At 41.0% G+C, this 72089-nt stretch overlaps 2 protein-coding genes across 2 annotated transcripts; one reads left to right on the forward strand and one right to left on the reverse strand.

Annotated features, from left to right (window-relative positions):
• Window positions 1–4767: 4767 nt before the first annotated feature.
• tet3 (tet methylcytosine dioxygenase 3) lies at window positions 4768–51323 on the forward strand. Its single transcript, XM_047380799.1, is given in 12 exon segments — window positions 4768–4789; window positions 4792–4943; window positions 5572–5631; window positions 23461–26359; window positions 32244–32334; window positions 37150–37243; window positions 38396–38604; window positions 39642–39792; window positions 39953–40042; window positions 40264–40401; window positions 44530–44884; window positions 45122–51323. Coding segments are annotated over 12 exon segments (6186 nt in total). The 3' UTR covers window positions 47047–51323.
• LOC124877531 (calcineurin-binding protein cabin-1-like) lies at window positions 28027–30174 on the reverse strand. The gene is made up of 3 exons (XM_047380800.1): window positions 29858–30174; window positions 29557–29717; window positions 28027–29460 (listed from the first exon to the last, which is right to left on the reverse strand). The coding sequence occupies exons 1-3, from the start codon at window positions 29870–29872 to the stop codon at window positions 29097–29099; spliced, it is 540 nt and encodes a 179-aa protein (XP_047236756.1). The 5' UTR covers window positions 29873–30174; the 3' UTR covers window positions 28027–29096.
• Window positions 51324–72089: the final 20766 nt, after the last annotated feature.

A 72089-nucleotide genomic window follows, 5' to 3' on the forward strand; every position in this document is an offset into this window, starting at 1 on the left:
AAACAGTGCTCTGTAGCGACGGCCTGAAGGTAAAACTCTGAACAGTTTATGTGCAGGGTGTGTGGGGTCTGCAGAGATTTTAGCAGCTCTTTTCCTGACCCTAGACCTGAATAAGTTTTGGATGGAGGGACGGTCAGCCCTGATTATTCTCTCTGCATTCCTGATTATTTGTTGCAGTCTGGACCTGTCCTATTTTATTATTTCAACAATTTGTTTGATGTTCAAGGAAGTTGTAAAGTTTAAGGTCTCACTAGAGATGGAAAATGTTCTTATTATCTTTACTGTTTTTTTTTTATTTAATAAAAAACATCTGCTTTACTTGGTGTGTTCTAATAGAATTCATGCGCATGCTTTGTCAGCACGCATGGGTCACTGGCTGGCTGCACATAGCTGCAGAGTGAGATTGAATACACCTTAATGGACAGGCACTGATGGCAAAATTAACATTAGACAGGATTTAAACACTAACTGACAAAGAATCCATGAATTAAACCTGGCTTGTTCCTAAAGGACAAAGAGTTGAGAATTTTACAAAGTGGATGCCTCCTCATAAAACTCTGTTGAAGCCAAGTTGTGTTGCTTATATCTGTATCCCTTCCCCCAATGTCCTTCCACCTCTACCCTCTGACATCTGTGTGCATTCAGGAGCTGATTTCCTCAATGCTTGCCATCCACATTCTCCTTTTTGCTGTGAAAACTGCTCTGTAGCTCACATCAGTTTTAAGACTGGTATTGTGGTACTGTCAATGCGATATATTTAAGGCTACATTCAAGACTCTAAGCATGATGTGAATGAGTTTGTATGTTTTTTAATCTGCAGAGACTAAATAGTTTTTAATGTTAGGGAGTTTTTAAGCTTAAAAGAAACAGATGGAACTAAGGGTTAATTAAGATGTATAATGATTCTGTGAGTCTGTAGGAACATTTAAGATTTGTCTGGTTCACTATTGCGACTGTGCTCAGTCAGGGATTGACTCGTTTTCCTTGATCCTGTCGTGTTACAAAGAAAACAAAAACTCTCAATTTATCCAATAGAGACATGCAAATGTGATAAAGAGGTTGGGATATTTCCTCTGACAATTGCCTATTCTGCCTTGCAAAAGTATTCACAGATTTGAACTTTATTCACATTTTCTTTCAGATTTTGTGATGTTACAGCCACAAACTTCAAAGTATTTTATTGGGATTTAATGTAATAGACCAACAAAAAATAGTTCACAATTGTAACGTGAAAGAGAAAAGATGCACAGTTTTCAAATTTTTGTATAAAAAAACTCTAAGGTGAGGTGTGCAAATGCATTCGTCCCCCTTTAGTCTTGATACCACAAAATAAAATCCAGTGCAACCAATTGCCTTCAGAAATCCACCTTGTGCATTATATACTTATTATAGGTCCTATAAGTGATCTGTGGAGGCCTCTGAGGTTTGTTAGAGAACATTAGTGAACAAGTTTTAAATCCCAAACTACTAACACCTTATGGCTATTCTGTTCTATTATATGAAAACGTTAAGAGTACAGTAGATACTACCAAGACATGGCCATCTGCCCAAACTCTGCGCCAGGCAAAGAAATCATTACTCGCAGGCGGGGTACCTTTCATATCTGAACCAATATATTACCAATGCCCGGTACCTGGGAATAGGTATCAGTACTCAACAGTACTAGTTTTCGGTACTTTTGTGTGTGTTTATTTGGTAATAAATGTTAATTCATTTAATAATAAAATAAATGTTTTTTTCAATTTAACATATTTATTTCTTAATATATAAACTTAAATGAATATATCAAGAAAACATCCAGCTTTTTGTATTCCAGTTTCAAATATTTCTTCTCCCATGTTGCTGGCTTCAGATGATGAGTCGCTAACGAATGCAGGTGTGCTAACGGTGCCGAATGCAGGAGTTGTAGCCGTAGATCTGAGACTAACAAGAAAAATATTGTGCTTAACCAGGTGCTTCCCCGGATTATAAGTATTCCCGCCGCTGGCCTTGCACTTCGCGTTACTAATATTGTAGCGAGCGTAATCTGCATCGGATTTTGAAAAGTGTAGCTATACATTTGAGCGCTTTCTATCAGCCATGCTTGCTTTGTTGACTGTAGCAGTGGCTACTGACCTCATTACATTCTTGTGCGTGCAATGCTGTGTTTGCGTCCGACATGTAAAATCACCCACTCTTCCACTTCCTAAATGTCACAATGATGCATTTAGGTACCGAAACACGATATCGTTTGAATTTAAGTGAATAGATACTCGGTAGTTCCGACTAAATTTGGACGGTATCTATAATAGTACTAAATTTGGTACCCATCCCCACTCACAGATGCAGCTAAGAGGCATGATGTGAGGTGCTCCAGAGATCAGGAGCTTAGGTGGAAGAATCATTTGATAGGACACCTATTAGTAAGCACATTACAAATCTGGCCTTTATGGAACAGTGGAAAACCTTGTTAGAGATTGCAAAAGACTTGCTGAGGTGGATGTTCACTTTCCAGCAGGACAACAACCCCCCAAACATTCAGCCAGAGCTGCACTGGAATGGTTTAGATGTAAACACAGTTCAGACCTAAATCCAATAGAGAATCTGTGGAGAGACTTGAAAATAGATGTTCAAATACAGCCTACATGTAATCTGACTGATTTTGAATTATCTTTCTGAAAGCTGATAATTGCTGCAAAAGCTGGTTTAACTAACTTAGCTGTGAGGGAACTAAATACAAGTGTACTTCACACTTTCAGATTTTATTTGTAAAAATGTTGACAATCCTATTCTGTTTTCTTTTCACTTCACAATTCTGACCTATACTTTGTGTTGGTTTCTTACATGAAATTTCGAAGTTTATGTTGTAACGTTACAATGTGAAAACATTAAAAGGATATGAATACTTTTGCAAGGCAATATAATAACTAACCAGATATCTAACCTAATTTCAAGTCTTTGAACTCTTTGGACTGCAAACGCGCTGAGTTGCTCCAGGTGAAGCACTACCACTGCCCCAGTCCTGTAACAAATCATAGAGGGTAAGCCGCCACACTCGCTGTCCAGCTCACCACAATCTCTTCTCACACATAAACATCACACACACACATACACACACACGTGGTCCATCTGACGTCAGAGAGGGGGGATTTCCCGTGCCATACGAGAGCGTCAGACAGACACCACAAATGCTGCGTTGCGTCACTGTGTGGTTGCCTTGCTTTCCCGTGCCACACTTCAGCACCCTCCTTCTTTTCGGTTCTCACACTCTGTCAACCTCTCAATGTCTGTCCATCTCGCCTTGATCTGCTGTGGCTTCGCCGGCCTCCCTGAACTTTTGCTGACTTTCGCCTGTCGCTCAGCGGCCACTGCTTCTTCGCTTTTCCGCTTCACACAAATTCTGATCTTCAAATCTAAGCACTGTTTGTCATTGAAAACATCCCATTTCACTTTCAGTGACAATAGTTTTTCGTGGACTTTAGTAGAAAAGAGAAAAACCAAAACCTCACTGCTGCACCTGATCGCTGCTCTACGCAAAACAAAATTTCCCCTATGATTTTGTGGCTTGCGCTCAGCACTGGTGAAAGTGTATGCCGTGGTCTGGTAAAAAAAAAAAGTGCAAATTATAGATGATCTTTCTTCTTCAGAATGTAAACACCATGAAGGCAGGCCTCCTAAGATATGCCCGGTATGTTGTTCCTACTAGGACTGTAAAAGAAAAAAGTGAGTCCCTGGCGTGGTTTTCCTGAAAGTGAAAGATTGAGATATTTTTTTCCACATGTTTGCTTTGAAGATCACGGATATGCAGACGCGGTCCCAGCTGACAACCTGTTGGGACAGCTTCCAAAAGTGCTCGATCTGCAGCTTTTATCGCCTTCGCTTGCTCTGAGTCAGCATGAAAGGCTTTCTGCTGTGTAATTGTATTTTTCGCCTGTCGGACCAGTGGTGGTGGTCTTCGTCGAGAGGGTCTGTTTGAATATGTGTACATGTGTTTGTGTATGTGGGGCTTTTACTGGGCAGTCCAGTCCAGTTATTGCAGGCAGCCATAACACAGATGGTGCACAGCGATACCACATACCAGAGGCACTGTTTAGGGAAGGCGAGTTGGAGGAGATAATTGACAAGCATAGAGAAGACCCATCCCCCCCAATAGACACACACGCACACCTCCCACCTACATTCACGTTGTCTCTTTATGTCACCCTTTCTTTTATTGCACTGCACACACACACACACACACACACACACTCAAACAGGGCCTTTTTTATTTAACCTCCTCTTTCTACTATTCCTCTCAGCACCCTCGCTTGCTCTCCTTCATTTTCACCCTAGCAGCAGAGCCTGGCCTGGCCTCTGATTGGTGGACAGACCGCCTTTGTGTGCTATCTGTAGTGTGACGTCTCTCTCGGGTGAGCTCTGTACATTTGTATGAGTGCTTTAGATCACAAGTGTATACTGATGTAGAGAGATGAGGAGGGAGTGGGTGGTTGTGGGGGACATGAGATATGCGGGAGGATAGGAAAAAAAAAACACTGCATGAGTGGGAGGAAAGAGTGATAGCAGTCACATTTAAAAAAATCCCTCGTATGTGTGTGTGTGTGTGTGTGTGTATTCATTTGTGTGTGAGGTAGACCTATTGGCATATGAGCAAGAGAGGCAGGGGGCAGAAGGGAGGGGAAGTGCGAGAGAGCTAGCGTGTCTAGGGAGAGAGAGAGAGAGAGAGAGAGAGAAAACGTGCATACGAGGGCTCATGTAAAACCAGATTAAAAACACAAGATGGCTTCCTGAATGGGCTGCTGGAACGCAGACGAAAGACTGAGAAGGCAGAGTGGGGAGACACGGAGAGAGAAGAAAGGGACAGAGGGGTAGGGGGTGAGGACGAGAGAGGTATCCGGAGATCCTCTTATGGGGATTTGGTGAACGGACGGAGGAGTACGAACCGAAGCAGTTCCAAGGCTTGGAGGGTAAATATTCCTCTCTCCAGACTATTTTAGGATTGATAGGTGGGTGGAGGCAAGGAGGTGGGGATGGAGGGGTGAGGAAGTGGGGAGAGTGTTTGTGTGTATGTATATGTGTGTGTGTGTATGTGTATGCGTGTGTGTTGACTAGCCGGACCGGGGAACAGCTCGAGACAAAACTCATAATTCAACACAAAGACAACCAGGGCAAATGAAAACAACAGAGACATGCTGTGCAAAATGAAACACATGCTCGTGTTTCCATCTATTCCACCTCTTATATCCCTCTCACTTGTGCATGCTCTGGTGTAATATTTCCTGTTGTGAAATGAACGTACATTTAAAAACTGCACCAACGTGTGTAAGGAGACATTACATAATTGTATAAGCGAAACCGAATCTCATCCGCCGTCCCGGCAGCGGAAAATGCCGGCTCACGCTGAGCATAAATCAAAGAAAAGATTTCCATGCACGGCTGCTTTTTAGCTGCCAGGGATGATAGCGGGTTGGCGTCATGCAGCTGCTGGTATTTTTACGTTGAACAGTCCCATGTCGCATTGTTCAATTGATTGTTAATCTTTCATCCTCCCTCCCCTTCCCATTTTCTTTCCCTCCCCCCCAACTGGCGGTAAAGGTGGGATATTTTGAAGACAACAGTCAAGGCTGTGTTGGACACCCTGAACTAGCAGCTGAGGTAAGAAGGGGTCATTGGGTTTGTGTCTATGTCTGTCATCTCTGTCCCATGTACATAAGATCTTCTCATGTTGCTGCTGGCTTAACTCGTCAGCTGCCATCAAGCTTAGCCAACACAGCTACCAGTTTCTCATTTCTATCCATGTGTACATATTGGTTTAGTTTGCATGTCTTTGTGTGCACGGGTGGACAACTATTACACACAGAAAGCTGTGATGGTCTGTGCTGTTGGAATGGCATATGACTATTTGCAGCGCTCCGCCACGACTGTGAGATCATTATTTCATCCCGGATATCCCCTCCAGAAAGAATACAGATGAATTAGATCAACTAAGACATCTGAACTCCAAACAAGCCAACTCTTTGAAAAAAAGTCACCACAATTTCGCCTGAGCGCCTCAGCAATGATGCGACGGCATCCTCAGTTTAAAGCATCCCACGCTGCCCGCTGATTGGTGCCAGAGCCAGACATGTGTAGATACTACAAGAGACCAGGAAAAAGAGGAAGGGAAGGAGTGAGGAAGAGGAACCCTGCGCGCTGGCTCAGGAGCCAGGGAGGGGAAGCCGTCCTGCTTCTGGGTTTTGGAGTCAAACGAGGTGAAGGGAGTAAAAGTTAGTGGGTCACGCATGCGTCTGTGTCGGATTGCTGGGCACACTAACCTGTGGTGCGTGGATGCCGTGTCGGGACATGCTAATGTTTGTAAATAGGAAGTCTGTAGATGCGACAAGGAGAAAAATAACTACCAAGTCTTAATTTGTCACAGTGGCTAGTTCATCTCTACAGTTACGTCAGATGTGGGTTAGTCCATCACTTCATCATAAGTTCATAGTTCTTGGAACTTCCAGCTTATCTCTAAGTCTGCTTTAATCTCTGTCCACATGTAGACAGTCTTTTATCTTTAAAGTATATTTCACCATCTGGTCTGCAGGGAAAACAGTCATCTACGTTCTTTCCTGTGTTTTAACAAGTTAGCGTTCTTTTTCCTCTGGCTCTCCTGTTCGCAGAGGTTGCTGTGCATGTCCTGGTTGGAATGTTTACCTCCTTAAGATCCGCTTCCTACTCAAACATTTCCCCGATTGTACAAAGATAAACACCACCTACACCCCACATGCAGAGGGCATTCATTTCGACGATCCAAATAAGCACTCATATGGTATCATTAAGTGTTGTCAGCCCTTGCACAACAGCTTCAACAAGCTGAACATTATGAGAAAAAAATGTGGTTGGAACCCAGACAGGCAGTGTTTTTTAGGACTTTTTTTGTTTTTCAGCACAGTTTCTGTGCTGTTCAGGAAACCAACCAGTATCTAATGGGTTTACCACAACAGGTTACAAGACAGATACACTGCACTTGCAAGAATTCTTTTCCTTTCCCCGCCCATGCACAGGATTTCCTCTTCATACATATAATGAACTTCACACTTTGTACAGGTAAGAGAGAGCACGACAGATGCCGCTCAAAGCAGCAATGGCACCTGGAATGTTTGCTAATATTATGTGTTAGCTTCGCGTGTGGAATCCCCGGCCTTGCTAACAAAGGGTTAACACTGACATAGTTTCCGTGGCAACACAAAATTTCTGATGACATCATCACTATAATTTTAGCCCACGCATTGAAGGGTGGTCACATGACCAATTTAGCCAGCCCCATGTGTTTGTGTGTGTGTGCATATGTGTGTGAGTAAATGGTTCACTATATTGTAAAGATTCAGGAAGTGGAGGGTTTGACATCAGCTCTTCCATTCAATGTCAGCTTTTGATGTGTTTGCTGCTCTGTAAGGTTTCCACTTTTCAGTGAAAAACCGCAGCCTGCTTACCCACCTGCATTAACAAAATGTGTAATCTAATAGTTGGTCATAGCTTTAGACTTACGTTGCAAATAGTTCAGGCTTTTTCTCTGATCTGAAAGGTTTTGGATGCTAATAAAAGCTTTCATTAAACAGATACAAATAGTACATGTTTCAAGTTGTCTAATAATGAAGAAGCCCAAATTCAAATGATATGATGTTTCTGATATGTTTCCAATATTCATATTTCTTGAGCTTTTCCACATTTTTTCACGTAGCAACCATAAAATGTGTTCCTTACATGTAAGCTATGTAGGGGAGACAGCAAACATGTTGAAGAAGCTATCCTGTTCAGATGAAACCAAATTTAGAACTGTTTGACCTGCATACAGCTGTGTGACCCTAACACTGCATCCACACCATGAAACACGATGGTGGCAGCCTCTTGCTGTTGGGATGCTTTTCTTCAGCAGGGACATGGAAGGTGGTCTGGGTTGATGTGAAAATGTACACAGGAAAGTCCTGAGTAGCAAGAAGAAAGCCATTGTTGAAAGAGACCAATAACAATTTGCCACTGGTTATATAGAGGATGCAACAAACAAGTGGAAGAATGTGCTGTGGTAGGATGAGACTAATTTTATGGCCTACATACAAGAGATTTGGGGCAGAAAGCTATCACTACATATCAGCATGAATACATCATGCCCAGCATGAAACACTGTAGTGGCAGCATCATGCTGTGGTGATGATTTTCTTCAGCACAGAGAAGGAAGCCGGTCAGAGTTGACTAAACAATGGATAGATCTAAACACAGGTCACTTCTGAAAGAAAATCTGATAGAGCCCGAGGAAGAGGCACATAGAAACATATAGCCAGAGCTACAGTATTATGGATTAGATTAGATCAAATCATATAACTGTGTGAAACTGGTCCAGTGAAGGTCCAGTGCTGTGGCAGAACATGAAAACTGGTGTCCACAGATCCTCTCCACCCTGTCCAAACGAGCTTGAGCTGTTTTGTAAATAAGAATGGGCAAAAATTTCAGTGTCAGATATTTGAGACAAACCTCCAAAACCCCAAACGACAAGCATCTGTACAAAGCAATAACTAAAGGGGATGGGGGGGGGTTCAAATACATATTCACCATTATTATACTCGTCTATCATATAAAATCTCAATTAAATACATTAACGTTTGTGTTTGAAAGGTAACCAAATGTGAAAATGGTTTAAGGAGTATGAATACCCTAACAAGGCACAGTAATATAAAGTCAAGGTCAGCTGTTAGCTGCCGGTACAAAGCAAACCTTTAACTGCCACCCTGCTCGTAAACTAAGCAGTCAGCTGTTCTCAGGCAGCACAAACTCCTCTTTCTTTCTTTCATTCCAGAGGAACTGTTTTATCAAAAGACTCCAAATGTCTGCAAAACATCTGAAGTGCAATGTGTTACCTAAATGTGTACAATCCTCAACAGTTTCATTTTTATACATTAATATTTAATTTCTTGCTAACCTATAAAGTATAAGATGTAACAAATCAATTAGAAATAAGTCTGTGCACTGTTTGCTCTTCTGGTCAGCTTGCAGCTTTGTGCAATGTGCACCAATGCTGGGCGGAAGCTGTACTAATTCTTGCAGTTGGATCAATACCCTAAATGGCAGCAGATGAGTTATGACTGCTAGTTGTCGTCTTTGGTTGTGGCTGGGCTTCATGTTGGAGGGAGGTCGTCAGCCGCCTGGTGCCGCAGTTAATAAAAAATGAATGGAAAGACAAGGGAGGAGCATCGAGGCTGTTGCACGAGGTCTTTAACTCTCACTTCCCTGGCGCCTGCTTTGCTGCTCCCACTGGGCACACGGTGTACACAATCCTGAATCCCTCTGCTGGCAGACACTGCCAGGTTTTATGTAATACGGTGCAACAGCTGTTGGAGCTTTAAGTGCCTACTATAGAAACACACACTTGAAAATCTTGGTTGTTGAGGTCTAATTAAATAGATTCAGGGGAAAATCTTTATGTGAGAGGATTCAGCTTGAGCTGAATATAAGAAACGGTAGAAAGATGGAAACAGGTAATTTCTCAGAGATCTTATCTTGCCATGATCTGCTGCGAACATGGAGCATTATAAACAGATGTGTGCAGAGTTGCAGTGGACAAAGTGGCGTAGTGGTCCCTTTAAGTCCGGCAATGCCAGACTGGAGCATATGGGAAGCTAATCTTAGCCGCAGTCGTGAGAGACAATGCTGGCAACCAGTCACAGTGCAGGCCTAAGGAAGATCTCACTTGTTTTCCCTTTTCTCTGAGAAACCTGTGGTTCAGCTCCTGAATTTTGTCCCTCACAAGATTTCACCCATGATGTCACCTATCTCACCAGCCAGAGAGCTGCCACTGAATGTTATTAGCAAATAAATGATTGTCCAGATGTGACACAGTGAGTTAGCTGACAGGCAGCGATACATAGTGTACCTGGTTTTGTTTTAAAGCATTTTGACTCCATCTATTTCACCTGTTTCCCCTCTGCTCTCTTTGTCTCACATCCAATGTTCCCCTGCAGAGGATGAACTGTGTATACCGACTGTATTCTGCTCCTTTTTTTCATTTCCCAACCCTCGAGCACAAAGAGCTGCCTCTTGAAAACAACCTCCATTTTTTTCTTCTTATATATTTTTTTGTACCTCCACCCTAGCAGACCACCCCACCTATCACTACCTTTCCATTTGTTTTTCCTCCTTTTGCTCTAACCCCTCCTCCATTTTTCTTTGTGAGGAGAGGTGCAAAGGCTTTAGGAAGGGGGCGGGTGCATCGGAGGTGCAGGCTTGCCCCAGCTGAGCGAATCGTGCTGACTTGCACGTGCCGAATGTCAGCAGATATGACTCAGACTGGATACACAACACTCCTAGCTTTAATCCACACCCAAACACACCTTGATCCTAACACCATTTTGCCTGGGAGCAGTTGAAGACAAAGAAAGCAAAAACAGACAAACAGGCAGTTTCAGGGGCTAAACAACATTGCAATTATTGATAAGCAACTATGATAAGAGATCAGAATAACATTTGTAGTATTTGTTCAGTCACAACTAGAAGACTTTATGTTGCTTTTATTTTTAAACCCACCATGCCCTTCAGCCTGATGTCCCACCCACCATTAAACCCAATGACCCTGTGTGAACAATCCAATACTGTGTGTGTGTGTGAGGGAGTTGGCTGCGTGCATGGAGAGAAATCTTTAAAGGCTGCCTTTGCTTTTGTCAATAGAACCTCTACTTTCGTATGCACGAATGTTTGCATTGTATGTGTGTGTATATGTGCGTGTGAGACAGATAAAAAAGATCTGGGGGCAAAGTGGGAAGTAGGAGGGGCGTCAGATCAGATGACCTTGATTCTGTTTGACTGCAGAACAATGTGCTTGGGGAGGGGACTGTACAGAGTTAGATCAGAGCGATGGAGGAGGAAAGTGTCAGCTGACAGGAAGAGACTAGAGGAGGGTAACCCTCCTGACATGACTGTTATGTTTCTGTGAGCCGGCATTTAAAGTGTCCTAAAAAAGAAAAAAAAGAAACGTCTAATGCTGTATCATCTATTATTTAAATTACTTTATCAAAAAAAGCAAACAATTTGTTCTTTACACTATTTTTGGTTTTCTTCATGCACTCAGACCTCCCACTTGCAATGTGCTAGTTACATTTCAAAGCTGCCTTCAGTACGTTAGGGTTTTTGTTTCAGTACTTAGCAGAGGAGAGAAGAGAAAGATGAGTCAGGCTTAGTCATATGCAACAACTCAACACACACCGCTGAGGATGGACTTTTGTTCTCAGTCATCCCTCCTACTACCAAAACCTTTCCTACATGCTACTGAGAAACAACGAGCGCGAGGCAGAGATGTGAGAGAGAGATGGAGAGAAAGAGAAATGGAGAGAAAAAGAGGACGAGGGCGTGAGACAACTCATTCTGATGACAGTTTGACTTCTATGTAAGCCGAGGTGATCAATGGAAGATTAGGAGTCTCTCTTGTGCCTTCCGCTCACTCTCTCAATGCCAGGTTACAGCAGTTTTACCGTAAGTGTGATTTCATTTCCACCAAGAAAAGTTAAAAAGCTTGATTACATTTTAGAATTTCATATTGAAGTCTTGGTCTTATGTGAAGTGAATTCAGTTAAATCTAATTAGAAGATAAGGCTCCAGGCTGCTTTTAGTTGTAGCATTTGCAGTAATAATGTTTTGTTAGTTAAAAACTTTATTTAGTTAAAGAGGAGTCTAAGCTGTTGCTGTACAGATGACCTAAAGGAAATTCACCTTAAAGCTAAATTCTAGTTGGCTGATGAATTTCTATTTTTTCATTTTTTGATAAAATTAGACCATATGGTGGTAAAGACCAGAATTGTTGAGTAGTTTTATGTGAGATGAACCCCCTCTTTATGTTCATGTCTGTGAATCACTTATAAATACATGTGTTGGAAACAAGTTGTCTCACTGCAGTACAGTTCAGGTTATTCACACAAGTTCATAACAAAGTAATTTCAAGACAAGCAGAAACATTTCCAACTCAAATTCTACTGTCTATTCACTCTATTCACAGTTCAGTTCAGTTATAGCCAAATTAGTAAAATAAAGTCAGATTTAAAAAAAATGAAATGTCAGGTTTAAAACCATCAGTAGACTTTAAAATGAATGATTGATTCTTATATTTTTTGGTAACTTCATTTTTAATATTTTGCCACTGGTTTAAAACTAAGAAACATCCACTTTATTGGGTTCCTACAAGTATGGGCAAACCTGGAATTTGATTTAAGCACTTTCCAAGCATGGATAGGTATGAGAAAAGAAATGAAAAATATTTGGATTTCCAAAGTTTATAATTCTAATAACTACGAGCAATCCAGCCATCTATCTTTGTTCATCCATCCACAGCCTATCCTTCCAACCTGTGGTTTTTGCAGGATCCATATTTAAAGCCTGACCTTTTTAGAAACATATTTACCATTTTTTCACAGTGGTATCTTGTATTTATACTTTAAAAACTGTTTAAATGTTATATTGAGGCACATTTACCACTAAATACATCTTGCATTCATAAGTACTGTGCACTTTTTGGTAAAAAAGCTGTTAATATGAAAGTTTCTGCAGGTGTAGAAGCAAGCAGGGTGTTATCTTGTATTCTCTTCATCCTTCTTTGTCTCCTCCATTCTTTTCTCCTTTTCTATCTTTTTCCTTTTTGCCCCACCTCTCTCTCTTTCGTGCTTCTAATTTTTTCCTTTTCTTTCTGTCTCCGTGTCTGTAACAATTGAAATAATCCCAAAGCAGTTTCTAATAAAGTTTATTTTTATAAATACCAAGCAGAGCTTTAAAGCGTTAGCTGTAATGCTCCACTTGTGAAAGTAAATCTGTTGGGCTTTTTCTTGGCACTCCGAGAACAATTCTGAGTGGACAGGACACGGTAAAAAAAAAAAAAGTGTTTAAATGGACTGGGAGCTTAACTGTGTAGGAACCCTGACTAGCCTTGTAAGGTTAAAGGATGGGCCCATATATTGCCCAAAAATTGGCATGTCCTAAACCTAACCCTAAACCATAACCGTAAACATAAACTACATAGTAGTTTTGACATTATAAGCTGTCTGTTTTACATTTGCCCATGCATGGACAAGAAGAGAAACTGGTCTGACCAGAATAGATCTCAGACAGGTGGGTCTTGAGCTGTAGTGGGGCCTCACGGTGGTTTTCACACTCTGCAGCTCTATATTATTGTTGTGACCTACCATCTACATAAGTTAGGCATTAACAAGTGCAAGGTTACAGTTAGACATTAACTATGGGTTAAAGGATCCAGCTTACTCAACACAATATTGGGTGCCTTTATGAATAGATTAAATGCTTCAGAATTTGGAAAAGTATGTCTTCCTAAGAATCTTTGTTTAATACAGAATTATTCTGTTAAGGTTTAATCAGTCTGAATATTTTAGAGGATCAAAAGCAGTCCCAAGTCATTAAGCAAACTGTAAAATAGCCCTTTGGTGTCACATGATAGGAAGCTGCTAATCAAATGCCTATTTTAGTGTACTGCCATTAGCAGCTAGTGGGTAGCTCATCGTTGTATTCACAGTGTTTACAAATTCAGTCAGTCATTTTCTACCACTTATTCCATAGTGGGTCACAGGGGAGCTGGTGCCTATCTCCAGTAGTCTATGGGCGAGAGGCAGGGTACACCCTGGACAGGTCGCCAGTCCATTGCGGGGCAATACACAAACAACCATGCACACACTCATTCATTTTTCACAGGGTCTGCTTAGGCCAGCTCCACTCCACTCAGCCCATTTTGCAAGCTTTTCCATTACTGCTTTTTCCCGCCCGGTACCTGGTATTTGGGACCTACTCAGTAGCAAGAGTGGCTACAATAATATTAAGGACCACAATGGCTGGAGCGGGTCAACCCGAAATATAATTTTACATAATTTTACATCATAAACAACACCTGAAGGCTACAAAGAAAACAAAAATGACATTGTGCAGCTTTCTGAATTACACACAGATGGGTGGCTGTATTCATAACATCCTAAACCAGCTGGTCACACGTAAAATCAGCTGTTCAGACATACAAACATTTTCCAAAACACACAAAACAACACCAGCATGAAACAGCGTGTTTGGTTTGGAAATTTATTGACGGTCCTCAAGCAAAAAAGCATCTGTAGAAGGAGGGAGCAGGCAGAGAGCAGCTGCCTGTAATCAGACCGCCTGCATCAAGTCACAGGTCGTACGGGAGGAAGACCCTGCTGAATCCGGGGATCAAGAATATCTAATATCCAACCTGAACTAACTTCATCGTGGTCAAAAGTCTGCGGTTTTGCACATTAACATCCTTGTCCTCATTATTGCAATGGCTGAGACAAAAACTTCTTCATAAAGCCCGCAATTGTAACTTTTTCAGGCAAATTTCGGAGCATTGCCAGTTCAGACAGTGGCGTCTCTCCTCTCTGCAATGACATTAAAACAATCTTATCTTCGGTTTTACATAGTCTACTAAAAAGGTCTGAATAATATTAGAAAGTCATGTAATGTTGCTAATATTGTTAAATAATAAGTTCACTATATCAGTTTCGATAAATTAATTAAATTCTTCCAATTTCTTCTGTGACGTTAGTTGTTTTGGACATTTTCAGTTTTATCAGGTGTCCGTAGTTATTGGAGAAAGACTCCATCTAACAGTCTCCATTTATTACTACAATCCAAACAGTCCCAATTTTAATATTGCACACACAGATATTGCAATGACAGCCTTACTATCAATGTCAACTAAAAAGTCTGCACTTTAGTTCTAGTTTTTGGATATGGTGTTTCAAGAACATCATGTGGTCTGTTCACACCGACATGATCATAAACTACTAAGGCTGTCAACAACAATTCAAGAACTACTTCCTTTCCTTTACTTCACAATGCGTCTCGAACTTAAATGCAACAGAGTGTAAAGCTTAAAGCACTCATAGATCTGTAGTTCATAGCTTACATTTACGTCACCAGATGAAGTCATATACTGATAGAGCTCTGCAAGACAGATGCAGACTATTGTGTCATTTTAATATTGTGAGTTCTGGTGCCATGAGATAAATTACATCCATAGAAAGATCATAAAATGCATTGTTTCCCCTTTACTGGCTAATGAATCTCATCCCGTTGGCTACACACACAAAACATGCTGGACACACAAACCTAAGGTCCAGTGAAAACTTACTCTGAAAGTTGTGCTCGATAGCTGAAGAAGAAAAATACACTGTTTTTCTTGCTTGTTGTGTTGGTCCTTCATAATTTTTCAAGATTTCTATGGGCCGATTAAAAACACATTCCCACCACTGAGACTTCAACCTGTACCTTAATATTTTGGTCCACATTTTTTTACTATACATGTGAAGAGACAGACTTACCGGGGTTTGTGCTGTTGAAAGTTCTGATTTCTGCACTCATGTTTCTAAGTCTTTATAATTATTTTAAAAAAGCTTGCCACAGTCATGTGATTTTAGTCTCTTTTAATACATTTGTTTATTTACATTTGATATCAGCTGAAATCCTTTTTCCTTCCTAATTAAACTGTAAAAGGATGGACTGCTGATAAGAGCAGAATTCCAAGACTAAAAAGGACATGTTGTATTCTGTGTGCACAAAGGGCTGTGGGAGGAGAGCATGTGATATAGGGGTTAAGAAGAGCCATGAGCTAGAAATGCTGTGTCACCGCAGCCTAGGGAGTGAGCGAGCACGAGTCAGATGGGTGTATTCAAGTGTCCGTTGGTGAGAGGGATTGGTGATACTATGGAGTGGGCTAGTTAAGCCAATATTACTTATGCCCACCCAGTGGTGGAGGCAACGTCCTGGTGGGAGACATCGATAATGATGAGGCAGTTGCGTCACCACTGTCTGTGTTTCCTACCTCTCTTGCTCTCTGCTCTCCCTCTTGCTGATTGGTACACGGTGGTCACGTGACGTAGCGCTCTACTTCTCTCCTTTCCTTTGACAGTTTCAGCTGCGCCGTGTTTCTCTTTTAGTTTGTTGCTCATCTGTGTGTGTTTATACAAATATGTGTCGCAACAACGGGACAGGCGGTGTTCTGTTTAGATCGAGAGCGTCAGAAAACGTTGGAGCGGTAATGCAGGGAGCTGTACTAGGGGGAGAGAGGCTCAGGAAACTGAACAGAAGAACTAAGTGAGAAAGGGAGTCAGAGGCTGTTGAAAAAGCATGAGAAACTAAGAAAGTAGGGGAGACCAAGAGAGCTAGGAAAAGCCAGAATAAGCAAAGCAGGGAAAGACAACTGAAGTTAATCCAGCCATAGCAGTGTGGTTGACATGCTGAGTAATGTAAGAGAAACACCAAGCAGTGGTTCTGAGCGATCTGCATGGGGAGATAGCTATGTCCCTTCTTTCCTCCACCACTTCTTCCTGGTTAAATCGGCTCTCTAAAGTCCAGGAATGTAAGAGAGAAGAGAGGATGACAAGGCCTATCAGCCAGCAAGTGGGCGAGAGGAAACATCCTGCTATCACAACGAGGCTGATAATGATATTGGCAACGAAGCCAAGGCAAAGGGATGGCGAGGAGAGAATACCAGGTGTGTGTTATTGCAAGCTGGACGACCTGCGAGAGCAGTCTTTGAGTTGTCACTGCACTAAGATGTAATGGATTGACTACTGGAGACAACTGTCTTCGCTTGGCTGCAAGCTGACAATCCTATCAACATGTCCTGTTTCTGCAGAGCTTTTCTTTCTAATTACAGAAAGTCAAAGGTATAGCTGACCAGCTTGTCTCTACAGACTTCCCTCAGTGTCTTCCTCCACAATCATTTCTTCCTCGACTCGCTGTTATCGGAGTGTCATCGGATGTTTCATCTCCGTTGCCCAATGCACTTTTTCTTTTACATGATTGTCGCATATCATTCTCATCAGGTATTCATTTTCTGTTCCCAGTATGGCTGGATTAGTTGACCTCACTGAGTTTTGATGCATGGTCTTAAAAACAGCTGATCCAATGAAACCATTCACGTCAGCTGCATCCTTGGGATTGTTTAGGAAAGGCCAGCAAGACCATCAGCAAGACAGCGCACTCTTTATCAGTAGGATATGCCAGTAGTCAGTAGGATATGTTTTCAGCCACAAGTGTGAGGCTGAAGAGTTTACAAAAAATGAGGAATTGATATGAACGCAGAATGTCGAGATGTTACCGGCGACATATAGTTTTGCCAAAACTAGATCCTCAGAGAAGGAGTGAAAAAATCATAGTAAGAAGGAGCAGATGATGTTTGCAGCACATATAGAAAATAATGCTGCTTTTCCTTGGTTATTTTCCTTTTGCCTCTTAATTGAGATCGTCTGTTTGCCTGCCAGCTGCTGTTTCGCCTCAGCCATCGAAAGCAGAGGAGCTTGGACAAAGCCAAAATTGTCATTTTGGAGCTTTAGTAGAGACAGCCTGAAAAGTAACGCCATCAAATGCAGCAGAGCAAGCAACGCTGAAGGGCGTGGATATAGTCAGACAGAGGTGTTCTCATTGGTAAGAGCTGTGCTGCACCGAGCTGTTTCCTAGGCTGCTGCTACCAGCGATTATCCCCCACTGCTCTCTGTGTTTCTGCTCACTGCACACTCCATTGCATTGTACGTGCCTGCTGTGGCTCAGATAATGGCCTCTCACTAAGCACACACTGACGAGAGAGAGGAGAGGAGATGGAGGGGGAGGCTGCACAAGCTGGAGGGAGGGAGGGAGGCAAGCAAAGAGAGGGAAGGTGGGGGCTGCGAAGAGAAGCCGACTGCATGTGTAGTCAAGTGAGAGAAAGAGGATATTGAAAAAGGGAAGGGAGGAGCAGACATAGATAATGAGAAAGGAAAAAGGACAGATCAGAAAGCTTTAGCTTTAAGAAGAGCCAAGAGAATGAGAAACATGCATGCCATGCCAGGGGGAGTTGTGGGTTGCGTGTGTGTCTGGCTGTATGTGTATGTGTGACTGCATGCATGCGTGTTTTGGTGCCCACCGTGTCTGTGTGCCACACAGAGGAGAAGGAATAAAAAAGGGAATACAACCCTGCGAGGACGCATTGGTTGAGGACCTTTGTGCCGGCAATCAAGTCTAATGCCCCTCTCCGTCTCCTCCTCTGCTCTCTGCTTTTTGACCGGTAGCTCTGTCTGGACGCCTAGGACAGCGTAAGTATGTGTTGTGGATCTTCAAGGCTCTAAGCCGGCTTAATTTTGTCAGGGTCTCTGCTTCATGTTCCTGCTCGTCACGCCAGCAGAAGAAGGGGTGGGGGGATGAAAGGGGGAGGAAGGATGGGGTGGTGTTGTATGTGGGATTTAGGTTCAGCTGTCTACTCACAGGCTGATCTTAACCCTTTTAGCGCCACAACTAGTGGTCTTCAGAGCTTTGTCTCCTCCCTCCATTATTTTGTGGAGTGTCAGTTAAACTGCACTTGCTTCACTCTGAAACAAACCTGGCAACCTCGTTTAAATGGATCCCAGTTTGTCTGGTTTACCAGGTTTGGCCAGATTTGATCCAGTTGGATGGAAATATATATATATATATGTGTGTGTGTGTGTGTGTGTGTGTGTGTGAGAGAAGGAGGGAGGTATTATTTAGAAAAGAAGAAGATTCTTATCTCTGTCACTGTATAAATATTTGGCACATGGTCTGTAGAATCAGTTAAGGAGTATTATAGGTGAAAAGAAGAGCACTTGTCACATTTTCATTAGAGGTCCCATCAAATACAATTAAACTTAAAGCTTCGACAATTAGAATTCAGTATCCATATATTGAATATTCAGTGAAGTGTACAATTCTATACATTGGTTGTAAAGTCCCTTCATTCTAAACTTCCAACTTAAGAGAAGTAAATCCATGTAGCTTTGTTTTGTGTGTGTAACTGTGAGAAAACAGGAAAGGAGAGTATCAGTGTGACTGACAGCGCATGGTTGTGGGATGTTAGGTTGTGCAGTGTTGCAGTCAGTCTGTTTCAACACACTGCAGTTCTCATAACTGCCGCACAATGCTGCCCCCCCCCCCCCCTTCCTCCTTCCCATCTGATGTCGCTGATAGTACGTACATGGGGCCTCTCACGTATTGCATGCAGGCTGTTCGCCACCACCCCTGCCCCCCCTCCACCGCCACCCACCCAGAAACCCCCAGCAGACACCCAGCATGAAAGGTGGATTCAAAAGACACAAGCACACAGCCTGTCCAGTAATTAGCCTCTTCAAAGACTAATTTTAATAATATTCAAATGATGGGGAAGCTGGAGGTCATACTTACTTCTGCTATCATGCACTGTTAGAGCCTCTGTTCTAGATGGACTTGGAAGAATGGTTGTAAATTCACCTCACTCCACAGCAGTTCACATTGATATCGAGACACTGAGTAGGTGGTTTGAGGTTAGTTTGTAGACATAATGCTTTGTATGACAGCCCAGTTATTATGATTCACTTTAGGTTGTTTTTTCTGGGAGGGAAAGCTTGAACTTGCAAAAAGATGTTTCTTGCATATAAGTTTGGTTTCTGTACCACATAAAATATACAGTGAACAATTGTTTAGGGTATTTTAGCAGTTTCTAGTATACTTTGAGTGATGGTAGAGATGCACTGATCACAGATTTGTGGCCATTTATTAAAGAATCTTCTCTCTAAGAACTATAATTAACATAACAAAATAATTAACAATATTTCTAACATTCCTGCCATTAAAGGTCATTAATTATTTATATTAGGAGAAGAGGAGATGTTGCACTGTGTGGAAGATAGCAGTTGTTGTGAAACAGGGTTATAATTAGAAACAAAGACAAAGATTTAAACTCTTGAATTTTAGAAAGTACATTTACAATTAAAAAAAGAAAAAGAAAGTATTAGTAATGTGTATAGCAGGCAAATTGTGAACATCAGTAAATATATATTGAGCATGGTACCAAAAATAACATACTAAGATGATCAAATAAAGGAGCTATTAACAATTAAAACTTAATTGTATCACTGTTTTTATTTCCCTATTATGAAGGTTTTTTATGGAAGTTAAATAAAAAATAGATACATTTATAGTGTATTAAGTGTATTGGGCTCTATATTATAACAACTGGCATTGGCTTTACGCTTGAGATCAACAGGCAGATGCAGCATCCTGAATCAAACATTAAAGAGTTTTAAGATATGTCATGTCTTAGTCTTTTAGCACAGGTTTGCCTGGAGGTTTTGGGAGGAAATTAGGTGTTGTTTAAACAGAGACTGCTTCTCAAATGAAGTGTGGTACAGAAGATTTGGGGAGAGGAAAGTATTTCCAGAAGTATATTGACAAAAAAGCACAATGGAGAATTCAACTCATTATGACAATAACAGTACGTCTGTATAAGCTGATTAGTCTTGAATCTGATTCCTGTACAGAAACATGAAAGAATAAGGTGGATAAGGAGCAAAATGGCCAGCATCTGCTGAAGTTTAGCTCTCTGTCTTAGCAACCTGAAGGAACTGCCAACATGCCACTGTAGAAGATGCAGTCTTCTTTTAATGAGATCTTGCTTCTCTATGCTTCATCTGACTTAATTTTAAAATTTTAAACACCCTGCTGATACTGAAATAGCTAACATCGAGTTTCCTTTCCACAAGAACAACTTCCACACCATAGAGTATTCATTTCAATAACCTTGTTCCTGCTGGGCTGACATCGATCATGACTGTTCAAGCTAAGAGTTGATCATAAAATGATTTTTCAGGACTTTTCTGTTATTAAAAAGCAATACCGTCTGCTGGCCTTCTGCGATAGTGCTAAAATAACCAGTAACAGACAATGTTTTCTTTTCATTAGGGCCATTAAGCATGTTGGAATACACTGTTCAGTCACAACATGAACTCTGTCAGTGATTTATGAACCTGTCCTTGAATTATGCTAGTTTGTTGACCCACTAGACTTGGAGATTATAATCTAAAAGAAGTGAGACTGGGCTGAACACAGTAAGAAGCAGTCTAGGATACAAATGAACTTGTAGCATTGTATATATCGTATAGCTCTTTCAGAAAGGCGGACTTGTAAACGACTGGTTTAACGCCATTCAAGTTAACTTGTGATAAAGTACTTTGAAACTTGGAACTACCTACATGGTAACTTACCGGTTGTGAAATGCAGGGGAAGTCATATATGTGGTTGTACTGATCAGGTCATGATTAGTGTTCCCTTTGAAAAGACCTAAACCAGTTGAACCAGCTTCTGAGCTGTAAAAACTCACATTATTTGTTGCTTGGAAAAAGGAAATAATTTTCCACATTACTTCAGTACTTCTTTCACATCTACACATGGCAAATCTTTTTCATTGCAGTGGCTGAAGACCAGCTAAGCATGAGTTGTGCAAAGTTGGAAAGAATGCGCAAATATTTACCGTAATAAACCTTCCAAACTTCCTACTGTGGCTCAGTAGGAAGAGTAGTTGTCTTGCAATCGGAAGGTTGTGGGTTCGATTCCAGCTTCCTCCTGCTGTATGTCGATGTGCCCCTGGGCAAGGCACTTCACCTCAAGTTGCCTACCAATCTGTGTATCGGTGTATGAATGTGTGAGTGTGATTGGGTGAATGTGGCTCTAGTGTAAAGCGCTTTGAGCGGTCTGTATGACTGGAAAGGCGCTATATAAACTTCAGTCCATTTACCAATTTGAAAATCCCTTTGAATTCCTTGTGCTGTTAAAGGAACCTAATTCTTAAAACAGTCAATCTCTTTTTTATAAGTGTGCTTGTTACATGTTTTGCCATCATTACCTCCAGAAGGCCAGTACCGGCTGAAATTCTCTTTATATTACTGTTACTTTGTAAGTTGAGGTAACATATTTGTTAACTGGGATCATCAAGTTGAATTTGACTGGATAATCGTTCAATGAATGGCTAATCCCTTAATGTGAGTGTCATGACTGAGTTACAGTAATATTTCAACACTAGTCTACTCTTGGACAAAACATTGATTTTACCAGGAATTCCACCTGTCATCTGAGGTCAAAAGACCAAGTTAGGCTGCTTTCACTGTTGCTTTGTATCTAACTAAGCTGATGATGTTGATTTAAAATGCTCAAAAACTCAGCAATGCCTGGTTCATTAGTGGTACACCCTAACATTATCGATACCCTGGTAGGTCTAGGTTCAAAGTAATCTTTTAATTTTACCAAGATGTTTCTTCTGACTAGTGGTATTGCTACCACTTTGGAGGGAATCAGCCAGATTCCCAACTGGAATCTAATAGAGAATCTGTGGAGGGAGGCAAAAATTTGACTTCAAAGAGGCCCTCCGACATTAAACACTTGGAGCTCATCACTGAAGATAAAAAAAGGGTTTGATTTATAGCTGCTCGTTATATTGAATTGCAATTCTTATTGCAAATTCAGTGCATGCAGTCACTAAGGACTCCTTGGATGCATTATTTGGTAGGACATTATAATTTAGGAGCCATGCATTCACTCACTGCATAGGCATAACCTATTTGGGCTGTCAGATGGACTTTAACCGGCCTTAATGACCATAGTTAATGCTAAAGGTAATCCAGTATGACCTTTGTGTAATGTTAGGTAATTAATATCGCTGTTGCAATTTTCAGCAACAGTATTGCAATTATATAGTAATATAGTACAGTCCTACTTTCATTGTTCTAATACCAAAAGGTTTTCTTTGATTGATTATTTTGATGGGTATAAAAATGCCATAAAATATGTTGCAATCGGTATAAAATATGCCATTTTTAGAAGTGGCAACCCGTCCAGGGTGTACCCTGCCTCTCGCCCGTAGTAAGCTGGGGATAGGCACCAGCTCCCCGGCGACCCAGAATGGAAGAAGCGGTTATAGAAAATGGATGGATCGATAGATGGATGCCATTTTTTAAAATTGTAAATAAAAACATAGAAATTGTTTTTATTTTTTCAAAATTGCTACTCTTTTTACATTCTTTTATTATCATTAAAGAGATACCCATCTAATTTCTTTGAAGGAACAAATTTGTTAGTTAAATGAAAATATTTCAAAATCTTAATCTGCCAGGGGTAGCTGTAAATAAGAATATTAAGCAAGAAATGTCAGTTTACTTTTCTCTCCTCACCTTTTAGAATTATGCCCCCAACGTCTGCCACACTCAGCTTCTATGCACTTTCACTCCAGCTGCCTGCTTTGCATAGCCCAACCGATCCAGAGCACAGTGTCCAACTGTGAAACGGTGTTGTACTACATGTGACAGAGTTGACTCAGTGTGTACCTGATGTAAAACCACTCTGATGGATTTTTGGCTCAAGTTTCATAGCCTTTAATGATCTGATCCTGATACACTCTATGATACTGAATCTACTGAATATTTAAGAATTAGAATGAAACATTGGAACTGATCATTTAAGAAGGAAATTACTCTTTTACTTTGTTGTCCCTCTGATGATTATGTACAAGACATGTAAAAAAATAGCAAATCCATATTTGTGATAAACACAACTGGACACCATCAGCTTATTACTTTAACTCGCCAATTTTGTTAGTGTATTGTGCTGCTTTTCTTTGCATAGCTTTACTTAGCACTCTGCATTTTTGTCTTTCAGACTGTTCACAAAGTCACTACAGTGGATGGCCTCACAAACGGAGGCCAGATGGAAATTGGTTCACATGACCGCCTCCAGGAAGGAGCGTTGAGCTTGGAATTGGCCAGTGTGGTGAATCCCTACCATAACGAAGATGAGGCATCTATAGAAACAGATGAACGGAGGGCAGGAATTGAGCCTGAAAGGCAATGCTGGGTACCACGGCATAGCAACGTCAATGACAGCCAACAGCAGCAGGCATGGAGCACCAGTGGTGCCACAACCCCTGCTGAGAGGATCCACCATGCAGATGTGGAAGATGCCCAAAATCTGGTGGCTTTTTCTGCTACTGCTAACTCTTTGCCTCCTTCTTCCTCTTCATCTTGCATTGTCGTGCATCCTTATACAGCCCAGTTATATGAAAAGTTCACCCAGGAGACATGTGCTGATGGTGCTCATTCCAGAATCTCTGCAGGAACTCCTGAAACAAGCTGCGATCCTCTGGAAAACCTCGACATCTTACAGACAGCACTGAGCCAAGCTAAACATGGCCACAAGCCCCCTAATTGCAACTGTGATGGTCATGGTTGTCCAGACTACCTTGAGTGGCTGGAGAAGAAAATTAAATTAGCAAGTAGAAGGGATCAAGGGTCTCAAAAAATAGTTGATGAGGTCCCACATTTGAAGCAACCCCATTTGCAGCATCAAGCTCACACCTACCAACAAGTGAATGGTACCCAGCATATGTCCACTTCATTTCTGCAGCAGGAGGTTAATCAATACTCTCACCAAGACCACGTGCCCTCCTCCAAACCCCCTATTCCTTGCTCCCCCCAGGTGCTCTCCATAGCCAAGGAAAAGAATGTTAGTCTTCAGACCGCCCTTGCGATAGAAGCACTGACACAGTTATCTAGCCCTCAAACAGTCAGTTCCCCAGGTCAAACTTTATTTAGAAATAACTTCCATAACCACCAAAACACACAGGACATCACAGCTAGTTTGATACCTTCCTCTTTTAATAACAACTCATCATCACGGTCCCAGTCTGTTCCTCCAGGACCACATGCGAACCAGCAGGTTCCAGCATCGTGTGAACAACATAGACCCCAGTCCCAGGGCCAGCCAGCCCATGCTTCTCCTCTCCCATCCTCTACCTCTTCATTCCCGGGTCAGGGAAAAGCTCCAGGTTTCAGTCCTAATCCCCAGCAGTGGAGGCAGGGCTCTGATAGAGATCCTGAACAGAGGAATCCATGGATATACATGAAGTCTGAGCCCCCTTCTCACCTTGCGACTGTGCCTCCAAATTGCTCAGATCCCATGTCAGAGCTTAAACAGTTGCTTGGTGAAACCAAGTTTAAAAATGCTTCTTTTAAGCTTCCACTCACACAGCAGCTTAGCTTGAACCAGAATGGTGGAATTCATGTCCAAGGCAGCCATGGATCGGCCAGGATAAAACAAGAGCCGGACTCTGGTGAGCATTATCGTCACACTGCCTCAACTGGACATTATGAAATGGCAAATGGTCAACATCAGGGTCAGCATTACCCTGGAAATCCGATGTCTCCTGGCCAAGCAGCCATAAGTCACTCCACTCAGGCAGCTCTGCAACATCACCTTCATTACAAGAGGAACCTGTTCTCTACTCACCCTACTGACTTTGGCGCACCAGGCACCCGTGCACCTACGACTTGCCAAAACTTGAAAAAATGGTGGCCACAGATGGATGCAGAAGGTCTCTCACTTCCACCAATCAAACTGGAACCCAAAAAAAGGAAAAACACACAAGGATCTTCTGTTATGAAATCAGTGGGTGGTATGCTTATAGGTCCTCCCCTTTCCAAGCCCAAACAGATAATCATTAAAAAGAACAAGCAGAAAGCCTCTATGCCAACCTTCCTCCCACAGGCTCAAATTGCCATACAAAAACCACCAGTTCACATGATGGACAGATCCCCATCCCTGACTAATTTGCAGATATGCTCTCTCCCCTCTTTAGCCCTTCTGTGTAACTCTGCTCAGGCTTCTGCTGCAGGTCTCCCTGCTCCAGAACAATCTCAGGTATCCATTTCCAACACCTCACCAACTCCTTCTTCCACTGTTACATCAGAAAATGTTCCAGCTCTCATGGACCTTTTGCCCACACCTGTGGTTCCTGCAGCCATCACAAATTTAGAAGAAGCAGGCATCAGTTTAACCTCCACTAATACCAGCAATGCCACACCTGTGACCTCCACAGCTCCATCCAGCACCTCGCAATTGCAGAAACTCATTAACATAGATCCAAAGTACGAAGAACTGATTCGCCAGTTTGAGGCTGAATTTGGAGACCTAGCCCCAGACACGTCCACAAGTCAGCACAAGGAGGAGACTACTCCAGCCCCTACACTAGAGACTCAATCCCTGATCAGTCCTCAGGACCTCAGTCTTACATCATCCAACACCACCCAGTCTGTTTCCTCAATTCTTACTCCTCAAGCCAATACCACACCTCATTCAGATGATCAGAGAATGAAAGTTAGCAAGAGTGACTCCGATACCCAAAGTGAATTAGCACTTAGCCAGCCGTCCATAGAGGGCTCTTTTGGCCATCAACATATGAGGTGCATGGATGTTTCTATGAACCAGGAGACCACTTTAGACAAACAGCAGCTGCAGCAAAGAATGTTAGAGGATGCACTGGGCATGCAAGACTCTCCATTGCCTAAACAAATTAAATTTGAAGCCTCAGGAGAATTAGCAGTACTATCCACCACATGCTATTCTGAGGAGGGAACGCCAATAAAAGATGGCCTGAATTCTTCTCCCTCTCTAAAAGGCTTTCTAGATTCCCCTCTGCGCTACCTAGACACCCCCACCAAGAACCTGCTGGATACACCGATCAAGGACCCACAATCAGAATTCCCAACCTGTACCTGTGTGGGTAAGTGTGTGCATTAGTGTCTGCATATGGACAATGGAGCTTGTGTGTTTTTATTAGCCACTTTAACTAGTTTATGTCTTGGTCTGCACAAATGATCCAGCCCAGCAACAGCCCTTACCTGGATATTTGTTGTATGTCAGGAATGTGTGTGATGCCAGGGTTTGAGGCTGTGATCATCCAGACAGTGACAACATGAAGCATTGGAGGCAGCAGGCAGAAACAATAGCAGTGTTGGCAAAAGGAACCTTTTGTGGGAGGGCTGGCAGGCAAGCAGATCCAAACCTTTGTTAGACAGAGAGCAGTTCAGTCAAATGTAAATTAATAGTAGTATGAGAAATATAATTGTTTTTTGATTCAAAAATGATGTCAGTTTGAGTTTGCTGGCATTTTTAATAGCAGTTCAATATGAGTTGCAGTTGTTTTGACAGTATCAATATGTGCAAAATCACATGCACAGATGCAAAGGAGAATTTTGAATGGAAAATCTTGTTGGCTATTGGATTTCAAATGCCAGGCATTGACACTCTACATCCCAATAATACATTTGGCCAGCTGCATGTAATTTCCCCACCCTTGATTTCCACATACTGAGATCTTTTCCTGAAATAATGAAGCCTTTTCGTTAGGCTAGTAGCTGTAGCTACTGTCAGAATAACTTATCTAACTGGATAAGACTTGCTGAATACCCAGAAAAGGTATCGAGAAATCGAAAGCATTTTATTGAAGTTTCTAGATACTGATTTTTGATCAAAGTTTTATCTTGTCAATGAAGTAAAGCTTCCTAAAACAGTATTCATTCAGCTTCCTGCGGGTCAAAATCACACCAGAATTAAACGGCTTTCTAAATACATAGTTTAAGCTTTTAAAACCATAATTTGAGCACCCACAAACAGCCCCCCCATACACACACACACACACAGTATTTTCACAAAAGAATATGGTTTTACTTCTCCACTTGCTCCCATGGGCCACGCCTTGGTGTCTCCATGAACCGTCAAGGGAAAGTGACCTCAGTTTGCCTTTTAACTAGAAACACTCACATATATCTAAGCACTGCACATGGCTGCAATAATCATCAATCATCTGATAGAGAATTTACATTTAGACTTTATATGAGATAGCTGCTGTGGTCTTGGCACATTGGTGAGAGCAGGACACTAATTCCAACATGTAGCACACAGTTTCTGACTAGTCCAGTACAGTCTGAGGTAGACATTCACCTGTGCTGTGTATGATCTAGTCTATGATAAAACACAACACAAGGATATAAGTACATGTCATTCCCACTGTCATTTTCCTCAATGTGAGCTTTCACATTTCAATATTTTGCGCTAATAATTTAAAAGTAAATGCCAGGCTATTTTATTTTATTTTTTATTATTCTGAATAGATTTTTTCTTCTTGAATACATCTTTTAAACACCAATAAACCTAGTACCATTACAACAGTTTAAATGCAAAAAACAAAATTTGAATAAATGAAAAACATGTACACTACTGACAGCATGGTTTTGCATCCGGCACATTTTTGGATCAACTCCATCTCCTGAACAAGTAACAGTAATCTGGCCAACTTTTACCTCGATCGGCCAGCCAGGAACACAAAAGTCCAATCTTTTTCCAATGAACATACCATAAATAAACATTAGGAGGTACTGTTGACAACAACACTCATTGGTGTGGATGTGGTCACTGAGTGAAAAAGATTCAGAGGTAGATATTTTCCATGTTTCAAATTAAGCCAGAGGAAGCACAAAGATGTAGGAAGTCATTTCAAAGGAAACTATATTTCCTACTGTTGAGGCATGCCTGGAATTTATTCAGGCAGCTAAAGAGAGTGAGAGAGCTAACATTTTTCAGCACAACACAGGAAGGCTAAACAGACAACAGCTTTTAACTTATGTCTGATGGGAAATATGCTGGTTTTTGAAATGTCAGAAGCTTTTTGGTAGTCTTACAGTTAAGGGAATGATCTACATTCTCATTATGTCTTTGTCTGGAAGTAATAATAAAACCCAATTTTACCGTGCCTGGTCTCTCAAGCACCCATGTGAATTTGCTTGGGTTCCTGATATAAATAAGTGATTGCTCAATGCAGCAACAACTGAAGAAAATATTAATAAGGCTGTTCTTATGTCTTTTTATATCACAGCTCCTAAAAAAAGCAATATGCAGAATTGGAATTGGTCTCAAAATTCCAATAGGGGCAGTTTCTAAATGGATTTTACAACACTGAACACGAAACAAAAATCCCAAAAAACGAATTAAATCAAATAATTTTGGAACCTTGTTTTTTGAGGCTGCTTAAAATGGTTGCCAAAGTCTGTTACATATTTAACCTTAATAATAAATATGTATCAGACATGGACAAGTACTTGGAAATGTAGACAATGCAATGTTTATGCAGCTAAGCTTAACATGCTCTATATTCAAGTTCACAGCAAATTTGCAGCTTTTTTTGTGTGTGGTGCTAAATAACAGCTGATGGATGCTGAAACAACACCAGACGTGTGTAAATGTGACACAAAAAGCTGAAGATGCTTTAGGAGAAACAAAAACTTTAAATTCCCAGTGAGAGGAAGAAGCCACAAAAGACTGATGTTACAACCCCACATGCACAAATATGAAAAACATATAAGCCCAAATGCTCTCAGCCAACCAAAGTAGCTATCATTTTCCATGGAAAGCTTATTAGCCAAATAATCAGAAGCCATATTGCACATTTCGCCACATCCCAATCACCCAGTGCATGGGGACAGTAGTGACTGAAAATGAAGCCATTGAGCATGGTGATTAGCAATCTGAGCGCTCCCCAGTGGGCCTTTCTGTCCCGGTGCAAAAATGGCAAAGAGCCCAACCCCAGAGGCAGTGTCTAGGACTGGGACTGTACCATCAGCCTGCTGCTCCTCATGCCGTTGCTGCTGCCACTGCTGCCTTCGGAGTGTTTTGCGTTTGGCGTAATCGTGGTCAAATGGCGTGGCCACGTAAGGAGGGGAAGTTACAGCTGGGGTGGCAGCAGAGGCTGGGGAGGAGCTGAGGACGTTCCCTATGCAAACTGAGGAACAATTAAATTCTTCTTCCATCATCGTAGGCGGTTTTTCTCTAAAATTTAATAAAGAGAAAAAATGCAGCACCGTGAGATCAACAGTTTTTTGTAGCATTTGTTGGACTTTCTAAATAATTAATAATGAAGCTTACTTTTCATTGGACCTTGGCAAGCTTGGCATACTCTTCTCTTCCCCCTTTGCGAATGGCCCAGTTGCTGCTTCAACCAGGAGGTTAAATAAAAGGTCGTGATCCAGATTAGACTCAGCAGCTTGTAGCAATTTAAGGATGGAGGCACTCAGACGGAAATGCAACTAGAAAAAAAAAGGAAAGAAGAAACTGAATGTTGCAAAGGTATAGTTAATGTGAATGGTTTCAGAAACAGCTATTGCATAAAATGTAGAGAAGCAACATCTTTGGAAACATTCTGATCAACAAGTTGAACTTTGCTTACTTCCAGGGCCTCCATAGCCAGGTCAGGAGGATTGTGGTAATGAATTTTCCGTGGGTACCTGGCAGCTTCTTCATGCAGATATTGTGCTGCCTATAAACCCAGGAAACAGTAGGGTTACTAGTGAATTCCAGTAATCAGAGAAATGTGCAAAAGCAAGTGAAATAAACAGATCCAGCATCTTGTAAAATCATTCATACCTCTCGAAGGTTTTCACATTTTGTCAGAACCACAAACTTTTCTGAATTTTATTGCCATATTATATGATAGACCAACACAAAATAGGTACTTTTTAGAACATTATGTGGCTGCGGTTACAGCTGCAAGTCTTTTGTGGAATGTCTCTTCCAGCTTTTGTTTAACTGATATGTACAGGGGTTGGACAATGAAACTCAAACACCTGGTTTTAGACCACAATAATTTATTAGTATGGTGTAGGGCCTCCTTTTGTGGCCAATACAGCGTCAGTTCGTCTTGGGAATGACATATACAAGTCCTGCACAGTGGTCAGAGGGATTTTAAGCCATTCTTCTTGCAGGATAGTGGCCAGGTCACTACGTGATACTGGTGGAGGAAAACGTTTTCTGACTCGCTCCTCCAAAACACCCCAAAGTGGCTCAATAATATTTAGATCTGGTGACTGTGCAGGCCATGGGAGATGTTCAACTTCACTTTCATGTTCATCAAACCAATCTTTCACCAGTGTTGCTGTGTGTATTGGTGCATTGTCATCCTGATACACGGCACCGCCTTCAGGATACAATGTTTGAACCATTGGATGCACATGGTCCTCAAGAATGGTTCGGTAGTCCTTGGCAGTGACGCGCCCATCTAGCACAAGTATTGGGCCAAGGGAATGCCATGATATGGCAGCCCAAACCATCACTGATCCACCCCCATGCTTCACTCTGGGCATGCAACAGTCTGGGTGGTACGCTTCTTTGGGGCTTCTCCACACCGTAACTCTCCCGGATGTGGGGAAAACAGTAAAGGTGGACTCATCAGAGAACAATACATGTTTCACATTGTCCACAGCCCAAGATTTGCTCTCCTTGCACCATTGAAACCGACGTTTGACATTGGCATGGGTGACCAAAGGTGTGGCTATAGCAGCCCGGCCGTGTATATTGACCCTGTGGAGCTCCCGACGGACAGTTCTGGTGGAAACAGGAGAGTTGAGGTGCACATTTAATTCTGCCGTGATTTGGGCTGCCGTGGTTTTATGTTGTTTAGATACAATCCGGGTTAGCACCCGAACATCCCTTTCAGACAGCTTCCTCTTGCGTCCACAGTTAATCCTGTTGGATGTGGTTCGTCCTTCTTGGTGGTATGCTGACATTACCCTGGATACCGTGGCTCTTGATACATCACAAAGACTTGCTGTCTTGGTCACAGATGCGCCAGCAAGACGTGCACCAACAATTTGTCCTCTTTTGAACTCTGGTATGTCACCCATAATGTTGTGTGCATTTCAATATTTTGAGCAAAACTGACCCTGCTAATTGAACCTTCATACTCTGCTCTTACTGGTGCAATGTGCAATCAATGAAGACTGGCTACCAGGCTGGTCCAATTTAGCCATGAAACCTCCCACACTAAAATGACAGGTGTTTCAGTTTCATTGTCCAACCCCTGTATAATCTAAACCATTTAATTGTTGCTCTGGCTGAATGTTTAAGGGTTGTGTCCTGCTGGAAGGAGAACCTTTGTCCCAGTCTCAAGTCTTTCCCAGCTTCTAACAGATTATCTTTTAGGATTACCCTGTATATACATCTGTCCATCTTTCTATCAACTCTGACCAGCTTCCCTGTCCCTTCTAAAGAAAAGCATTCCCACAGCATGATTGTGCCACTACTGTGTTTCGCCATTGTGTGTTCAGAGTAATCCATAGGGGTTTGTTGCCACATATAGCATTTTGCATGTATGCCAAAACTAACCCTGCACACCTTTCTTTCTGACCTGTCTGCGGTTTTCCTTTCGTCTAAATAAGGCTGTTTGTTAACTAATGTTCTCTAACTAACCTCAGAGGCCAGAAACAGAGCAATTCTTTATATTGAGACTGAATTACTGTTACACTCTATTTACTAATTATGTGACATCTTAGGGCCATTAGTTGCACCAAATGTTATTTAGGGTATCAAAGTAAATGGGGATGAAGACAAATGGAAGTCACTCTTTTTAGAAAATATTTTTTTAGAAAAACATAATTTTAAGTAACACTGCAAAGGAAATAGCGAATCACAATGCCCTCTGCTGTTCACAGCACTGTAAGAAAAATAATTGTTGTCATATGAAATATTTTATTATAAGTTGTATTAAAGTATATATTGTTGTGTGATTCAAGATATTTGTGTCTGGATTCCTTATTCTGTGTTTTGTCTTTTATAAGATCAAATTGTGGAGAAAGATGAAGGGCCGTACTACAATCATCTGGGATCTGGACCTACAGTAGCCTCCATACGAAGCCTGATGGAGATGAGGTGTGCGCTTTATTCTGTTGTGCTCTCTTCCTCTCTACCACTTCTTCCTAAATGCCATTACCCCCCTCTCCATTCCTCATCTCCTCCTTTCTTTCCACCTTCCCTCCTCCTTCTCTTGTTTTGTTGTCTGGGAATCCATGACCCAGAATCTAGTTGGCGGAACAGGAGATATAAGCAATATCAGCATATCACAGACAGAGCAATGAGTGTGTGGAGTAGCAGCCAACAACAGCTGAGAATAGGAGCAAGAAGGGAGGAAGAATAGATGCAAAATTTCAGAAAAAGAAAACAAAACAAGGAGAGAAAAAATAAACATTTTCTAATAGCACATTAAGTTTGTTATCAGGACAAAAACATACTTGCCACATTCACTATGTTCACCTCACCCTGATATGTATTAATGAGTAGTATTTTTACATGGCCTGTTTAGTGGATCTGTTGTGCTGTGTCTTAATAATGAGACAGATAGATTATCTGTTTTAAAGGTTCAGTGGTTGATTTCAGGTAAGACCAGTAAGCTATTATCCCACTGGGTGTTGTGGTGGGGTGGTGCCGGGGGGTTAGCCAGTGCCCACTGTTGTTCAAGAAATGATGTAAGATGCAAAGACCCCATTGTCCCTAGTATACCTTTAACCCACCTCTGAACCCAGCAGGCCCATCTCTGTGGTAACAGGCATTAATCCCGGAGCTTTCTCAGCTACCGCAGGGTGACTACTATTCAGCAGGAGCCCCTTGTCCTCACTGTCACGTCAAATCTACTCAGGGCTGAGGTTTTTACAATGGTCGGTATCATGGTGGCGGAGGGTGGGAGTGGGAGGGATTGTTTGATATGAGCTGTAAGCTGACATGTGACAGGTTCTAATGACCTGGCGATGCCCCAGAACGACCTCGGACCTCCTTCCCTACTCCTGGGCACCTAACAGCAGAACACATGCCTCCCCTGTCAAACACATGCGTTGGATGTCATCATAGAAATACATGCATTAATTTGTCACCAAAATCAGCACAGACAGATCTCCACATAGAGGCCTGATGCTGGCTCATGGGCAGAAACCTGTGGGTTCTGGTGTTTTTTGTGTGACTATCACAGAGTCCTGTGAACACACTTTACTCCAGCTACTGTAGCAAAGTTTAGTCTGTTATGGTTGCTGTATGCTTCTACCTCCTGTTATCTAGTTTTCTGGTCATAACCAGGCATGGGCCAGTAAAAGATTAGCCCATGATAATGATAATGAATGATAATCAGAAATACCACAGTCAACTGCACTGGGAGTTAAATAATTTTAGAGGCAACTGTTTATAAACATACAATATGTGAAAAATCAGTAAATATGCAAACATTTCTGTATTGAGAAAAAAAAACCTCGGTCAAAATGTCTTCCTCTACTTTAAGACAGTAAACAAAAAAGACAAACATTCCATTCATGTTCATGTATTCACGTTCTGATATAGTTAATTAATTAACCTTTATAATAAAAAATGTTTTATATAAAATACATACAGGTAACATATTAATATAATTTAAAATGAACCGCCTCAATTGTGCATGCATAGTAAAAGTACAAGCACATATGCTTGTATGTTTGTACAAGGCGAAGGCATTTTAGTATGAAATCGGGGGCCCTTTATTAGGGGCGATCCGGTCTCTGTACAGGCGGAGCAGGAGTTTGGTCCGCATTGCCGGCACTAAGTTGGACCTGTCCCCGGTGCATGTTGGACTCCGGCAGGGCTGCCCTTTGTCACTGGTCCTGTTCATAACTTTAATGGACAGGATTTCTTGGCGCAGCCATGGGCCAGAGGTTTGGTTTGAGGACCAGTGGATTTCATCTCTTCTTTTTGCAGATGATGTGGTCCTGCTGGCCCCCTTAGCCAAGACCTAGAGCATGCACTGGGGCGGTTCGCAGCCAAGTGTGAAGCAGCTGGGATGGGGATCAGCTCCTCCAAGTCGGGGGCCATGGTTCTCGGCCGAAAAAGGGTTTCTTGCCCTCTTCAGGTTGGAAGAGAGTTCCTGCCTCAAGTGGAGGAGTTCAAGTATCTCGGGTTCTTGTTCACGAGTGAGGGGAGAATGGAGCAGGAGATTGACAGACAGAGGAGACTATGCCGGTCTGTTGTGGTGAAGAGCGAGCTGAGCTGAAAAGCTCGGAGTAGAGGCACTGCTTCTCAACATTGAGAGCAGTCAGTTGAGGTGGCTCGGGCATCTGAATTGAATGCCTCCAATACAGGCACGTTCCACTGGGAGAAGGCCCAGGGGACGTCCCAGGACACGCTGGAGGGAATATGTCTCTCAGCTGGCCTGGGAACGCATTGGGCTCCCCCCTGAGGAGCTGCAAGTGGTGTCTCGGGAGAGTCTGGGCGTCTCAACTAAGTCTGCCGCCCCCTTGACCCGGTTCCAGATAAAGCTGGAGATAATGAGCCATGAGAAACGGTACATTTGTAGAAATTAGGCTTCCAACGGGCTGTTAAAAATGTAATTACTATAGGTTATGTAATTATTTGTTTAGATTACTGTGCTATATGGAGATAGTTTAGCTTGGTAACAGAACACAGGGCCCTGGAGATGAAACTAGTTTAAGTGCTAACAGAATTCCAGACTTACAGTGCCTTGCGAAGGTACTCGGCCCCCTTGAACTTTTCAACCTCTTGCCACATTTCAGGCTTCAAACATAAAGATATAAAATTGAAATTTTTTGTGAAGAATCAACAACAAGTGGGACACAATCGTGAAGTGGAATGAAATTTATTGGATGTGTCAAACTTGTTTAACAAATACAAAACTGAAAAGTGGGGCATGCAATATTATTCGGCCCTCTCGCGTTAATACTTTGTAGCGCCACCCTTTGCTGCAATTCGCTTGGGGTTTGTCTCTATCAGTTTTACACATTGAGAGACTAAAATTCTTGCCCATTCTTCCTTGCAAAACAGCTCGAGCTCAGTGAGGTTGGATGGAGAGCGTTCGTGAACAGCAGTCTTCAGCTCTTTCCACAGATTCTCCATTGGATTCAGGTCTGGACTTTGACTTGGCCATTCCAACACCCGGATACGTTTATTTGTGAACCATTCCATTGTAGATTTGGCTTTATGTTTTAGATCATTGTCTTGTTGGAAGATAAATCTCCGTCCCAGTCTCAGGTCTCTTGCAGACTCCAACAGGTTTTCTTCCAGAATGGTCCTGTATTTGGCCACATCCATCTTCCCATCAATTTTGACCATCTTCCCTGTCCCTGCTGACGAAAAGCAGGCCCAAACCATGATGCTGCCACCACCATGTTTGACAGTGGGGATGGTGTGTTCAGGGTGATGAGCTGTGTTTCTTTTACGCCACACATATCGTTTTGCATTGTGACCAAACAGTTTGATTTTGGTTTCATCTGACCAGAGCACCTTCTTCCACATGTTTGGTGTGTCTCCCAGGTGGCTTGTGGCAAACTTTAAATGAGACTTTTTATGGAAATCTTTGAGAAATGGCTTTCTTCTTGCCACTCTTCCATAAAGGCCAGATTTGTGCAGTGTACGACTGATTGTTGTCCTATGGACAGACTCTCCCACCTCAGTTGTAGATCTCTGCAGTTCACCCAGAGTGATCATGGGCCTCTTGGCTGCATCTCTGATCAGTCTTCTCCTTGTTCGAGATGAGAGTTTAGAGGGACGGCCGGGTCTTGGTAGATTTGTAGTGGTCTGATGCTCCTTCCATTTCAATATGACTGCTTGCACAGTGCTCCTTGGGATGTTTAAAGGTTGGGAAATCTTTTTGTATCCAAATCTGGCTTTAAACTTCTCCACAACAGTATCTCGGACCTGCCTGGTGTGTCCCTTGGTCTTCATGATGCTCTCTGCGCTTTGAACAGAACCCTGAGACTATCACAGAGCAGGTGCATTTATACGGAGACTTGATTATACACAGGTGGATTCTGTTTATCATCATCAGTTATTTGGGACAACATTGGATCATTCAGAGATCCTCACTGAACTTCTGGAGTGAGTTTGCTGCACTGAAAGTAAAGGGGCCGAATAATATTGCACGCCCCACTTTTCAGTGTTTTATTTGTTAAAAAAGTTTGACACACCCAATAAATTTCATTCCACTTCATGATTGTGTCCCACTTGTTGTTGATTCTTCACAAAAAATTTGAATTTTATATCTTTATGTTTGAAGCCTGAAATGTGGCAAGAGGTTGAAAAGTTCAGGGGGGCCAAATACCTTCGCAAGGCACTGTAGGTGTAGAGCTGTCTAAGATACAGATGCCTTTAGATTCTCAATTTTCACAAATGAGTTAGACATGGAATGAGCTTACCTGCTAATCAGCGGAGTGCAGCTTACACCATCTTTCTAGCTTCAGAGTTATTAGCAGAACTGACCACATGGGTGCTTCATGTCTCAAACTTGGCAATCATATTCATAAGTGTGTCCAGCTGACATAAAATCAGTTCTAAGCAGGCTCAGGTTTATTATTATGACAGTTTGAGACTGAGAACTGGTCAAGGATCAGCAAGCCAACTGAACTCTTTGGCTGCAAGCTGTTTCCTTTGGTTACTGTGTTGACTGACATAATGAACCACAAAACACTGGAGATTCTTCTAAATTAAATAAACAGTTTATAATTTTTTATTTGTTTATTTACAGTGTACCTATAAAATAATATTAGAGAAAGCTTTTATCTTAGTGTTGATTTTCAAATATGCTAACATGAGCTTTTGTATTTACTGTAAACATAAACACACAGACTAAGCTAATGTCAGCTTCTATAGCCATGACATTGGATATCAGACATGCTATATACTCCCAGCTAGCTAAATTGTTTATTTTCTTCTTTGTAGATATGGAGAGAAGGGGGAAGCCGTTCGGATTGAGAAGGTGGTTTACACAGGCAAAGAGGGGAAAAGCTCCCATGGTTGTCCTATTGCCAAGTGGGTAAGTAGAACTACATCACAACCACTGTGGGGAAGATGCCAGGACACAATCTTTTTAGGCTATCAATGTTTCAAAAGCACTCATGTCTTTCAGAATCTTTCTCAGACTTTCTTAAATTCTGGTTAATGTTTGAAAAGGAGAGGTGTTTTTGAGCGTTTAGCCTTTCAGGCGACTGTGACAGCAAATCAAGCGCTGATTTGTATGTAAGGAATGTTTAATTGTGTGTATTTTGGGGTGTTCACAGAAGCAATTTTGTCTTCTAAAGTGAGTACATCAGTATGGGGTCTCACTCTTTAGAACCACCAGGTCTCCCTTCGTGTGTCAAGTCATTGTGTAACATGGTGGAAAAATCGAAAGAAATCAGGCAAGATATCAGGAAGAGATTTGTGGATCTCCACAAGTCTGGTTCATATTTGGGTACAGTTTCCGAATAGTGAAGGTCCTACATTCATCAGTTCAAAATATTATATGCAAACATAAAAACCATGGGAATGTCCACCCATAGGAGCTGAACAAATGAGAAATCATAGGAAACGGGTTAGATTGTCTTATGAAGAAAAAACATTATTTGCAAACATTCAAGTAACATCTCAAGACATCAACAAGGAAGTTAAAGCTTTTGTGTGAAAAGGTTTTTACAACTGGACAGTGACCCTAAGCATTTCTCCAAATGAATCACAAAGTGGCGGAAGGACAACAAAGCCAAAGTTTTTAAGTGGCAATCACAAAGCTCTGATCTGAAAAGGTTTCTGTGTGAGGAAGGACATTTTGCTCATATAACAATTTTTTTGTTCCTAACTGACCTAAACCATTAAAAGCTTAGTCTGATTTAATGTTAGACATTAACATTAGATCAGTGTGAATGAATGCTATATGTCTTTTTATACAGTGTGTGTAAATATCTGGGTTCAGCTATGTAAATATGGCTGTATATATGTTTTGGGTAGAGGCTTTTGTGTAATCACGATCTATTCCTCCCTCAGTATAGTAAGATCATTTATGTGAGCTGGACCTCGACTGGACAATCAAAGTAACTGCAAAACTAACAAAACCGGCATGTGAAACTCTGTCATTTAGTTAATGTGTGTTTTATTTTTTAGCTTGTGGGTTAAAAATAGAATTTAAGTTATGCCAAATTCGATCTCCTACCAGGTGATTCGTCGAAGTAGTGAGAAAGAGAAATTGCTGTGTCTGGTGCGTCAGCGTGCTGGCCACCACTGTGCCAACGCAGTCATCATCGTCGTCATTTTAGCTTGGGAAGGTATTCCAAGAGCCCTGGCAGACAAGCTTTACCACGAGGTGACTGACACCCTCACTAAATATGGCAACCCCACCAGCCGGCGCTGCGGGCTCAACGACGAGTGAGTAGCAGAAAGGAAACATGATAACACTGCACAGTGGTTCTGTAATTTATGGGTATTCTAAATGCCAGATTAACCCCCATTTAAAGGGCTACAAGTATACAGCACATAAAGCAGACTGAAAGGTTTGTGTTTTTTGAAAAATAAGAACACGGCAGATTGGAGCAGGCGTGCTTCAATAATGTTGTTTGTGTTCTAGAAGATAATACAAATAAAGCACACAGATGTGCACAAATGTTCAGTTGTCTTCAAAATGACAAAAATAATAATAATTACAGTCAGTGTCAAAATGATGTGTGGGTCTGGGTGTAAAATGTTGATAACGGATCGAAAAAGCTGTTACAACCAGCAGCAAATATATTTTCTGTTAATGTTTAGGAATTATTTCTGAGCAGAGGCAATTTAAGTTTGGCAAAACATACAGTTTGGGATCACTATATCAGTGAAATGACGTCAAAAACACATTACCGTGACATTTTCAAACCATTTTGAAGGCTTTTTTACATGCTTCTAGTGTCATAAGCATAGCTAACTGACCAAAAGAAGGCGATGTAAAGCAGCAGACATGAAGTAATCAGCCAAATCTTAAAAGTACATCTAGTGATATAGTTGAAGGATTTATTTTTATATATTTTAGAAGGTTTCAATTTATATTTTAGCATTAAATGTGCAACATTTCTTAGCTGTAAACTTAAAGAACCTAAACTAATACAAATACGACCTGCTCCAATACAGAACAATGCCATCTTCATGAGTTGCCTCAGCCAGATGTCCGAAACAGGAATGTCATCAGCATCAGGTTTACTGTCGATATTGGATCGATTTGGGTATTAGACTATAGTCTATGGGCATGAGTCCAAATGTTTATTGTTAACATTGAAACATTTACCATAACACCATTCAAAAAAGTTTGGAATAGTCATGGAAGCCATGGAAGAAAAACATCTTCCGCAGCAAAAGTTTTATTGATGCTACAGTGATGCTTTGTAAAACATTTATGAATGAAGTTAAGAGTTTGTGGTCTCTGTCCCTTGCAGTCGTACCTGTGCCTGTCAGGGCAAAGACTCAGAAAGGTGTGGTGCTTCCTTCTCATTTGGCTGTTCCTGGAGTATGTACTTTAACGGCTGTAAGTACGCCCGAAGTAAAACGCCACGCAAGTTCAGGCTACAAGGAGATCATCCTGAAGAGGTACACAACTGATCAGAACTGCCCATTTTCAAACAATACATTTCAAAACCTTAATCCATGCATTCTAAAAAATATAAGTTTGGAATTTTTTTTATCAGAATTTCCCAGAAATCCCGTAGTATGTGGGGTTTATGATATTCTTAATATTTTTCCTTGTCAGGAGGACAAACTCAGGGATAACTTCCAAAATCTGGCAACTGAGGTGGCTCCTTTGTACAAGCGACTGGCACCACAGGCATACAGCAACCAGGTTTGTTGCACAGGCAAATCACCAGCTAATCTCAAACACTTACTCTGCAAGTCTTTATTCTGTATAAATCCCATTCCACTTTGGTGTATTTATTTGTCAAAAACTGAAACAATAACTATTTAGGTATAACAGGTGCCAAATTCAATATTGTAAGGAAGTTAGGTTCCTTACATTGTTCCTTCCTAGAACTAGTTTAAAGTTGTTTTTTTCTTCTACCTCAGTGTGCAGCAGAGCAGCGAGCTCCAGAGTGCAGGCTGGGTTTGAAGGAAGGCCGTCCTTTCTCTGGAATTACAGCTTGTATGGACTTCTGTGCCCACGCTCATAAGGATCAGCATAACCTGCACAATGGCTGCACAGTGGTAAACTTACTCAACATCATCTGAAATCTGTTGTGGTTTGTGAACATAGTGTCTGGTAAAATTGTTCATACCCCTTTTTCACATTTTGTCATGTTACAGTCACAAACTTTGATATATTTTTGGGGGATTTTATGTGATTGACCAACAAAAAGTAGTGCAAGAAAAATTAGAAACAGCATTTATTTATCTTTGTCTTTTCTTACTAGTAAAATATCTCAAGCTCTGGCAGATTCAAAGGGAGAATGTGTGAACAGTAATTATCAAGTCTTGTCAAAGATTCTTAATCCCCTGTAAAAAACATACCTGGTGAAGGATAGCATTCCTCTAGCATGATGCTACCCCTGTCATGATTTACCAGGAGGATTGTGTGTTTAGAGTGATGTATAGTAGTTGTTTTGTTGCACATACAGCATGTTGCATGTACAGTTAAGCCCAAAGTTACCTATAACCCTGGCAGATAAAGGTTTAAAGAAATCTTTTAATTTGGCCCCCGTTTCTTTTGACTCAAATATATGATTACTGTTTTGGAATCCCAATTCGAATCTAATTGAAAATATGTGGAGGGAGTTTAAGATTAGGGTAATGGTAAGGAGGCTTTCCAGCCTCAAAGATTTGGAGATAAACATCACAATTCTAGTGAGAACATGCAAGACGCTGGTCAGCAATTGTGAACAGGTTTTGATTGCTTTAAACTTCTTAAATTGATTAAAATAATTTGAAATCGAAATTTAGATTTGTGAATTGCAAAACTAATAGTTGCTCTTTCAAAACATTCTCCCCCTGAGCTGTGCACCTTTTAAATTCTGTCAGCATGACACGGGCTTTTCGACTAGTTTTCTGATTCATGCTTTCCTTGCCTGGCCTGTTAGTTCGGGTAGATGGCCATGTCTTGGTAGGCTGAGATTTTTTCCGAAGCTTTTTAAATTTTCTTTTAATGGTCCAAGAAATGTTCAAAGCTTTTTGTAACTTTCTTTAAACCCCTCCTTGAACAATTCCACATCTTGCACAGTACTAATGAATGCAAGATGTATTTAGTGGTAACTGAGGCTCAATATACAGGGGTTGGACAATGAAACTCAAACACCTGGTTTAGACCACAATCATTTATTAGTATGGTGTAGGGCCTCCTTTTGTGGCCAATACAGCGTCAGTTCGTCTTGGGAATGACATATACAAGTCCTGCCCAGTGGTCAGGGGGATTTTAAGCCATTCTTCTTGCAGGATAGTGGCCAGGTCACTACGTGATACTGGTGGAGGAAAACGTTTCCTGACTCGCTCCTCCAAAACACCTCAAAGTGGATCAATAATATTTAAATCTGGTGACTGTGCAGGCCATGGGAGATGTTCAACTTCACTTTCATGTTCATCAAACCAATCTTTCACCAGTCTTGCTGTGTGTATTGGTGCATTGTCATCCTGATACACGGCACCACCTTCAGGATACAATGTTTGAACCATTGGATGCACATGGTCCTCAAGAATGGTTCGGTAGTCCTTGGCAGTGACGCGCCCATCTAACACAAGTATTGGGCCAAGGGAATGCCATGATATGGCAGCCCAAACCATCACTGATCCACCCCCATGCTTCACTCTGGGCATTCAACAGTCTGGGTGGTACGCTTCTTTGGGGCTTCTCCACACCGTAACTCTCCCGGATGTGGGGAAAACAGTAAAGGTGGACTCATCAGAGAACAATACATGTTTCACATTGTCCACAGCCCAAGATTTGCGCTCCTTGCACCATTGAAACCGACGTTTGGCATTGGCATGAGTGACCAAAGGTTTGACTATAGCAGCCCGGCCGTGTATATTGACCCTGTGGAGCTCCCGATGGACAGTTCTGGTGGAAACAGGAGAGTTGAGGTGCACATTTAATTCTGCCATGATTTGGGCAGCCGTGGTTTTATGTTTTTTGGATACAATCTGGGTTAGCACCCAAACATCCCTTTCAGACAGCTTCCTCTTGCGTCCACAGTTAATCCTGTTGGATGTGGTTCGTCCTTCTTGGTGGTATGCTGACATTACCCTGGATATCGTGGCTCTTGATACATCACAAAGACTTGCTGTCTTGGTCACAGATGCGCCAGCAAGACATGCACCAACAATTTGTCCTCTTTTGAACTCTGGTATGTCACCCATAATGTTGTGTGCATTTCAATATTTTGAGCGAAACTGTGCTCTTACCCTGCTAATTGAACCTTCACACTCTGCTCTTACTGGTGCAATGTGCAATCAATGAAGACTGGCTACCAGGCTGGTCCAATTTAGCCATGAAACCTCCCACACTAAAATGACAGGTGTTTCAGTTTCATTGTCCAACCCCTGTAGAACATCTGTGTATCTGTTGACACCTGAATCCAAACACCTGCTTGTTTGGTGTAAGTATGAGTGCACTTGTGTTTATTAGGTTTCTCTATTATTATATGCAATAATGAGTGTGAGGAGCCACAGACCTGCCTCCCAGGACCCGAGACAGACACGGTTGAGATCTGAGCCACAGGCATCCAAAGGCCCCCTAGAGCATGGGAACCTCAGGAGGACCATCACCAGGACTACCGCAACCACCCCAGAGAAGAGCAGAGGAGAATCCCAAGGGAAGCCACAGTGCAGAAGACCCAGGGAGCTGCAGCGACAAGCCCACTGTCCTCGCCAGCAGCCGTTTTCACTACAGAGCAGATCCAGCCAAAGACCCGAGACCCCGGGACACATCACTCCCAAGCAGACCCAACCTGACACAAAAACAGGCACACATAATCACAATCACACATTCCTCTCATACGTACACATTAAAAAAAAAATCACTCACGCTCCCAACGTAAATAGACACAACATTGGACATCGCACACTCACTCACACTCCCCATACATACTCTATACTCATAGGTACACGTACCGATACCCCAGAAGGAAGCCTGCCTGTCTCCAACCCAGAGACAGGCAGCCCACTAGTGCTGACCCCCTGCTCCCCCAACGACCTCTGCCGCCATCCGGAGAGGGGGCCACTTACAAAACAGGGGTCCACTCCTGCCCACCATGGACCCCAACATAAATTCCCCCCAACCACGACACAGATACTGAACACATGCCTCCAAACCCAAATGCCATGAATCCCCTCCCTACCCCAACAGATGAGCTCCACCCCTAAAAAGCCTATGAAGACACATCCATACAGCACAAGTTCCTCACACAGCCCCGCTCCAAGCACTACCATCGCATCCGCCCTCCACTACATAGCACGCTGCGACAGCAAGGCAAGGGCCCAGATCCCTGCCGGCGGCACAAACCCAAGGCCAACAGCCTCCACCATGCCCCTGCAACCATACAAACACACCACATCATCGCCACTGCAATGACAACCAGCTCAGCACCACCATCACCACTCAGCAGATCCAAATGCCGGTGAACACACATTCAAATGAAGGCCACCCCTACCCCCCACTCGCTTAAATGTGGTGTCGATGCGCGTTGGTGTAGATTGCATTTAAAAAGAAAAGCAGGTGGGGAAAAGAGTCTGTCATGCACCGGCACATCCACCTAGCCCAAGACTAGAGACAGACCCCGAGAACCGACCGAAAACCGAGATCAACACCCCCAGCCAACCCCGGAACCGCACAAACCCTCAAACCCCAACCGAAGACGCCACCCACCCCCAACAAAGAGGAGCAAGCTGGAAGCCTGCAGCGATGACCAAGAGCATGGTCCCTCTCCAAAAAAAAGAGCAGACCAGCCGGCCCAGCACAATAAGAATACGCCACACAAAGTAGGGCACATGACCAACATGTCCTACCACACCCAAACTCTTGGCGCAGAGCAATTGTTATCCTGTGATTCTGAAGGCCGTGGTTTCATTGTTTTTTTAAGGGGTATCATGATAAAAAGAACATTGCACTTTTCAGATGTTTGTAAAAAAAAAATATCGGTAACCACATACAAATTTTCTCCTACTTTTACAATTATTGTCTATCATAAATACTCTCACAAAAATACACTGATGATAGTTATAAACGTGACAAAATCTCAAGGGGTGTGAACTTTTTTTGCAAGGCACCTTATATGATTTAGAGCACTTAAAAAGTTCTATAAACTGGGTTTTTGCATAACTGACATTTTACTTTTTATATCTTGTTAGGTGTGTACCTTGACTAAGGAGGACAACCGAAAAGTGGGGGAAATCCCTGAAGATGAGCAGCTCCATGTGCTGCCACTGTACACACTCTCACTGACAGATGAGTTTGGCAGTGCAGAGGCCCAGCGCCGCAAGATGCAGAACGGAGCCATACAGGTACTTCAAGCGTTCCGTCGTGAGGTACGCAAGTTGCCCGAGCCTGCTAAATCTTGCCGGCAGCGTAGGCTGGAGGCCAAGAAGGCTGCCTCAGACAAGAAGAAAAATAAACTCACACAACAGGCAGGGGAAACACCAGAGAAAACAGTGGTCAAGACTGAGCTCTGCAGCACCAGCTCCCCTCACCCACCGGGCAATAAAGGTGAGTCATTCTCTTGGATTTTTTGATTGTCAACCAAAATTTTATTTCATTATGCTAAACTGTAGATATGATAAAGTAAACATTTCCTTTTTTGTGACCGAAAGTGAACTTCAGTTTTGACCTAATTTTAATTACCTATTAGTTTGATACATAAATGTAGAGTGAAAGAGACATTAAATGATTTGATGTGTACCCTGGTGTGGAAAAAGTTGCATTTATTTGTAATCTGTGTTTCAGAAATGATTAAACAGGAGATGAAGCCAAACATCAAGATGGAGCCCCTTAACGGATCAATAGATGGATACCCCGTGCAGGCAACAGATCCTTTCAATAACATCTATCAAAATCCTGTCTACTATGCAAGAGGAGCCCATTCCCCAGCAGGCCAGCCCTCTGCTGCAGACACAGTAAATGGCTACCACCCCAGCCTGCCTGCAATGCCCTATGGCTACTACAACTACCCCAGTGTTCTTTTCCCTCGTAAGCTGAGGACCTATGAAGGTCGAAGTAAACCTGTCCAGGTAGTCAGGAAGTCTGACACTCAGAGTCCCCAGGAACAATTGCTTCAGCCCTCCAACAGCCACCCAGAGCAAAACAACCAATCAAACAACAGCGCCTACACCCAGCCTGCAAATTATAACCTGTCCCGTCCTTCATCTGTCTCCTCTGAGCCATCTAACAGAGGCACTCCACTCATCAAACAAGAGCCCATGGATGTGCCAGTGTATGAAGGTGCATTGCCAAGCCAGGCTTGTGCTAACACATCAAGAAGCACCCCCCAGCCTGCACAGTGGCCTGGGTATAAGATTAATGGAAGCATTGTTTCAAACAACTGGGATGGCCATCTAAATCGTAGACAAAGTCCTGATGTTTCTTCTTTAAACCCAGACAAGCAGCAGTTTCACCAGCATGCCCAGCAGCGCCAGTCCTCTCCCTATGCTCAGCAGTGGATATCCCTCCCGAGCTCAAACCCCCCAATAGCTCCCACCAATCCAACACTCCAGGTACCTGCATCTCCACCTCCATCCCCTCACTTTGGCACAGGGCTCCAGGGTAACTTGTACCGAGGCTCTATATGCCATGGTGCTCCTGCCTCGGGTACTCCACAATCTGTTACCTCTCACTCAGGCTCAGTAACTCCAAAGCCTGGGACCCAAGGTCCAGGCACCCCAGTCACTGGCATTCCAGGTCCACCCACCCCTGGCCATGGAACCCCAGGCCCAAGTACCCCAGGCTTAGGGACTCTAAGACCAGGCACTCCAGGTCCAACCACTCCAGGTCCAGTTACCCCAGGCCCAGCCACACCAGGCCCAGTAACCCTAGGACAAGTCACCCCTAGGCACTGGGCTAGTCCTACTTCTAGCCCCCAGCCAAATCCCTGGGGCATCGGACCTGCTGCTTATAGCCCTGGTTTGAAGCACAGCAATCCTGCAGGAGGCTATCCCGACAAGATTTGGTCCAAGACTGGGGAGAATCGGTGTTCCACTCCCCTTGGACTCCAAGAAAAGGCCTGGAAGTCTTGTGGAGGTTCATATGCAGGCAGCACCCCTTCCCCTGCACCCGAGGGTCGACTGTTTCCTGATGCGCTGCAGCAGTCTGATCAGGTCCACTATGGCCCCTGCCGAGCTGAGAGTGACGTTGAAAGTTTCAAGCATCAAGAAGAAGAGGATGAGGTGTGGTCTGACAGTGAACACAACTTCTTGGATCCCACAATTGGCGGTGTAGCAGTAGCTCCAGCCCATGGCTCCGTCCTGATTGAATGTGCCCGTCGGGAACTACACGCTACCACTCCTCTTAAGAAGCCTGATCGTTCTCATCCCACTCGCATCTCCCTGGTCTTCTACCAGCACAAGAACCTCAATCAGCCAATGCATGGCCTGGCTCTATGGGAGGCCAAAATGAAGCTGCTGGCAGAGCGAGCACTGCAGAGGCAGCAGGAAGCAGCTCTCCTTGGCCTCTCCCAGGAAGACATCAAGACACTCGGGAAGAAACGCAAGTGGGGGACTATGATGGCAGGCACCAGTCCAGGACCTGGACAGTCTAAAGAAAAGAAAGATGGCCTAGTGACACGGATATCTCCCACATTCTATACCACCTCTATGGTTACTGTGTCTCCATATGCCTTCACTCGTGTTACTGGGCCCTACACCCACTTTGTCTGAGGTCAGACAGACGCAGAAAGACTGAAAGCACCAGAGTGGTGCAATGGACAGGTAGAGAGGGTAATGAGCAGGAGAAATGTCTCTTTGCTGTTTCACAGTCTGGCATCTCTCCACCCCCCACCCTCCAAACGTCTATAAGGAGGAGGGGATGTTTTTATTGTTTTTACCTCATGTCAGGCAGTGGTTTGGACTGCAGACACACTGCCTGTGGTGCTCTTCCTCTCTAATTTCTGGAGAGGAACTCCATTGCTTTTTCTTGTTCATACAATTTTAATGATTCTAATTATTGCTATTATGATTGCTATTGTTACTGTCAATGTTGTTATTACATGTATTATTATACTGAACACTTGTTTTTTATTATTGATGTTTTCATTAATGTTACATTAATGGAAAATAGTTTTTTGTTGTTGTTTTTATCTTTTTTTAAATCAATCAGTCTAAGTCACTCAGACCATTGCTTTGTCCATGTTTGGAAAAACTAAACCATTTTTTTGTTTTTTGTTTGATTTTCTTTACCCTTGTCAATCTACAACTCTATTTACAGGAGGAGCAAGAATCTGGCCAGTCAGACAGAAAAGTAACATTTGAGAAATTGCAATTATGGTTGCATGTAAAAATTTTGATTTGTTAACGTATCAATAAGAAAATGATATTGCTGAATAATCCCAAGAATAATCTTTGGAGCCCAAAGGTTTAAGGTTTCAAATCAGGAATAAAGTTAGTTTTTTCTCTTCTTCTAATGCTTAATCAAACATTTTCATGAATAGCATAAACTTAATAAATCAAATCAATCATAAAACTATTACATGAAGATTAAATGGCTAGGTGTAAAGTGAGCGTGGTGAAAGCTGACTGACTCACTTTGTGGCTGTCTGTCTGCAGTTAGGTGATGTGCTCCTCCTGTTTATGTGTACTCCTCCAATTTTCAACTGGTGCTCAGCTTCTGGTTCTGATCAGTTTTCCATCAGCTTCTCTTCATGGCACTTGATGCTGTATTTTGGTGCTCAAATCTGTCTCGAGCAGTGTTTGCAAGGGGGGGGAATGATTATTTTGACAATTTGACGGTATTTGAGCTGGGGCCCCAAAATGAAGGCTTTCATTGTCTTAAAGACCCTGGGGCGATAAATATGTGGTGCAAAGGCAATTTTTATTTTGCTCTTAAATATTGGTCCATGCTTAACATAATTCTCCGCTGTCAATACTGAGGTATAATGTTTTTTTCTTCACAGAACTCAAAATAAGACATCTTGCAAATGCTGTTCGAGCCAGATCTGTAATTTCCACATGGGTTTCAAGCAGGTGGTGCTCTTTATCTTCCTACATCTGTTTATTAGGGATGAAAACTTTCCAGAGTAAACTCTAGAGGGCAGCAGTGACTGTCAATTCAACAAGCACTTGAAATCCATTCAGGAACCAGTGAAGCCTAGTTTTGCAGCTCTAACCACCCAAGGCCAGTAGAGGGGGCCATCACACCCTGTTTTGGTGGCTATAGATAAGACTCAATAAAGCTGCTGAAGCTGATTATTGTCCCTTTTAGAACAAATCTGGAGATGCATCTGGAAAGTTCATCCTGAGCTATAGCAGAAGGAAATAGTGTTGGGACTGCAGTGCTCATGGTGCTCCTACACACACTTTGGTGCTGTCCTTTTAAACTTGATATACTGCAGAGGGCCCAGTCCTTCCTCTGTATGGTGCTGTTGTCTTTGGGCAGAGCAAGGCATGTCCTTCTGTGGGCACCTTGTTTCCACAGAGAGCCAATCAGATTGGTTGTTTTGGGGTTACAGCTTTGTCAGTGGGCTGAAGACCTGGTTCCTGTTGAGGAGTTTTTAGTGTTTATATTGGCAGACAGTAACAGAGTTCACTATCTACGGCAGAAAAAGCACAGTCAGTAGTCATGACATCTCTTGGTAACACATCAGCAGCACTTTCCACTGAGACAACAGTACTGACAAGTAAAGGTGAACCATAGAACATTACTGTAGCTTCAGGAAGTAGGCGCCAAATGCAAATCAAATAATCTCTCAGTTAGTGTACTGTAAGTGTATGAGAAGGTGTGTCCAAAAGAACACATTCATACCCAAAACCAATGAGAGACTTGATAGCATTTTCAGAGTACTTTGAATCCCTTATTTTTTACTTCCTACACAATCCCATAGTTTGCTTGTTACAAATGAGAAGTGACAACTCCATAAAAGAATCTGATTCCCTCCCCCAGAGTGCTCCAGCTCTCTACCTCATGCCATAGAGACACTGGTCACAATCACATCTTGCTACTGAGGGCAGAAAATCCTGCATGTCCCTTTGTGTGCTCTAGATTTCTACACTCATTTTGACTTGCTTTTTTTACTCTTATTTATTACTACATTGTGATGATGATGATGATTGTCTTTGATGTTATTTTCTTTTCCATCTTTTTTATATGGCTAAGAAAAATTGTAAATAGAGAAGAAAAGATTTATAAAAGCACTTTTAATCTTGATTTTAAAGACAAAAGAGCCGATTATTGACAACTTGAAGCTTATTTGTTTTTGTTTTTTTGTTTTTAATTTTCTCAAGAGAGATAAAAAAATGTAAATATTAAACTATTTAGGTAAGATTATTTAACTGGTGAGGATAGTAAATAAACCATGAATGACATGGGGGTATGTTTAACTCTTAGAAAGCCCTTCACAACACTTGGTTACACTGCTGATGCTTTCAGAAGAACTGTACCCCATGTCAGCCTGTAAATGACAGAGTGTGGTTGCTTTTAGAAAGATCATTCTTGAGCCCAGGTATGTGGCAGTTAGCTTACTCACTGTGGAGCCCTCCCCCACCCCTCTTTCCCAACCCCACTCAGTCACTCCACTAAAAGGATACAAATTAAGTGAAACCCCTGGATTGCAAGTTCTATGACCACATTTCATATGAATAAAATTTGCAAAACTGGCAAGTGAAAGTCCACATTTATCTTCATATCGAGCATAGGGATGTGAAAATCAATGGCAGCAATGTGTTAAATCAGAAGATGGTGTTTTAATGAGGTAAGTGAAAGCCCGCTAATTATCCCCTCTTGAGTTAGATCATCAGGCTAAGGGCTGCTTCCCTGCTTGTGTATACATGTCTCTAATTAACTTTTCTTGTGTTGCTTTTATTTAATTAAGGATGTACACAGCAGAATTAGCATGATGCTGACCGGAGTTCAACTGGTGCAACAGCAGGACCTGTTTTACCATTTAACCTTATTACAGAATTCACATTATACTCTTAATGGTGCTAAGGATGTTCTGTCCAACATTTTTCATCAAACTTTGTAAGTGTCTCACTTTCTGTTGGAGGTTCTCATGACGTGGGGATTTTATGAGATGTGGGGAAGGGGGGGCAGGTCAGACAGATGGTGCTATGATGTTAACATCTTAATATTCACTGTGTAAAAACAGAAAAACATAGGACAAAATGCAAAATGAATACCACAAATGTTTTTTGAGCTCCTCGAATGTCAATAAAACTGTATTTTTAATTCAAGCAGTTTTAAAGTTCAGGAAGCTGCACCTGGTGCTTACTTTATGAAAAAGTATTTTGTTACAACGCTACACATTTACATCTCTTTCTACAGGCCTGGAGGGGCTCTCGGACAGCTGGTTAAATCCTTTATTAATATTCATTCCATAAATATACTTTAAGCCAGTACATCTAGGATGAGAAGTAGAATCAGAATATATGAGGACTGTTATTTGGGGTTTATATTTGGTAGAGTGAGTACCAAAGGCTATTAGAATCATCTTTCAAGGATGTTGTAAATGTAAATTTTAGATGAATGCTAAGGTATTTGAACAATCCCAGAATTGTGTACTGCCTCCCTCTTTTACTCCTTTGTCATACACTTCCTTTTCCTCATGCCCATCTTTTACTTCCTAACCTTATAGTATAGTTTGTTGTTCTGAACCACACAAATATAGATAAAAATGCATCTACTTATCTATGGCCCAATGTTGGAAAATTATACCTAATTTACTGATGACTCTAAATTAGGAACAGAGACTTGAATCCTGGCCCAGATGAAAGATAAAAATTAACTTACACAAGTGGCAGCTACATTCCTTCTTGATTTGTAGGATTGTTCTTGGTTCTTTATTTTATGTCAATGATGCAGTATGTAAAAAAGAAGTGTTTTTGTTCAGTCTCTCTCTCTCTTTGTAGCTGTATGGTGTATCATGTGAATACATAGTGTATGTGGTTAAAAACCCCACCATATTGTTTTATGTTGCGCGATAAATAAAAATATTAAAGTGAAACGGGTGTTATGTACTTAATTTCTTGTTCAAGCTGGAATTGATTCCTGTTTTAATTGTAGCATCATAGTAATATGCAGGTTAGCACTGTGGAGCTAACTGTTTAGCTCCAACTGGGGGCAAACATGCATCATTTTACTGATTTGTGCCTGCACACTGATGAAAAATCACAGGGTGGATTTTGTTTTATTGCAAACAAATGAGGCATCAAGACAATCTAACAAAAAAAATGCAAATGTAAATACAACACAAAATTTATAAACTGTAAAGTCAATTAGAAAGACATATGTGCCAAAGATCAACTAGGGATTAGAGGCGTCTTAAATAAATATTAGCTTGAGTCTACTGATCTTTACTCAAGAAAAAAAGAAACACATAAATGCAATATAAATTTAAACAAATACATTTTAATGATACAAAAAAACAAGAAGGAAAGGTGTGGTGGCAAGTGATAATGAATGGATGATGATAACATGCATCACTAAGGACTGGCTGAAGCATCTCATTTTAAAAAAAGTCACAAGCTGCATCAAGCAGAAATTATTATAATTAATTCCAAAGTCTCAATAAACTAATGCAGAAAAGAGAACTATATAAAATCTGTTTTGTTAAAGTTATTTAACAATTCCTTGTATGTATGTAGACAAACCACAGGTCCAAGAAAATAAATTAAAGAAGTATATGATAGATATGTAAATTGTGATCAAAACGTGGAAAAAATAATAAATAATAGACCAATTAAACTACCAAGCAGTTGTTCAATCAATTAATCAATTAACCAAGTAATGCACATTTTAGGGAATAACTGTACTTTTACGTAGAAGGAGGGTGACATAAAAAGGTAGCTTTATATGATCTTCGGTCATGCCGAGTTCTGCCCCGGTGAGACGTGGAAAATTTGGCCAAAATCTGAGCCTCTTGATGGAAGCTGCGCTAACTTCCTGTTTGGTGGCAAAGGATTAACGAAGACTTCCTGTCTTGCTTTGAAAATATCATCTAAAATTATTATGCTTTATTAGAGAAAGTTTGACATTTCTGGAGACTGTCAAGGGAGGATAATCAGCTAAGAAATCTGCCCTTTGGTTTTCTGTGGGTGGGGCTAAAGTGATGTCATTAATTGATCATGGCGACATGTTCAGCCTTCATCTATGATGATGCACACAGAATTTGGTGTGGATCCAATAATCTAGGTGGGTTAAAAAATCTTTTTAAATGTCCTAGGGGGCGCTGTTGATCCAAATTCCAATGTAATTCAATAGAGCTGTTTGGGGGTTGACGAATATCAACCATATTCAGTTTGATGTCAATTGGACTATGCATGTGTGATTTGTAGGCGACCATATGCAGACGGTCATTTTTGGTCTGATCCAAAATGTTTGACTTCTTGTGAGGTTTGGACCATAGGCCCAAGAGACTTTTTGTAGATTCTGAGAAGTTACATGTGTGTACCAAATTACATAATCCTCGGTCAAAGCATGACTTGGGGTTGGATGTTTGAGTGCTGCCAGGGGGCGCTGTGCAGGAATTAGGCCAAGCCCACCAATTATTTCACTGGATATCTGTTGGGGGCAGGAGTAAGATCAATCATATTGAATTTGGTGCTGATCGGGTGAGAAATGTGAAAATTAGAGCCACACGTAAGGCCATGGCGTGACATTGGACTGTTCTCAGGGTTGTAGTTTCAGTGATGTCAGGATTTGACCATTAAATATTGTTCGGGCTAGATGTGGATCAATCATAGAAGGTATCGTTACTCAGCAACTTTCCTTGTAGGAGCTATAAGAATTTAGTTTTTAAAATTTTAATCCCCCATCCCTTCTGAGCAAACTGACCAAATTTCAAGCCAATCAATCAAAATCTCTTGGAGGAGGCTATAAACTTCAAAAATGGAGTCAACATTCAGTCCAAGATGGACAACTTCCTGTTTGTTGTAGAACATGGGTGCAAAACACTTTTAGGTTCGGCTTGGGGAGTGTTTACAAGAGTACTGAATTTCATACCTCTACGATGATGTAAGGTAAATGGGCGCTGTTGAACCATTTTCATTCATACGTACATTTTCACCAGGACGGATGTGTGTGCAAAATTCGGTGAGTTTTCGTATATGTTCAGGCCTTCATAATTGGGCTTCTTTTTTTTTGCCAGAGAAAAACAAAAATGAACACTACAATTACAATAGACCTTTGCAGCACTAAGCTGCTCGGGCCTAATTAAATTAGGAAAATGAGTTCAGAGGCTGCAGCTAAGGTGCTGACCCATTACTAAACTGACAGTGGGAAAAAAAAAAAAGAGTGGAGATGAAACTGGAAGGAGGAGGTTCATGCCCTTTGCTTTTGTTTACTTTTATGCAAATAAACAAATTTTTTCAAAAATGAACACACTTTTGACTACGCTCAAGGCCTTCTCTCTGTATGGGCCTCCCTCCTCTTCTGTACATACAAGGATCAAATAAACTTTACTTATAAATCCATTATCAGACCGAGACAGACTCAAGGAAGCGAGCAATGTAATATGTGTTGTTGTGCAATCAGGATGCTTATATAATAACAGCAACCTGTATTTGTCATTGGAATGTTACATTCCACCAAATGTGTCCTCTGCATTTAACCCATCCCTTAGGGAACAGTGGGCTGCCACTATGCAGCGGCCAGGGAGCATTCTGGGGATAAGGGTTTTGCTCAGGGACCCAGATGGCAGTTTGTGGTGTTCAAACCAGGGTACTTGTGGCCTTTCCAGGACGCAGACACCCTGCTCTAACCACTAGGCCACCACTACCCGCCCACTACGCCACCACTCCCACCCACCGAATATTACTTAATATTCAATTTAATAAGCATTTGGTCTGTCAAGTATTGTCCTGAGAATACCAGCCTAATATGGTGGTGGTATTAGGACAATAGATGTAAGAGGGATTTGAGCACTGACAAGATATTTCAATTAACAAACTCTTTACTAGGCTAGAAACAATTGAACTAAAATTATCAAGCAAAATGAAGGAGAAAAGAAAACTAATGAACTATGAACAGAAAAGGAACAAGGGAACACATAAAACTGATGCAATGATATGACTTTTCAATGTGGATATTTACAGTATGTTTAAGACCAAGCAATAGTATTTTTAAGAACAAGGTAGGAATATGGAAACGAGGTCAGATTAGTTTTATAGTTAATTAGTTTTCTAACTAATTAAGGACTATAATTAAGGTGGAAGGTGGAAACAGTGTTTGTTTGTGCCTGCATGACATCACCGGGGTTCCAGCAGTGCCTTGCCCTTCATTGGCTGGAGTATGAGTAAGCTAATGCTTGTACTTAAAGCTGCAGAGCATCTTTGTCTGTGTATAGTTCAGTCCCTGTTTTATTTATGTCTTTATCCATGGTTGGAGCACAACAGTGCACAAGTTCGAAATATGTCTTTTTAGCTTTTTAAGAGCTTTGAAATACAGATAAATCAAGGACTTTGGGTCAGGTTTGAGTTGCAGTGTTCTGGGCCTTTCACTCCCCTTTCAGCATTAAACAGATGAAAATAGCTTGGATTAGTTCGGGTATGTTGTGATTATGAATATATTATTTAATTTTTTATATTAATACTTTAATATTTTATCAAATAATATTTCCGTCTGTTAAGGGTTGTCCTGTGAATAAATGTAGACTGAGTGAATCAAAGATGATTGAAAACCATGACCAAAAGAGTGACGCAATATTATCATGCAACATTTATGTCTGAGAAGCAAGGATTATATTGAGGAGTTTGGAAATGAGGTTAAGTTAGTCTTGGAACTAACTTAGGCAATAACTGGTACCTTCAAGTGACCAATTCACACTGCAATTTTAGAAAACAAATTATTTTAATAAAATAATATTTTAAAGAATGATCAGGATGACTAACTCACAGTGGTGTTTAGTTAGCTGGCTTTGTCTAGTACAATAATATTTGAGGAAATATTAAGGAAATGTTAAAATAATATTTAAGGAAATATTATTTTGAATGAGGACCAACAACCTTTCTGGGTAAATGATCTTTAGTGGTGTTTAATTAGTTATCACGTTTAGTAAAATAATATTAAGAGAAATATTATTTCCTAGACTGGAAACTGACAACCTTATACAACCTCAGTGTTAGGGTTAGGGTCAGTCAACAAAAATTATAATTTCTTTTTTTTACAAATAAAAAACTGAAAAGGGCATTTTGCAAAAGTATTCAGCCCCCCTGAGTCAATACTTTATTGAACCACCTTTTGCTGCAACTACAGCTGCAAGTCTTTTAGGGTATGTTTCTACCAACTTTGCACATCTAGTGACTGACATTTTTGCCCATTATTCTTTGCAAAACAGCTCAAGCTCAGTCAGATTAGATGGAGAGCGTTTGGTAACAGCAGTTTTCAGGTCTTGCGACAGATTCCCAATTAGGTTTAGGTCTGGACTTTGACTGGGCCATTCTAACACGTGAATATGTTTTGTTTTAAATCATTCCATTGTAGCCCTGGCTTTATGTTTAGGGTTGTTGTCCTGCTGGAAGGTGAAATTGAAATCATGTATAATTTTAATTCCACTTCACAATTGTATACCACTTTGTGTTGGTCTTTCACATAAAATTCCAATAAAATATATTTATGCTCGTGGTTGTAATGTGACAATATGTGGAAAAATTCACGTGGTATGAATACTATTACAAGCCACTGTATGTGTATTTGTTGGTATCTTATATTTGAATAGTTCAGTAGAAATAAATGGAAGGTTAAATTTGGATCTTGTCTCTTTTTTTCTTCTTTTTCTTTTATCAATAAACTCTAATCTTTGTGTTTCTTATTTTGAGTCCTTTCAGGTTGAATTGCCTTTCCAGGCTTGGGACAAAAAAAAAAAAGACAGAAGATAAGGCCACAGAAATATTATTTTTTTCACTTGCCTTTACAGGCTTGAGACTTAGACTTAGACTTAGAAAATAAACCAAGAGTTTGTTTGCACTTGTGAAAAAAACTGTTAATTTTTCCCAAGGAGTTTTTGTCACCAAAATATAAATCCATAAACAAATAAATACATCCATAAATCATTAAAGGGTTTGTATTTTAATTTTTGTCTGGTGATTTATCATACACCTTTTAAATCGATTGTGACAAGTTATGATAAGCATGTGGTGACAACAGGTTTTAAGGCCATTTGCAAGGTACAGTCTTGGTCCCAAGAAAGAGCAGTCATGGTGGGCAATTGTCCAATTGCCCAATAAATACTGTGGTTAATGCTATATCGCACATGAATATACAAGCTTGGTATGATAACAACATAGCATGGCCAACAAACACACTATTTGTGTGCTTTTACTGTATTTTATTTTACTTTACAACAATCTCATTTAGAAAATGGGACAATGGTTCTTGGAAACCATCCATTTGAACAACACAGATGTTAGTGAAGGCAGGGGTGGTTTTTTTCCTGCGCCTCTAGTGGCAGAGCAAAGTATTTCAAGGACAAACAGGTCAGAACAGAAAAAAACCCCAAAACTTAGAAATATTGTAATCAAGATTCGTTTTTTCTCACTTGCCTTTCAGGGCTCCCATATCTGTTCTCAAATAAGGACATTATTTATTTACATCAATGTAAATTGACTTCACAGTTAAACAGAGGGTTTGTGAATGTGACCGGCTTGTTTAAGATTATGCCACAGCATCTCCCTTTTTATCTGACATATTTAGCGGTGGTTTGCTGCTGTGCTTTGGATCATTTTCCTGCTGCATAACCCAGGTTAGCCTGAGGTTAGGGCTAAAAACTGATGGCTGGACATTATCCTTCAGGACTTTCTGGTAGAGAGCAGAATTTATGGTTAGACCAATTATGTGTCTTTTATCTCATTGATCTACAGAATATTGTCTTGGCACAAAAATTATGGTCTGGTACATATTTGGGTTTTAGTCACGGTTCAGTTCGATTTAAGTACACTTCAGTCAGGAAAAATAAATAAAAATACATGATGTTGTTCCTCTGTCAGCAGTACACAAAGAATCTTTTATAAACTTCTGAAAATTATTAGATTTTATTATGTTCTAAAACTCAAAAAAATGGAAAGTACAGTAAAGAACTGACCAGAGATTTGGTTGGATTTGTTCTCCACTGTAGCTGCATGAGAAACTTTAATGTACCTAAATAGAGTTTAGTGATAGCTGATGCCTTCTCAGTTTGCTTTTGGTGTCACTTTTTAAAGATGCTATGATGGAAATAGAATATTTAAATAATCAGCGAAACAGCCAGTTAGATAGTGGAAGAGCAAACATTTATTTTCTTTTGCAAAAGGACAGGAACAGACACAACCTTCAGGTTTTACAACAGTAGGTACTGGGTTTGCCTGGGGCCTTTCTGCATGGAGTTTGCATGTGTGGGTTCTCTCCTGGCTTCCTCAAATCAATCTCACAATGGATAAATTAACTTTTTATACAGTAGCTCTTGGTAACACACAAGTAGGGTGCAGATACTTATGAAAAAAATATGGAATCAAAGAAGAACAAGGTAGATGTGCAAAAAAACAAGTAGTAATAATAGAATAAAATAAAAATAAAATAACTTATGTACAGTAAAACATAAAAAGTGGAGGTGATTGTGCTAAAGTGACAATGATTCTAGGAATCTACAAATACAGGGAATATTGCACGAGTTATTATACAGTAGAATTGAACAGTGTGACAGCGGTGGGGATGAAGGAGCTGCAGTAGCGCTCCTTCCTGCACTGAGGGTGTCTCAGTCTCTCTGAAGGACAGCTACTACTCAGTCTTTTATACCCATTACCAGAACCCCCCACCATGTAACCTACACATACACAAAGCCACACATCATAGGATTGTGATAACCTTCTGATTTCCAGCATCTAGCTGACAGACAGCTGCTGCTTCTCTTGACGTGTCGATTCGGAACATGCATATTTTGTTTTAGCAGAGCAGCTTGCTAAAAGTTTGCCTGCATTGTTTAATTAACTAAAACAACAGTGAAATGTATAAATCCAGAGTTTTCCTCAGAAAACTCTGGATTTAACTCTGGAAAACTCTGAGCTAATATGGGGAGAAAAGTGGCCTAGCTTATAAACTATGGACAAAGTTAGGAATTGACAACAGGTTAATGTTCCAGACCTTTCTATTACATGAACCACTAACAACTAACAGGCATTTTCTAAGAATATATAGGGATAAACAAACATAGGTAATCATACAATTCTTCTACATATACGCTACAGAATGTTGCATTGCCCCCTCAGTTCTACGCATAAACATGCATCTGTTCAGGTACAAAAGAACTCTGTATTATATGCATGCCAAACCAACAGAGCTGTAACGGATATTTTTGGTGCATATAAGTGTTCTGTTAAAACCCTTCTGTGCACCATTGCGTAAAGAAAGCCCCATAGACATGGATGAGCAAGTTTGGTGTGAAAGAAGTTAAGTGGGCTGCAGGTAGTCCTGACCTCAACCTGAAAGAACACCTTTGGAATTAATCAGAGCAGAGTTGGGCCTTCTCATCCAGCGTCAGTGTCTGACCTTGGAAATACTCTCCAAAAAGAAAGGTTTGAATTTCTTATAAAAACATTTCCGAACCTTATATTAAGCCTCACCAGAAGAGTTGAAACTGTTGTAGCTACAAAGAGTGGACTGACATCATTTTAAACCTATGGATTAAGAATAGAATGTTATTGAAGTTCATATGTCTCTAAAGGAAGATGAGTGAAAACTTTAGGCAGTATCGTGTAATTCCGATCCAGTGTGTTAAGGCTCATCAGGATCCTTAGCAAAAACTATGCTTTGGGATCAGTTTTTTTATGTAACTGACTTGAAACTTTGCACACATGCTGACACCAGAAATTGTACCAGAAATTATCTTTTATTAGTAATAGTACATACACAAACATTCTTCTTTCCCTGCTGGAAATGTGATCTACTACAAATGCAAAAAATAAATTTCCATTTAAATGTAATCATGTTTTATTGTTTAAAGCTACACAAGAAATTGCTCTCTATTCAGTCTACATACTAAATGAATGCAGTTGATGTGAGAGAAAGACAGAAAACAACTCTAAAACCCAAATAAAACTTTAAACTGACTTTAAACTGTCAGTGCACCTGGGGGCTCCTCCCAGCTCCCTGCTTTCACAGCATTACCTCTAAAACCTTTTGTATCTCCTAAACTTAAATGGATATGACTTAACCTTGAACAGTGAGAGAACAGTCCAGGAGGAAAGAACTGCAGCAGAATCTAAATTCCACTTACTGACCTGAACATAATATGTTTTGTCAGCGGTCACTGCTCCATCCTGCCAAAACACTAGATAGAATTTATATTGATTTTTCTGTATTGAAATCATTGTACTGAAATACTGTAAAGTACATATATTTTTGGCTTTTTTCAATGGAAAGTCCTTTCTCATTGTTCAAACAGTTTACTTCGATTTCCACCATGACCTATACATAAAATTTCAGGTGTGTGACTAGGTATTACCTGCATGCCTCAGAATACAGCTTGTCACAATATAAACAATCCTGTAACAGGTGCCATAGCCTGATCATCCCTGCACATGCATTTGAAAGATCAGAGTGGCTGCTTGAGGGGAAAACATAAACTGAACTTTAATTCAACACTTGTACCGGTCGCATATGGTCCTTTGTTTAATTAGGGAATTGTAAAACCCTTGAGAAACAACATTGCAATGTTTCGTGTCGCTGAACATTCACCTACATCCTGAGGTAGACTAGGTTAAAGTTTGCTGTGGAAGTTATTACACTTTCATCTATTAATGTTAATGAATCAACTACAGACCCTCCTTTAGCAGGTTTTTGGATTGCAGCCACTGACCAATTTATCTTAAACGTTTTTCTAAAACAGAAGGGAGGAGTGCAGTCCCTCTTCTGTCACACACAGGGACTAATAAGACTTTTGCAGGAATTACGTCTTGAACTACATGCATGCTCTGTTGTTTTTCCGTTATTTTTTGTAGAGGGTTCGTTGTGTTTTCACGTTTCTTTGTCTTATGGATTTTTGTCTTACGCTACCCTTGGTTCCCGCGTAAGCTGAAGGGCCCAAAAACCTTATATGGTGGCTTGGAAAGATCAAAGGGATTTGTATGACAAAGGGCCCCAAAAGCAGAGATCTGGGGTGACTTTTGACATACATTCAAAGGGCATGATTTGAATGATGAAGGGCCCAAAAAGCAGAGATGTTGGGTGACTATTGTCATACGTTCAAAAGTTGTGATTTGTATGAAAAGTGGGCCCAAAGTAACGTTGTTGGGTGAATTTAAGCATATATTCAAATAGCGTAATTTGTATAATGAATGGGCCCAAAGCACAGGTGTCTGGCATATGTTTAAAGGAGGTGAGGGCATGGATCATGCTTACATGAATTAGTGTGTAAAACCTGGTTATACTTTATCTAGAATGGGGTTTGGGCACTCCAGGTTCAGACATCTGTCAAAGAATTAAGAGAAAACCCCTGAGAGCCTGTGCATTGCATATGATGACATGAACCAAATCTAAACTTGTGTTTTGGGACCCATGGCATACATTATCTTTGGGGAAAGTGTAGGGCAAAAGTCAGTGGTACCTTGGACCTATTGTTCACAAAAGGCAGGCTCTATTGCCTTTTTCCTTACACTTTCCACAATGATAATGGCGTCAAGTGTCCCTAAACTAGGGTGTTTTGGGACTTTTGGCATTCATTATTATTGGGGAAAGTGTAAGACAAACGTTAGAGGAACGTTGGACCAAACTAAAGGCAGGCTCAATTGACTTTTGCCTTTCGCTTTCCCCAATGATAATGAATGACAAAGGTCCCTAAACTACAGTGTTTTGGGACCTTTGACCTCCATTATCATTGGGGAAAGTGTCAGGCAAAAGTCAATGGTACATTGGACCAATAGTTCACAAATTCAGGATTCATTATCATTGGTGAAAGTGTATGGCAAAAGTCAAAGGTACATTGACTTTTGGCAACGCACCATTGCCAATGGTTGGGTGATGGATCATCCTTACCTAGGAATCAGTGTGTGAAACCTGGGTATACTTTTATCTAAAATGAGGTTTGGGGTCTCAAGGTTAAGACATATGTCAAAGAAAGAAGAGAAAGGCTGCTGAGAGCCTGTGCATCGCATGTGATGACATTTACCAAATCTCAACTTGTGTTTTGGAAAAAATTGCATACATTAGAATTAGGGAACATGTAAGGCAAAGGTCACAAGGTTACCCAGGGATAGGTGCCTGACACCTGGGTGCACTTTGTCCAAAGGCTGGGACTTTTAACGTACCAGGATCCCTTCATACCAGTCAAGACCAATGGGCAGGTCGACCTAGAGCGTATCCCATCCAAACGACATTTTAGGACCATTTGCTTAAATGAGAATTAGGAATAGTGTAAGGCAAAGGTCCTGAGGTTATCCAGGAATGGGTGCCTTACACAGGGATAGGTTCCTGAGGGTTTTTGACTTTGCCATACATGTTCTACAATTATAATGTAAGTCGAGTGTCCCATTATGGACAGTGACTCTATTGACCTCGGTTTAGCGATTGCATTTTTTGGATGCATCATTATGATTTTTTTATAGTTTCCTTACACAATTAGAGAATTCATATTCTTCTAACCCCACACTTCTATGTTGCTTCTAAGAGAAGTTTGGATTTGAAGAGGTTTTGAAAGATATGCTTAAGTCCAGTCCATTGGATGTTTCCATCATCATTTATCCAATTTTTGTTACAGTTATGACAATAGAACCTACTAAAGTTTTTCCCTTTGGGTATAACATCCCATTCATTTACTGGAACAGAATTTCCCATTCAAATATAAGCCTTTGGTCCAGGGTATTTCTCACCTTCTGTACTTGCTACGAAGTCAGGAATAAGTCAGAACAAGGCTTCCTGCTCTAGCACCAGCAGAATAAAAACCTGCTTTAGGGTCAAACTTTGCTTAGAAGGCTGTTGGGTGTATCAGCCCCAACACCATAGTGGCTTGCAAATTTGAGAAATCAGGACTTATTTACACAGAGCAGATAGGGATGACTTGACACAGGAATATCAAAGTAGAGACCGACACACGAATGCACTCTGAAAATGGTGTCTGTAGGACATTCCTATTACAAATAATGGACCAAAATAGTTTTTTTTAATCCCAAAAGCTAGGGTCTTTGCTCACAAATTACATTTTTTAAGTACCTAAACATGCATCAACCCCAACCAACATGACACAGTAGACTCATCAGGGACCCAACAATTTGTGGAGACTGGCTTAATGGTGAAAAACTGATAACAATGAAACAATTTAGAAAAGATAGGGTTATGTTCCCAAATGGTCATTCGAGAGGTATAATTTTGACCCCTAAACGGTGTCCAATCCATATACACTTAACGTATTGTTTATGTCCAATTGCATGTTTAGTGAGTGAAGACAGCATCTTTCTACACAGACAGCAAGCTGAGATATGGGCTTAACGAGGTTGAACTGTTGACCTGGCCACAAGTTAGGGTGGCGTGTGTCCCCAATAACAATGAACGATGAATGCCAAGGGTCCCGAAACTAGGGTGTTAAGCACTTGCCTTACATTATAATTTGATAAAATGTAAAGCAAAAGTCAGTGGAGCCTGTCCCCAGCAGCCTGGAACATCCTTCACTCTGACTTGTGGCCAGGTCAAAAATTTAAACTTGTGTATCTCAGCTTCGGCTCCGTGTAGAAAGATGCAATCTTCACTTACTGACTACATGCAATCACACTGATAAAATACATCAAGTGGGCACAGATGGGAAACTGTTTAGGGGCCAAACATGACCTCATGGTTGAAAGGTCATTGAATTCAGGAAATATCCTGAATGACCTTTTGGGGACATAAGCTTATCTTTTGTTTCATTTTTCATTCTTTTCATCAGTTTTCACAAATAAGACAACTCTTACGGATTAATCGGTCCCCAATTAGTTCTGTGTTAATTCTGTGTGTAATGGTGTCAGACTCTGCTGTAACATTCTGGTCTCAAACCAGGCCTACCTGCTCTGTAACCTGCATCGGAACCGTTGCACCCAAGAGCCTTTGGAGCAAATTTTTATCCAACAGGTACTTGATACTCTGATTCTTTGTTCAGGATTTTTTATAAATTGTTTTGATATTTAGACATCCCATTATCCCAGATGTACCTGATTGCTTCCTAAAAGTGCAGCTGTTGGGAAATGCCCTCTGGTCAGAGGGACCATCACTGTCACATGTCAGTAAGGTTTACATTCAACTTGACATTGTTTAAGATGAGTAATTTAGTTACTTGCAAAAGGCAATACAAACCTTTTTGCAGATAAAAAATTCATAAACTCACAAAATTTGGTACATTCCCCCTTTCTTTTTCATCTGTAGCTGCATAAAAAACCTTAATCTTCCCAAATAGTAGAGCTTAGTAAAAGTTGAAAGTCCTGTCTATTTTGTTTTGGTTTCACTTTTTATAGTTGCACTCCAGGACGTTGCACTGCACACTTGGTACGTAGTACATATGTGGACCATTATACCCCTAATGTGGCCTAATCTTAATGAGAATTTTGTGATCTTTTTCAATCATGATCACTCATCCCACAAATCCTAATTCTGAAGCACGCTTCATCTTTCGTTTTTTTTCATCACATCTTCTTAATTTATGTTGTTTTTGCTCTGATTGCACCGAAAGGGCTCTGCAAATTTTACAGCCATAGGTGAATCTTGGATCAATAGCACCCACACAACAACCACAGGCATGGTGCCACAGTGTAGGCCTTCCATAAGCATCGCCTCCAGCCTTTATACATTTATTGTTATACCTCTATTACACACAAATATTAAACAGCATTCTTCAAAAAACATTACAGTCTTACTACCTTATGGGAGCCATATAGAGCTTGAAAAACATTCTTCATATTTTAATTTCAGAATATGGGTGATGTTTCACTGTCCTTACACACACAGTTGGTGGCCAGCTGCAGGCTACTTATCAATGATTAGTTAAAAATATTGTCACATTTTTAATATAAATGATTATGGCTGTAATCTTGAATATTAAAGCTGCAAGCAGAGCTTTTTTGTGGCACTAGTGGCCTTTATTTTGTAAGATGACCTACAGGAAAATGGGGTGGAGAGAAAAAGAATACACACACATTGCCACTAGGTGGTAATAAACGCAAACCTCGATATTACGTTCAGCCAGGCTGAGTTCAGCTTTTCAATTCAAGTCAATTCAGTTTTATTTATATAACGCCAATTCACAACACATGTTGTCTCAAGGTACTTCACAACAGTCAGGTACATACATTCCAATTAACCATTCAACAGTGCAGTCTGAGTTAGCTTTTTAATCAAATTGGATAAAAAGTTTTTCTATCTAAGGAAACCCAGCAGATTGCATCCAGTCAGTGACTTGCAGCATTCTCTCCTCCTGGATGAGCATGTAGAGACAGTGGACAGTCACTGGCGTTGACTTTGCATCAATCCCTCATACTGAGCATGCATGTAGCGACAGCGGAGAGGAAAAACTCCCTTTTAACAGGAAGAAACCTCCAGCAGAACCAGGTTCAGTGTGAGCGGCCATCTGCCACGACCGACTGGGACCAACTTTTGTGAGAAGTCTTTCGAAACCTGTAGCAACCCAACCTTCCTGAAGGAAGTTGTCGTCGCTTCCTGTTTAGTGGTGAAAGTTTTATGAGGACTTCCTGTAGTATTGTGAAAATGTCATTTTGAATTATTACCTCTTGTCAGGCAAAGTTTGAAAGTTCTACAGACTGTCATGGGGGTCTCATTCACCACAGAAATTTGTGACTTTGTTCTAAGTGGGCGGGGCTAAATTAATGTAATCAATTTACCACACCAATATGCTGAACAGTGGTCTAGGATTATGCACACAAACTTTGGTGTGGGTCTGATAATGCATCAGAGAGATATAGCTGTTTGAAATATTCTAGAGGACGCAGTTAATTTAAATTTCAAAATTCAATGAGCTGTTTATAGGCAGGATATGGAAATTACCACACAGACACACCGGCACTGTCCAGCCAATAGTCACTGATCAGAGTAAGATTCAACATCACCTTGTTCAACATCATCTAATAAAAATAAACACAACTCAGACCGAAAAGAAAAATAAAACAATTAAATGTGGCTAAGATCTCTCTCTTCAAAGACATTGCTAGTTAGTGACCTGATTTGTGACAGATTGATTTACTTTGCCTCACAGAAACCTGGCTGCAGCAAGAGGATTATGTTATTATAAATGAGTCAACTCCTACTAAGTATTAAAATTTTCACATTCCTCGAATTACTGGGCGAGGAGGAGGAGTAGCAACCATCTTTCAGTCTGATTTATTGATTAGCCCCAGACCAATCAATAGCTACAGCTCTTTTGAATATTCAATCCTTAGTTTTCCTCATCCAAATTGCAAAGCACTAAAACCTCTTCTGTTTGTTGTTTTGTACCATCCACCAGGCCCTTACTCTCAATTTTTAGATCAGTTTTCAGACCTTTTATCTGATTTAGTGTTAAATACAGATAAAGTTATTATAGTGGGGGATTTTAACATTCATGTAGACGCTGAAAGTGATAGCCTAAATATAGCGTTTAATGCTATCTTAGACTCAATTGGCTTTGATCAAAACATTAACAAACCTACCCACCTTTGTCTTCATTCTCTGGACCTTGTGCTGACATATGGCATTGAGTGTAAAGACATAATATTCTCTCATAACCCTGTCCTGTCTGACCATTCTTTAATAACCTTTGAGTTTAATTTAACCGAGTACTCCACACCTGAAAGAAAATTTCATTATAGTAGATCATTATCAGGCGATGCTGTAACAACCTTTAAAGAATCTGTTCCACTTTTAATTTCCTCATTATCACCGAAAAGCACAGTGGAGGGCAATAATTCTGTTTCTGCCCCTTCACAAATTGATTCTTTTGTTATTAGTGTTTCTTCATCATTGCGTGATGCATTAGACAATGCAGCCCCCTTGAAAAAGAAGGTAATCCTTAATAGGAGGCTGGCTCCTTGGTCTAATTCAGAGCTGCGTACTTTAAAGCACAATGTTAGAAAATTGGAGAGAAAATGGCATTCTACACACCTAGAGGATTCCTACTTAATCTGGAAAAATAGCCTACTGTTGTATAAAAAGACACTTTGCCAAGCTAGAACAGCTTATTTCTCATCATTAATAGAAGAGAACAAGAATAATCCTAGGTTTCTCTTTAGTACAGTTGCTAAACTTACACAGAGTCATAGCTCTGTTGAGCCATCCATTCCCTTAGCTCTTAGCAGCCATGACTTTATGGGATTCTTCTTAAATAAAATTGATTCTATTAAAAAGAAATCTTTGACATACTCCCGAAGATGATTACTTCATCCTCAGTAAGTGAGACAACATTGGAAATAACTGCAGAATCTGATTTGTGTTTGGACTGTTTTGATCCTGTGAAGCTTCCTGAGTTATCAGAAATATTAGCTTCATTTAAACCTTCAACTTGTATGTTAGACCCAATCCCAACCAAATGATTTAAGGAAGTGTTCCCTCTGATTACCAGCCCCATTTTAGATATGATTAATCTATCTTTAGTAAATGGATATGTACCACAGGCTTTTAAGTTAGCTGTAATTAAACCTTTACTTAAGAAACCTTCGCTTGACCGAGATGACTTGAAAAATTACAGACCTATATCCAATCTTCCATTCTTATCTAAAATTCTTGAGAAAATTGTTGCTAATCAAATGTGTGAGCATTTATACAGCAATGACCTGTTTGAAGAGTTTCAGTCAGGTTTCAGAGCTCATCATAGCACTGAAACAGCTCTGCTGAAAGTCACTAATGATATTCTTATGGCCTCAAATAATGGACTTGTGTCTGGTCTGGTTCTGTTAGATCTCAGTGCTGCATTTGATACAGTCGATCACAAAATTCTCTTAGAAAGGCTGGAATATGCTGTAGTGATCAGGGGAACAGCGCTAGGCTGGTTTAAATCTTATCTGTCTGACAGATTCCAGTTCATGTAAATGATAAATCATCTTTAAACTCCAGGGTTAAGTGTGGAGTACTACAGGGCTCAGTACTTGGGCCAATTCTCTTTACTATATATATGCTTCCAATAGGTCAAATTATTAGGCAGCATGGGATAAATTTTCACTGTTACGCTGATGATACTCAGCTTTACTTATCCATAAATCCTGATGAGCCCAACCAGTTAGATAGAATACAAGCATGTCTTGAAGATATAAAAACTTGGATGACGTTAGATTTTTTGCTTCTAAATTCAGACAAAACAGAAGTTGTCGTCTTTGGACCGGAGTCTTTAAAAAAGAAACTGCTTAGTCAATCACTTAACCTGGATGGCATTAAATTGACCTCTGATAATAAAGTAAAAAACCTTGGTGTTATTTTTGACCAGGACATGTCATTTAAATCCCATATTAAACAGGTTTCTAGGATTTCCTTCTTTCATCTCCGGAACATTGCCAAAAATAGAAATATCCTATCTAGGAGTGACGCTGAAAAACTAGTCCATGCATTTGTTACTTCAAGGCTGGACTATTGTAATTCGTTACTATCAGGATGTCCACAAAATGCAGTTAAAAGCCTTCAGCTGATTCAAAATGCTGCAGCAAGAGTTCTGATGAAAATTAAAAAGAGAGATCATATTTCTCCTATTTTAGCTTCCTTTCATTGGCTCCCTGTTAAGTCCAGAATAGAATTTAAAATTCTCCTCCTCACATATAAAGCCCTTAATGATCTAGCTCCATCATACATCAGAGATCTGATTGTTCCATATGTTCCTAACAGAGCACTTCGTTCTCAGACTGCAGGTTTACTGGTGGTTCCTAGAGTCTCTAGAAGTAGAATGGGAGGCAGATCCTTTAGTTATCAGGCTCCTCTCCTGTGGAACCAGCTGCCAGTTTTAGCCCGTGAGGCAGACACCCTGTCTACTTTTAAGGCTAGGCTTAAAACTTTCCTTTTTTATAAAGCTTATAGTTAGAATGGCTTAGTTTATCCTGAGCTATCCTCCTTATTTTTTACCTCCGTCTTCTTCCCTCCCTGTTGGTTGGAGTAAGGGGGAGTCAGGTTTAGCCTAAACCGGCTCAGTTATGGTTGAGGTGCAAACACACCCTCCATTTCTGCTACCTGTATGACCGCTTCTCTTTTCCAATGGTTATAATCAGTCTGACAGAGGGAGGTATCCCAATCATTGTGGTTTTTAGTATAACAATGACCATCAGTGGGACCCTTTGTGAGGTGCCTTGAGACGACATTGTTGTAAATAAGCACCGTTTAACTAAATAATCTGAACAGAAACTATCTGTGTAGTTATGCTGCTATAGGCTTAGGCTGCTGGAGGACATAATGACCACTTTCACCCTCTTCGCTACATTCTCACACTACTCTCCAATTTTGCATTGTTTGTTGTTATTTCAGCTTTTAACCTTGTTCTCTCTTTTCTCTTCCTAGAAGCTACACCCGGCCTGTCTCTGTGTCTGCCTGTGACACCTTTCTGGAGAGGGGAATTGTCCGAGCTTCTGCTGGCAACAACTTAATGCTCACCCTTTACTGATGATCCACATAGCCCTGTCTTTTAGTGTTTCACCCTTTCTCTCACCTAGACATGGAAATTGACTGAACTTTTACAGTAACTAATTATATGTGCTCTCTTTCAGACTCTAACCTTGAAAACTGGCCTTCCCATAGAAAGTACTTCTGGATCAGTGCTTCTGTGTTCTTTTTGTGTCTCTGCTCTGTTCTCTCAAACCCCCAGTCGGTCGTGGCAGATGGCCGCTCACACTGCGCCTGGTTCTGCTGGAGGTTTCTTCCTGTTAAAAGGGAGTTTTTCCTCTCCACTGTTGCTACATGCATGCTCAGTATGAGGGATTGCTGCAAAGTCAACGCCAGTGACTGTCCATTGTTGCTACATGCTCATCCAGGAGGAGCGACTGCTACAAATCTCTGACTCCATGCAATCTGCTGGGTTTCCTTAGATAGAAAAACTTTTTATCCAATTTGAATAACTGAATCTGACTGCACTGGTCAATGATTAGGATTAATTGGAACGTACGTACCTGACTTTGTGAAGTACCTTGAGACGACATGTGCTGTGAATAGGCGCTATATAAATAAACTGAAACTGAATTGAATTGAGAGAGGGGAGAATGGAGCGGGAGATCAACAGACGGATCTTTGTGCCTGCCGCAGTAATGAGGGTGCTGTGTAGACACTTGGGCATCTTTATTGGATGCCTCCTGGACGCCTCCCTCGGGAGGTGCTCCAGGCACGTCCCACCGGGAGGAGGCCAAGGGGACCTCCCAGGACAAGCTGGAGGGACTATGTCTCTCGGCTGGCCTGGGAACGCCTTGCGCTCCCCCCGGAGGAGCTGGTGTAAGTGTCTGGGGAGAAGGAAGTCTAGGTGTCTCTACTGAGTCTGCCACCCTGTGACCCAGTCCTGGATGAAGCAGAAGACAACGACGACAATATCATTTTCACTTTGGGATCTGTCGCTGTGGCCCACTGAACTTCTTTTTTTTTTTTCATAGGAAAATGAAAGATTACATGAGCTGGGTTTCACATTCAAATTTTTGGCAATTAAAGACATTTCAAAATTGGAAAGGAATTTTGAATCAAAACAAAACAAAATCTATAAGTTATAATAACTACTGATGACAATAGTAAAAATAATAAAAACTGGCTAATTGGGTAAAGGGTAGCATTCGCATTAATATTGCTCATATTGTTGCAATACTAACAGAATTGATAACATTTATTTATGTATAGTTTCCATATATGTATATAAAAATGTTTGATATTTATTTTGTATAATTAAATATTTTTTGAATAGGTGAAGTATTGTATTTAACATAAATCCAATACATATGTATATGCTGTGCTCTTGTACGTCACTCACTCATCTTCTCAAATAGGCAATGTTTCATAACTTTGTGCTGCAAGTGGTTTTAAGTAGATAAAGTGCATGATTGAGTGGTGCTACATCAGCCACCAGCATGCCATTTGACCGTGGCTTCTTTACAAAAGTAATTGCGTTCTCTACAAAAAATAGCTACCTTGACGGCTTGTGGAATCTCCTTTTGACTGATAATCTTGGCCCTGCTTTATTGCCCTCATGTTCTGTCATTGTTTTCATCACGTATTGGATAGAATTGTGGGCATATTTTACTGATTTTTGGCCTGGAAATGATTTAAGAAAAAGCTTGACATTTCATTTAAGGAACGCAACATTTTTTCCACATCTTCATTCATGCAGGTGTTTTAAACAATGGTTACTGTAAAATGGAAATGTTGCTCTGTTTCTGTTTGATGTCAGCAAGATAGGCTCCTCCCTCACCCTGAGTCTTAAGGCTTAGTGGAGACAAATCGGTAGATATGTCATGGGAACAAATTAACATGGGTAGAAATGTTGCCTTTCGCACCTACGTCAATGAGAAACCCACCTGGCATCAAGACACATCTAACTCCTCATGAGCTATTAGAAAAATTGTCCACATGGAGGAGGTCATATTCCTTCATTGGATGTCAGAGCTATAAATTTAGATGACTATATGAAAGCTCAAACTAACTTGTTTGAAGTTTTGTCTGGTGCAGAGAGCTGAACCAGAGGCAAACCAGACAGAGACTCCAGCTGTAAGTGTTGGAGATTGGGTGAGAGTTAAAGTTCACAAACTCAAGTGGGCTGAACCCAGATGGATAACACCTTATGAGGTAACGGAAGTTACTTCACATGTTGTTCAACTAAAGCAAAAAGCTGGAGCTAATTGGCACTGAGGTAAGAACCGATGTGGCAGAAGTAAACTCAGGATCTAAATCTTAGTAAACATTGGATGACAAATAGAAAATCCTGAGCCACAATGCAGTTCCTTAATGAGCTTAGGAAGATCCCTAAAGTTATTTTAGTTTTTGCATGCATCATTGTTTTTTCCATAATCATTCATTTTGGAGTGTTAAGCGAGAATCAGAACCTAAATCACACCGAGCGTTCAGTAGTAGGTTCAGCTTGTGTTGTAAAGTGGGATTTCAAATGGCTAAAAATAATGGATGGTATCAGTTTGCCAACTATGCGGCAAAATCTACCACTAATGAAACAGATCAGCCTTGCCATGTTTGTATGTTTGCTAATGGCCCAGATGTTGCCATGGGAAAAGGATTTATTTAACTGCATAACATCATGTTCAAATAAAACTGGCTCAGATCATCCTTACTTTAATAGTTAATTCTAATCCATGCTGTATTTTAATCTTACTGCCTATTCTACCCTATGTCAGAGAACTGACACATGCATTGTTTGTGCATCTTACTATGTCATGGCAGCATCTACTGGAATTCATTCAATGGAAGGATGGACTAAGGCTTGTGGGGCTTCACTAAACTCTGTCCCACCCAAAATTCAGCTTTCTTTACCCCCTCATCCAAATGCTGATTTCACATGTTTCAATGTTACTAGAGGTTCTCCTTACAGAAGACATAATTGTACAGTTTTAGGCTATTTTAAGGGTAATTGTTCCACTGTATTTATTTATGATAATTTCACTGGTTGTACCTTGGACCATAGTAATGAGGATTTCACATTTTGGCATTGTCTTAATTCCAGGTGGCTGTGGTCAAGGATATTGCATGCTCACACATATGTAACTGATACGTATTGGGTTTGTGGCAACGGCGGGCTGAGAAGTTAATTGCCTGTTAAGTGGACAGGCTCATGTGTGCATGTTCAATTGTCGACACCAATTACTATAGTTCCCGGAGGAGTTGACTGTTTAAACTCACAGAA

Source organism: Girardinichthys multiradiatus, chromosome 12, assembly GCF_021462225.1.
Source record: "Girardinichthys multiradiatus isolate DD_20200921_A chromosome 12, DD_fGirMul_XY1, whole genome shotgun sequence".
Classification (NCBI taxonomy): Eukaryota; Metazoa; Chordata; class Actinopteri; order Cyprinodontiformes; family Goodeidae; genus Girardinichthys; species Girardinichthys multiradiatus.

Coding starts and splice junctions, on each gene's coding strand:
- LOC124877531 (XM_047380800.1), bottom strand. Junction 29,461..29,556: donor TTGCCAAGGTCCAATGAAAA/GTAAGCTTCATT, acceptor ATTAAATTTTAG/AGAAAAACCGCCTACGATGA.